The sequence below is a fragment of the Notolepis coatsorum genome, assembly GCF_963971535.1.
Source record: "Notolepis coatsorum genome assembly, contig: SCAFFOLD_296, whole genome shotgun sequence".
NCBI classification, from domain to species: Eukaryota; Metazoa; Chordata; class Actinopteri; order Aulopiformes; family Paralepididae; genus Notolepis; species Notolepis coatsorum.
In genome coordinates this window covers 214,379-279,934 of record NW_028170893.1, presented here as the reverse complement: position 1 = coordinate 279,934, position 65,556 = coordinate 214,379, and the positions used below count along the sequence as shown (strand labels likewise).

Genomic DNA, 65,556 nt, shown 5'->3' with positions numbered 1-65,556 from the left:
GAGAGAGAGAGAGAGAGAGAGAGAGAGAGAGAGAGAGAGAGAGAGAGAGAGAGAGAGAGAGAGAGAGAGAGAGAGAGAGAGAGAGAGAGACTGATTAAGAGCAAAGTGCGAGACAGTACAGTAAAAAGGGAAAAAGGTGCCCTTTCTTTTTGGTTGAGCACCTGCTCCCAAAAATGTGACTGGGTTGTCCGTTGCTTAAGGGTAGATCTGTGGTAAATTATTTATCTTTTTATTGTTGTAGAGTTGTTCTGGTTTTGAATGTAATGGTCTAGTTTTCACACAATATTAACTTCTGCGGCGTTCGGGGCAGGGCCGGACGTTTCAGAGTGAACGATCAGTGGTGGTGCCTGTACCTTCACCAGGAAATAGGGATAAGCCATTCTCAGCAGCCACAGAACTTAATATTGTGTGAAAACTAGACCATTACATCAAAACCAGAACAACTCTATATCTATAAAAGGATATGATATGATATGATTTAAGAACACTGCACGAGAATAACCCTACGAAGGGGCTGTACACAACAGTTTTAAGGCCCTTATTGGTAAGCTACCTCCTTATACTACATCATTATGGAATGGTATATGGAATCTGTTCTAGTGGCTGGTCCTTAACACTAGAACAGCCATGGAGAAAATGTCACTGATTCCCGCCGGAACGGGTCAGATGACCCGACAGCTTATATGAGAAATATGAGAAAAATAAACAGTGTAAACTATATAATTACCTCTTAATATAAAAATATGAGGTTTACCACAGGTTTGAGTGACAATTTTTTTTTATAATAATAAATATTATTATTATTTATTTTTTTGGATGGAAGAGCCACACATTGATGGGCAATCAAATCAAATCAAATCAAATTTATTTGTAAGCCCGACAACATGGGCCGGACACGTCTTCTTTAAACAAGTCAAGAAGAAACATAACAATAAATCAAGAACAAAACAAGAACACCATAAGGTCAACAAATTTAAAATAAATGCAAAATAAATGAATGAATGCAAACACTCCCAGACATACCCCACGCGAAGGTAAGGAAAAAGTCACTAAAAACTGAAAAAAATGCACCACAGGCAGTGTGGAGGAGAGAAACCTTAGAAGGCCCATTCAAGGGGGGATCTACCTGCAACGAGTGAGAGTCGCGCTGCCAGGTGAAAAGAAGCGGTTGATTGGCTACACATGTGTCGAGGAAGCATGTGATAGCCTCCACTCTCAAATCAAATCAAATCAAATTTATTTATAGGGCCCGACAACACACGTTATGTCCCCATGGGCCGTACAGGTCTTCTTTAAACAAGTCAAGAAGACAACATAACAATAAGTCAAGAACAGAACAAGAACACCATAGGGTCCAAACATTTTCTTAGATGAATGCAAATAAATGAAAGAATGCAAGCACTCCCAGACATACCCACGCGAAGGTAAGGAAAAAACTCACTAAAACCTAACAATAGGGAAAAAAAAGCTCCACAGGCAATGTGGAGGAGAGAAACCTTAGAAGGGCCGTTCAAGGGGGGATCTCCCTTCTTAGATGTCGGTGATAGTAGTGTTGCAGACGGACAGTTGGTAAGCATGCACTCATGTGTGTGGTGAAACACAGATGAGTGCATGCAATAGCAACTGTACATTTTGAAAAATTAAAGATAGAGCTAATAGCGATAGCAACTGAACATTTTGAAAGATTAAAGATAGAGTTGATAGCGGATCTATTTGAGGCACAGGGGCGGCGCAAGAGGGTCACGTCCTCCCCGTCTTAGTCACGGGACATTCAACACTCCGGTCGTTGCTCAGGGACAGCCGGAGACAGGGGAAGGGGGGTGGCGCAGAGAGGGTCGCGAACTCCCCGACATCATCGCGGGACATCCGGCACTCCGGTCACCACTACGAGACCTCCGAAGACAGGGGGCACGCAGAGGGGGTCGCAATCTCCCGGCCTTCGTCACGGGACGTCCAACACTCCGGTCAACACTCCAGGACAGCAAGTCATAGGAAGACAGGGAGACGGGACAGGTGTTAGACAGCTCATGAGATTGTAGTAGGCGGACATAGCAATAGATACAAGTGGTAGGCATATATGTGAATGGAGTAGATATATGAAGTAAGCGTATTATGTGAATAGAATAGAAGTACTTAACCCAGCAATGAAACCGCGTTGACTGTTAATCTGTTAACAGTCTGTTAATCAGTTGACAGGACCACGGACAGACGGCGGTGAATAACTGATCCAATGCCTCGGAGGTGCATGTAGAGCAGTCACTACAAGCTTGGCCAAGACCCCGAGGCATCCATCACCTTGGTCAGCGCCAGGAGACGGGTACTCAGAGAGAAGGGGGAGGGAGGGGGGGGGGGAGAGGGGGGGGGGGAAGAGTTAGAGAGTTCCCATGTTTGTGGTGCTGCAAAGGAGCAGACATGTAGTACCCTGTAGTGCCATGTAGTACCCCGTAGTGCCATGTAGTACCCTATAGTACCCCATAGTGCCATGTAGTACCCCGTAGTATCCTGTAGTACCCTGTAGTGCCATGTAGTACCCTGTGGTGCCTTGTAGTTCCATGTAGTGCCATGTAGAGCTATGTAAGCCATGTAGTACCCTGTAATGCCATGCAGTACCAAGTAGTACTCTGTGGTACCATGTAGTACCCTGTACCCTAACTAAACTACCCTATAGTAAACTACCCAGTGGTACCATGTAGTACCCTGTACCATAACTAAACTACACAGATTAATCTAAAGGTCAGTCCCCGACCAGGTGAGATCAAGGTAGGTTGAAGGAGAGAGAGAAAAGATGAGTCTTAAGCAGGGATTTAAAAGCTTCGACAGAGCAGGCGCCCCTGATGACGGCAGGTAATTTGTTCCACAGGTAGGGAGCGCGGTAGACAAAGGCTCTGTGGCCGGCGGATTTCTTTTTACCCTAGGGGTCGATAGAAGCCCCGCATTTTGTGAGCGCAGAGCACGAGCGGGCGAGTATCGGGAGATGAGATCAGATAGATAGAGCGGTGCAAGCCCATTTAAAATTTTGTAGGTGAGGAGTAGCACTTTAAAGTCAGAGCGGGCTTGGATAGGAAGCCAATGTAGGGCGGACAAAACTGGTGTAATGTGATCAAATTTCTAGTTCTAGTTAGTATCCGTGCAGCCGCATTTTGCACGAGTTGAAGATTTTTGATGCTTGAATTAGGTAAGCCTGAAAAAGTGCATTACAGTAGTCCAGACGTGATGAGACAAAAGCATGAATCAGGGTTTCAGCATCAGCCAGAGTTAAAATGGGGCGTATTTTTGCGATATTACGAAGATGGAAGAATGCAATTTTGGTGACATTTTTTATATGTGCATTAAATGAGAGGGAGGAATCAAAAATGACTCCGAGGTTTTTTATGGTGGAGCTCTGGGATACATGACAGGTATCAAAGTTGAGGGAGATGTCCTGAAACAGGCCTCTGTGGTTTGGGGGGCCAACAATTAACATCTCAGTTTTATCTGCATTAAGGAGTAGAAAGTTTTGCGACATCCATTTTTTGACGGCAAGCAAGCAGGCCTCAAGGTTTTGTAGTTGGGAGGAATCATTTGGCTTAATAGGTATATATAATTGGGTGTCATCAGCGTAAAAATGAAAGTTTATGCCAAATTTGCGTATGATATCGCCGAGGGGTAGCATGTAAATCGAAAATAGCAAAGGGCCCAGGACAGAGCCTTGTGGGACACCACATTGCACTGGGAGGGTCTCAGATGTTAAATCATTATAGACCACGCAGTGTGTTCTATCAGTTAAATAGGATTTAAACCAAGCTAGTGCGAGACCCAGACAGACCGTAGGGGGTAGGTGCGCAGCGACCAAGAAGGGGATTGGGAATTGGCATAACGACTAACATTGGGATGGGAGAAAAACGGAGGAAAAAGGAGGGGGAAAAAGATCAAAAGATTTAAAAAAATAAGTACTTAACCCAGCAATGAAACCACGTTGACAGACCACAAACCAAGTTGACAGACCACGGACAGAAGACGGTAAGGAGCTGATCCATGGCCTCGGTGGTGCACGTAGAGCAGTCACTGCAATTTTGGCCAAGACTCCGAGACATCCATCACCTTGGTCAGCACTACGAGACAAGCACTCAGAGAGATGGGGGGGGGGGGGGGGGGGTTGGGACAGGGGGGGGGGGGGGTTAGAGAGTTCCCATGTTTGTAGTGGGCGGAGATGGAGCAACAGATACATGCAGCGAGCACACGCACACATGGCGACAAAGAGCCACATGCGGCTTGCGAGCCACGGGTTGGCCACCCCTGCGCTAGACGCTTGCAAAGTGCTGTGACTTTCCACATATATATTCCATATATATGTGGAATAACGTTCTAATTACATTTTCCTGAAGTCATTTTGAAATTTCAGAAACCGTGCCAGATAAAACGGGTACTTTTAGGAAAAGTCATTGAGTGACAGAGCTGGAGCTGGAGCTCGACCGAGTGACAAGGATAAATTTATTGAAAATGCCTAGGGGTCATTTGACCCCTTTTTGGCTGTGCTAGTGTTAAGGTCCCCCGAGTTTGCTCGGAACAGGGTAAATCTGCATTTTGCTCTGATGCCCCTCTAGATCATGCAATGAACTCCCAACAGTTAAAACCTTGATCTCCAACCTTTGCCAATCAAGTTGTACATGTTTTAATTGATTGTTATCCTTACTTGTCTTATTGTTGTGACATTCTTAGCTTAATTCTGTATGTACATTCAACGTGACTGTAAATGAGGGAAACCTCAGTTGCATTTCGAGTTTAAATAAAGGTTTGAAATTTAATTAAATTAAAATGTGTTTTGTGCAACCTGGCAACCCAGAGGGACAGAGACATAATGCACATCTTCTCTCCACCACGGTGTGAATAATTTTCCTATTTAACTGCAACGTTAGCGAACACCTCTGCAAGTTGTTTGTGGCAGATTTCACTCCCCCTTGACCTGGATCAATTTGCGGTTGAAACAGTTGTGGAGTTAATGGCTCAGTCCTGCCATGATACATATGTATCGCTGGCACTGGGGGTGCTTGGTTTGATTAATTTGCAATTGGAAAGTAAGTAGCCTATGTCAAATTGGACGGCAAAGTGATGAAGTCTCCCCTGGTCCCCATCCCATGCTCGGTCTCTGGAGACCCTAGACAGGGGGGACCCTGCCTACATAGTACCACTAACCCCTGGGGTATAAGGCTCCCATCTCCTCTCCTCTTCAAACCCCTCCTCCAGGGGTACAAGGCTCCTGTCTGCTCTCCTCTTCAAACCCCTCCTCCAGGGGTACAAGGCTCCCATCTCCTCTCCTCTTCAAACCCCTCCTCCAGGGGTACAAGGCTCCCGTCTCCTCTCCTCTTCAAACCCCTCCTCCAGGGGTACAAGGCTCCCATCTCCTCTCCTCATCAAACCCCTCCTCCAGGGGTACAAGGCTCCTGTCTCCTCTCCTCTTCAAACCCCTCCTCCAGGGGTACAAGGCTCCTGTCTGCTCTCCTCTTCAAACCCCTCCTCCAGGGGTACAAGGCTCCTGTCTGCTCTCCTCTTCAAACCCCTCCTCCAGGGGTACAAGGCTCCTGTCTGCTCTCCTCTTCAAACCCCTCCTCCAGGGGTACAAGGCTCCTGCCTGCTCTCCTCTTCAAACCCCTCCTCCAGGGGTACAATGCTCCCGTCTGCTCTCCTCTTCAAACCCCTCCTCCAGGGGTACAAGGCTCCCGTCTGCTCTCCTCTTCAAACCCCTCCTCCAGGGGTACAAGGCTCCCGTCTGCTCTCCTCTTCAAACCCCTCCTCCAGGGGTACAAGGCTCCTGCCTGCTCTCTTCCTCCTCCAATAAAATAATCTTCTAAAATAAAAGGAGGCAGGATGGAGGTAAAGAGGTCACTGGTCACTGGTTTGATCCCTGTTTCTGCCAGGAGGGTGTATTCCAGCAGTGAGCTGGTGACTGAAGGGTGGCTGGTATTACATCTGCGGTGCCCACCATCCTGCCTAAATCCCCTTAAGCAAGGCACTGAACCCCAGAAATGGTTCCAGGGGAGCGCTGCACTGCACTCTCTGATGAGATGCATATGTGTGGGGGACTGTGTGTATGTGTAACATTGACAATAAAGTTGAAATCTTCTTCTTCTCCAGGGCCAGATTCACCTGATTATGTTCCCTTTTGGTTGGTTGAGAATGGAGGGAACCACCCCTGAGCCCAGCCCCCCTGTACCCCAGCCCCAGCCCCCGCCACCAGACAGAGATACATTTCTATACCAATAACAGGACGGCAGCCTTAGATGAAGGAATGCTCCATTGAGTACCTCATGAGAGTAAGGCTTGACGCCTATGCATATTTCCCCCCATCCAGATAACCCCAGAGAGAACCACGTGATGTGGAAAGACCCGGCATATGAATACATTTGGAAGAAGCATCTGTCACAGCAGTCACAGAGAAGGGAAAGGTCAAAAGGTCACCAGTTGGGCCCAATAGGGGCCTTGCCGGGGGAAAACCTCAGGAGAACGATGAGGACTAAGACAAAGTGGGTTCTTAGGCAAGCCTTAGGGGAGAAAAGGCAAGAGAAAGAGGGATAGGGAGGAGAGAAGAGGTGGCCCCCGAAGAGACCGAAAGGAAGAAGAAGAAATAAAATTATTATTAATTATTATTAATTATTGAGACACCAGATGATGTAAGGTTGGAGACAGAAGATGAGCAGGGAGTAAAGATAAGGACACAATCGTGTCTGTTGAAATAAAAAAGGAGATCTATGAATAATTAAAAAGCCCAAATTGCTTATGTGCTAGACTTCAACGAGGAGTTTTAATCCACTGTTAATCATTATCATTTAATGTGATCATAAAGAAGGTATCTGATTAATTGGCTGAGATAATCATAATAATGACTGTTTCATACACGTAACAAGGTTGTATTGTAATCACGGGATTACTAGAATATATCGCCTATAATATTATTACCTACTATGCTGTAGCACTCAAGTTCGACACTGTTTGACGAACAATGTTACTTACCATCAGAGAGTTGTACCCTTCCTGCTGACTTGTTGTACAGAACTTGTAAGTCGTTTTGGATAAAAGCGCCATCTAAATTACTAAATGTAAATGTAGAATGATTTTGAAATATAGGAGTGACCGAGGAACCTTAAAGAATCTAAGAGTGATGCTTTTTCTGACAAAGAAAGTGTGTTTTGTGTTCTGTGTATAACTGATATGATGAGATAGTAAAATAATTGATGACAGAGGCAGATATGGTGTGTCTGGTGCAGTGGCGGCCGGTGGGTACTTCGCCACTAGGGGCGCTATACCAAATATTTTGCAAACATGTACAGTACAGTACTGTACCACGCACGACTCATGGCAAGACGTGAGCGATTCGACTCACGCTCACGGCAATGAATCGGCTCTTATGAACGAGTCGCTCAGCTGTTACTACAACAACACACAACCAGTCAAATAAAGTATAGTCTAGACTCTAATTCACAACTTGAAACACAATATAAATAGAAAAGTCAGAAACAAAACTCGCCCGTCTCCAAACACAGGCAGATCTCTCCCTCTCTCCTTCTCTCTCTCACACACAGCGCGACGTGGAATCGATTCGTTACACAATCAGACCTATTATATACCAAGAATAACTTCAGTATGAGTACAGGGCTGTACACATATTTTGCATATTGTTAAACGAGCCAAGGCTAGCTATTAAACTATCGATATGAATCGAAAATCTGGGACCCTGATGTAAACAAGACAAACGTCTTTCTCTGGTCTGCATCCCCTTAACAATTGTGTGTATTGAGCCGTACTGTATTGTACCCATTCTGCAATCTGTTAATAAAGTTCTCATTCATTCAAACATAGACGATATTGAACAAGCCATAATCCACGTATTTTCAATCCGAGAGAGCTGCAGTAGTTAAATCAATGAGCCATCGACATAGTCAGTGTGGTAAGTAACGTTATTATTGCATCCAAGATTGATACACGGCTGGCTAGGCAGTTGGTAGTCATAGTCTTGTGTTATAAAATAAATAAACAATCAGCAATGTCTCGCTTCATGAATGGCCAGCAGTACTGCTCCTAAAAAAAACTATTTACAAACGTTAACGTTAAGCACAGAGAGAGAGAGAGAGAGAGAGAGAGAGAGAGAGAGAGAGAGAGAGAGAGAGAGAGAGAGAGAGAGAGAGAGAGAGAGAGAGAGAGAGAGACTCACTGTTTAGTTGAAACGTCCAGGGCAGGAGAGCTTGATAAACGTGTATAATCCGCCATATAGCTTGTTAGCCAAGTGTTAGCTGAGCTCGTTAGCACAACACTCAACAAGTACATTCCTTTGTCCATTTCCGCTCGAACAGACTGCAAACTACCTGGCGTTCTATCGCCATGCTCTAAGACAAACTCTAACCTTAACCAACTTTGAAAGAGTGCCTAAGCTTAACAGTCTAAAGAACTTGCAGTCACAGCACGCTCTAAGACAAACAACCTAGACCAACCTAGGAACCAAGCTAGAAGCTAGAATTGGAACATTAGAAATTGGATTCGGCCAATCAGAGATCGTCTCTGTGAAATTCTGCCATGGAAAAAAATACTGGCGTCGGCCAATCAGAGAGCGTCTCCGCGAAATGCGGCTATGGAAATTCTTCACGGAAGTTCACGCTGCTGCCTAGACCGCTTCAAATCGCGCTCGGATTCCAACATAATAGTCATATTTCAACGCACAACGCCGTATGCACTGATTGGCTGTGACGGAGACAGCGATCAAACTGTGATGCGCACTCAGAGCGCTATTGCTTCTAGCCCGGGCGAGAAATACGAAAAAATTAAAAAAAACGTCACTTCCTGCTCATGAAAACGATGTTTTTTTAATTTAGATAATAACGTTATATTGTGCATTGGAAATACAAACATACTTAAAATGAGTAAATATTATTCATTTTAAACATGTTTATATTATTTATAGGGCTATAAAACACAAAAACGAAAAAGTTTTATTGTCTTCTTCTCTGATTTAACAGCAGCTGGCCAGCAGGTGGGTCGGCGCCCTTGCGCCCCTAGTGGCGAGCCGCCACTGGTCTGGTGCTCTGTGGGGACGTGTTGGAAAGCGTCAGACTCCAGATAAGTGTCATGGGACCTTGTGGTTTAACACAGAAGGCAGATGACTCGTGACTCTATTCTGATCAAGCAATAAGTATGTTGATTTTCCCCAAAAGACAGAAGGGGGTTAAGTATCAAAAATCATATCAATACAGGGCTTTTCCCAGTATTTTCAAACAAGATGGTGTTGAGTCATAACCAGGGGGTGGTCCGGAGGGTGGCTATGCTCCCATCCGGGAGGGGAAAAAAAGAAATCCATTTGCTGTAATTTCCTGCAATTTCAAAAACCTAATTTCAATAAAATAGCAAACACAAGGGTAAGTTCCAAATAAGTGATTTATTTAAGTACAGTGTATATAATAATAATAATATTTAAACACATGGTGGCGCTGGCGCACTGTGCCCCTATACCATTGTTTAGGTAAAACCCTGCAATATAGGTTTACATCTCCTCTCTTAAGCTTCTCTCTGGAGCTCCATCAGGAACAGGCTGTTTTGTGTCTATATAAGTAAGGCTCATTAATATCAAACCTCCACATTTTCTTCTGTCTTGTAACTCGCTATCTCCGTGACGGAATGAGCACTTGGGCTGAGGGCAGACATATGCATATGCTACCCTCCATCACTGTCTCTACCCTCCATCACTGTCTCTACCCTCCATCACTGTCTCTACCCTCCATCACTGTCTCTACCCTCCATCACTGTCCCCTTCATCACTGTCTCTACCCTCCATCACTGTCTCTACCCTCCATCACTGTCCCTACCCTCCATCACTGTCTCTACCCTCTATCACTGTCTCTACCCTCCATCACTGTCCCCTCCATCACTGTCTCTACCCTCCATCACTGTCTTTACCCTCCATCACTGTCTCTACCCTCCATCACTGTCCCTACCCTCCATCACTGTCTCTACCCTCTATCACTGTCTCTACCCTCCATCACTGTCCCCTCCATCACTGTCTCTACCCTCCATCACTGTCCCCTCCATCACTGTCCCTACCGCGTCAACATTTTAGGCAACCAACTTGTGTTCAGCGTTTCTCTGATTGGCCACGACGCCCATGTGACCGCGGCAGCGCGAGAGAGCGGCAGTGCGGAAATAGGCTGCATTCTATTGCCATGCTCTGCGACAAACTCTAACCTTAACCAACTCCGAAACAGCGCCTAAACTTAACCCTTCTAACCTTAACCAACTCCGAAACAATGCCTAACCTTAATGTAACTGAGGGGTACAATTCCCTGACTGTATTACTAGATATGATACTTACTACCACTACCTTTGTACTTAATATTCGGCCACCCAGTACACGGCATAAATATATTATGATGAACACTGTCACGTAGATGAAACGGATCCAACACAAATGTACGAATTAGAAATAGGTCTTTATTTCTACACAGCGATGGTGTGTAGAGCAAGCACTTAATCAAATCAATCACATTTATGAATGGGAATTAGTATGCACTTTTATGGCAAGAGTATTCGTCGGTATATCAATAGAGAATGTCCAATCTCTGAAGGCGCAGGTGGTACATATACGACCTGGAATAGTTTAAGGAATAACAGCAATGATACTTTAATGATTATATACTGGATACACTAGGGGGGGTTAATCCGGTCGCTTGTAAGCCGACAGGAGTAGGAAGGGGGGGGGGGGGTAGAATCCGGCTGCCTCATCCGGCCAAGGGTATCCCAGGTGAACCCACTGTAGTGCCGTTCAATGCGCCGGCGATCCTTGGACCACAGATGAAAGCAGGTGGACTCTTTGTGGGCCGGCGTCCTCCGGTCCACGGAGGAGAGACGTGAAGCGACCTCGTCTTGCAGAGCGTCTCCTCACCTTGCGTCCTCTCCAGGGGGGGGGGTTCCAACACACGGCAGTGTCGGGGGTCTTTATCCATGGAATAATCAACGTATACAAAGCATAATCCGTGCCGGGGAAGGCGGGCTGTCGTCGGTAGAATAATCCGGTATACAGGTCCACTCGCTCGTCGGCTCTGGGGCTCCTCGGGTGCAGCTTCACGTGGGGTCAACCACCCTGGATAAGCAGCCAGTTCTCTGCCCGAAACGATGGGGTACTGACTACGGTAGTATTCTCACCGCACGAAGCACTATATATTAACAGACTATTATTAGCTTAATAGACTACGTCCAACTCGACGATATAGTGCCAAATATGACTATTCAAATATTAATATACACGATGTCTCAATACAGATGGTAAGCCGAACTTGGCCTTACTCCCACACGTGGCGTCGCGGGGAGGCTTTACGTCTGTGACTCTATTGGAGGGTAAGAAACTGGACTGAAAAGGAAGTCCTACTTTAGTAGCGCAGTATATATACGCACTATGAACAAATAGTCCCATTAGTGGTGCGGTAGCCAGATTCCTACGCGGAACTAGGACTTGTTCGTACATGTTGAGCGGTACGTTTGAACTGGGTCTGAGGGGTATGGCAGCCTGGCACCAAGGTCTCGACCAATAGTAGAATGGAGACTATTATGGGAAGTTCAGTAGGCTAGAATGGATATTCAATGCATATTGTACAAGGAATATACAAGGGATATCAGGGAATATTAGAGAATATACAAATACAATTAAATATATATATATAAATAAATATATATATTCGGTTTAATCTGGCCCTTCACAACACTTAACCCTAACCTTAACCAACTCCGAAACAATGCCTAAACTTAACCATAACCTTAACCAACTCCGAAAGAATATTGCCATGCTCTAAGACAAACTCTAACCTTAACCAACTCCGAAACAGCGCCTAAACTTAACCCTTCTAACCTTAACCAACTCCGAAACAATGCCTAAACTTAACCCTAACCTTAACCAACTCCGAAACAATGCCTAAACTTAACCGGCGAAAGAATGCACGTTTATAAAAAAAAGAAAATAAAATTGAAGGGATTCGAACTTGTCACCAACACACCACAGGATCCACAGCAAGGCGGTGAACGAGTTGAGCTAACCGTCGATGTTAAAAGAGGGGGAATTACGGCTGCATAATGCCGCGTCGCCGCGGGGGCGTGGCTAGACGCAAGTTGGTTACCTTAAATGACTATTCCTACCCTCCATCACTGGGTCTCATTCCCCAAAATTTTCCAAAGAGTTCTCTTGGAAGACTTATCTTGGAACCGACTGAGACAGAATCAATGACAAGTTCACTCTGAGTCCCCAACGTGCTGGTAATATGTCTTAAGTGGCTCAAACGGTTGCACCTGTGATATGATCTGATATCTGCTTGGGGAATGGCATTATGTCTTAAACTCGAACACGCGTCCCCGTTCAGGTCATTTGCATACAAAACAACGCCTCCAGAGCTCCTTATAAGGCAAAGTAATGACGCAGCTGTGTGGAAATGGTTGCGGAAGTGCCTTGCGAGTCTTGCGCGACCCATCGAAATGAGATTAGATGAATGTATTGTCATCATATAGAGTACAGCTCGTGGACGTGGTACACCTGCCACACCACGCACGCGCACACACACACACGCTCGCACGCGCGCAGTATACTGTAGCCTACGGCGTAATTAATGAACGCAGTATAGGCTTATTATTCCATTAATGCCTACGCCGTAATGAATGAATGCAGTATAGGCTTATTATTCCATTAATGCCTACGGCGTAATGAATGAACACAGTATAGGCTTATTAGATACTATATGCTCTGCCCTACGTACAGTATAGGTACAGTCTGTAATTATACTGTACGTAGGGCAGAGGCAGAGCATATATATAGTATCTACTAAATCCTAATGAAACAAGTAACTAGAATATATTAAGCCTATTCTGTTCATTAGACACGTAGGCCATACTGGCGCACACAAGACTTGTTATGGAATATTAATGCAGTCTATTTCCATGCGATTAGCTTTAGTTCTTATTTATTTATTTATCCACTGTCATTTCAGTGTTGGTGTATAGGCTATATAGTGTATTTCAATATAAGTTTAATTGATTAATGATATATTCGAAGGAATGCAGGTTTATAGCTATATCAAACAAAGGTCTGTCCCATTGTATACCAATCAATGGGATATATTGCATGTTGACCTGCATTCTTTCAAATGTATATAATTAATCATTAAAACAGATGTGTAACAAATAAGAAATACAAATTCCACAGAAGGCATTAAATAATTATTATTTTCAATCATTTCACAATAATTGCATAATTGTGTTTGAATATAAAGTAATTATACATTTGTCCAAAATAGCTCGTTCAGATATGGTTAATCCAGCTGCCCTGTGATCAGATGAATCCATATTATTTATTTTTCCGACATCAAATTAATTGTCATGTGTCATATTTATTTTAATTATGATTAAGTAATTAATTCCAAGGAGGCCTGTAGCATTAACATGAAGGAATCACTAAGAGAACACAGTATGTCAAGTTAATACAATTTTCAATTAGTCAATCAATCATAAGTGTGCTCCTCAGCACTCTTAAATCTGCTCTCAGCCACGCTCAAATCTGATCTCAGGAAAATTTGGGGAATCGCACTACCAGCCCTAATATGTCTTAAATGGGCAGAAATCTGCCTAAGAGGACATTTTTGGTCGTAAATCCGTTCGGGAATGAGTCTCACTGTCTCTACCCTCCATCACTGTTCCTACCCTCCATCACTGTCCCTACCCTCCATCACTGTCTCTACCCTCCATCACTGTCCCTACCCTCCATCACTGTCCCTACCCTCCATCACTGTTCCTACCCTCCATCACTGTCCCTACCCTCCATCACTGTTCCTACCCTCCATCACTGTTCCTACCCTCCATCACTGTCCCTACCCTCCATCACTGTCTCTACCCTCCATCACTGTCCCTACCCTCCATCACTGTCCCTACCCTCCATCACTGTTCCTACCCTCCATCACTGTTCCTACCCTCCATCACTGTCCCTACCCTCCATCACTGTCCCTACCCTCCATCACTGTTCCTACCCTCCATCACTGTTCCTACCCTCCATCACTGTCTCTACCCTCCATCACTGTCTCTACCCTCCATCACTGTTCCTACCCTCCATCACTGTCTCTACCCTCCATCACTGTTCCTACCATCGGCGTATTTAGACCACTATCAGTAGGGCACGTGCCCTACTGATGATCATCTGTGCCCCACTGATTAAAAAAATTAAAATTAAAAAATTAAAATTAACAAATGTTTTTTATTTTCCCTTTTTTAACATGATCAAATGATCATTTAACATGATCAAATAATTATTATAATATTTTTTACTTCGCTTTGAAATATTATAGTGAAATATTTGTCGCGTTTATCTTGTTGAAATCCTCCAACAGGCTCTTTTTTGTAAGTTGACTGGTTTGCACACCAATAATACAGTGCAATAATAGAATAGTAGAATAGATAGTAAAATTATGCAATAGAATGGCCAGAGTAAAATAGTGCTACAGAACAATCAACAGCGGGGTGTATTAGAAGGCTATGGTGAAGAGGTACGTTTTTAGCTTATTTCTGAAAATATTAAGAGATCTAGCTTCCCTAATGTCCATAGGTAGTGTGTTCCATAACTTTGGTGCATAGTTAGCAAAGGCTGCATCCCCGATTTTCTTTAGACTGTGGCTTGGAACCTTCAATAGACCAGTAGTAGATGATTGCAATGTTTATACTTTGTATATAAGGAGGAGGACCTTGAAATCAATTCTAAATGTTACCGGAAGCCAGTGTAGGTTACTTACTTGTAACTTCGGGTTTGATCCAAGGAGTAAGTTGCCCCATATTGCTCTGTAACATTTCTCTTTTTGTTATAGGACCGACTAGTAGGATTTCAGTTGTGCACTCATTTTATTTTAGGAAGTTGTTCGTCATCCATTTGTTTATTGCTAAGAGACAGGCGGAAATGGAGTTTATAGCTGTATGATCATTTGGTTCAGCGGAGATGTACAATTGTGTGTCATCTGCGTAACTATGGAAACATACATTGTGCTTTCTAATGATGTCTCTTCAATGTTCAATGTTCAATGCAATGTTCAATGCAAGTAAAGCACTTTAAACTTTAAGTATGACTAAATGCTTTCTTGACTATATATATAGTAACTGTTCCAAAATGCATAGATTTCTATGTATTTTAGGGGTTTGGGGGGCTAGCTCTTTTTAATATAAATGTCAGATTGTTTTTATTTATTTATTTCATAGATTTCTATGCATTTCAGGAGTTTGGGGGGCTGGCTCCCCCAAATAATTAAATAACATAACCCTAACCTAACCCTAAAACCGAAATAAAGTTAAAAAAAAAATAGTTACAAAATCCACCCATTTTCGCCCAAAAACCGGCCAAGACCGGCAAAAAAGAAATTGCGGACGCGCTACACGCCCGCTTCATATACTTCTGTGCCCCCCTGTGCCCCAGTAGAGTGCTGGGTCTAGATACGCCCTGGTTCCTACCCTCCATCACTGTCCTAGGTACCTTCATCACTGTCTCTACCCTCCATCACTGTTCCTACCCTCCATCACTGTCCCCTTCATCACTGTCTCTACCCTTCATCACTGTTCCTACCCTCCATCACTGTTCCTACCCTCCATCACTGTTCCTACCCTTCATCACTGTCTCTACCCTTCATCACTGTTCCTACCCTCCATCACTGTTCCTACCCTTCATCACTGTCTCTACCCTTCATCACTGTCCCTACCCTTCATCACTGTCTCTACCCTTCATCACTGTTCCTACCCTTCATCACTGTCTCTACCCTTCATCACTGTCTCCTACCCTTCATCACTGTCTCTACCCTTCATCACTGTCTCTACCCTTCATCACTGTCTCTACCCTTCATCACTGTTCCTACCCTTCATCACTGTCTCTACCCTTCATCACTGTCTCTACCCTTCATCACTGTTCCTACCCTTCATCACTGTCTCTACCCTTCATCACTGTTCCTACCCTTCATCACTGTCTCTACCCTTCATCACTGTTCCTACCCTCCATCACTGTCTCTACCCTTCATCACTGTCTCTACCCTTCATCACTGTCTCTACCCTTCATCACTGTTCCCTTCATCACTGTTCCTACCCTTCATCACTGTTCCTACCCTTCATCACTGTTCCTACCCTTCATCACTGTCTCTACCCTCCATCACTGTCCCTACCCTTCATCACTGTTCCTACCCTTCATCACTGTCCCTACCCTTCATCACTGTCTCTACCCTTCATCACTGTCCTAAATTACCCTTCATCACTGTCTCTTACCCTTCATCACTGTCTCTACCCTTCATCACTGTCCCCTTCATCACTGTCCCTACCCTTCATCACTGTCTCTACCCTTCATCACTGTCTACCCTTCATCACTGTCTACCCTTCATCACTGTCTCTACCCTCCATCACTGTTCCTACCCTTCATCACTGTCTCTACCCTTCATCACTGTTCCTACCCATTCATCACTGTCTCTACCCTTCATCACTGTCTCTACCCTTCATCACTGTCTCTACCCTCCATCACTGTCTCTACCCTTCATCACTGTCTCTACCCTTCATCACTGTCTCTACCCTTCATCACTGTTCCTACCCTTCATCACTGTCTCTACCCTTCATCACTGTCTCTACCCTTCATCACTGTCTCTACCCTCCATCACTGTCTCTACCCTTCATCACTGTCTCTACCCTTCATCACTGTCTCTACCCTTCATCACTGTTCCTACCCTTCATCACTGTCTCTACCCTTCATCACTGTCTCTACCCTTCATCACTGTCCCTACCCTTCATCACTGTCCCTACCCTTCATCACTGTCTCTACCCTCCATCACTGTCCTACCCTCCATCACTGTTCCTACCCTTCATCACTGTCTCTACCCTTCATCACTGTCCCTACCCTTCATCACTGTCCCTACCCTTCATCACTGTCTCTACCCTTCATCACTGTTCCTACCCTTCATCACTGTCTCTACCCTTCATCACTGTCCCTACCCTTCATCACTGTCTCTACCCTTCATCACTGTCCCTACCCTTCATCACTGTCTCTACCCTTCATCACTGTTCCTACCCTTCATCACTGTCTCTACCCTTCATCACTGTCCTACCCTTCATCACTGTCTCTACCCTTCATCACTGTTCCTACCCTTCATCACTGTCTCTACCCTTCATCACTGTTCCTACCCTTCATCACTGTCCTTCTACCCTTCATCACTGTCTCTACCCTTCATCACTGTTCCTACCCTTCATCACTGTCTCTACCCTTCATCACTGTCTCTACCCTCCATCACTGTTCCTACCCTTCATCACTGTCTCTACCCTTCATCACTGTCTCTACCCTTCATCACTGTCTCTACCCTTCATCACTGTCTCTACCCTCCATCACTGTCTCTACCCTCCATCACTGTCTCTACCCTTCATCACTGTTCTACCCTTCATCACTGTCTCTACCCTTCATCACTGTTCCTACCCTCCATCACTGTTCCTACCCTTCATCACTGTCCCTACCCTTCATCACTGTCTCTACCCTCCATCACTGTCCCCTTCATCACTGTCTCTACCCTCCATCACTGTTCCTACCCTTCATCACTGTCCCTACCCTTCACCACAGCCGTAACTAAAACCACTTAATGTCAAGGCTCTCATCCACATTCATCCCCCCCCCCCCCCCCCCCCCCTCTCTCTCTCCCATGATTTCAGAATACCGGAAGTGTTGCGTGGTCTATACTGGTCTTGTGCATTGTTCCAACAGGTAGAGTTTACAAATGTAACCAACTGCAGGCAAATTCATTTCCCTCATTAAATAAGTATGTCTTCCCTGCTAAATCTATATATCTTTTAATTAAAAGGTAGTTAGAATTAACCAACGGATCTTAGTGATTTCTCACTAACTCTCACTGCCTTTTAAAAGCCTCCTGATTATAATAGTGATTTGATCAATTGGCACTTAGGGCAGACATTTGTGGAAAATTAGTTTGTGGATGGGCTACAATCAAATTTGCCTGATGATTAGACTGAATTGCACCACAAAGTAATTTCAAAGTAGGTGGGACTAGCGATTGGCGATTCAGAGTCTGGATCCAGACAAATCCGGTAAATAAACCTTGCATTTTTGCGGGTTGAGCTGAAGGAGTTGTTAGGGTAAAAATGTAAGCCTGCGTCAAGGAACTGAAAATCCCTGGCTTAGCCTGAGGCCAAACTGTCACCAATATTTTCCAGCTAAGTCAGTTATATATGTATAGAAGCAGGGAACAGGTCCGAGGCTTGAGTAGCTGATGGTTTATGAATAGTACTGTAACATACTTCTCCTCACTAGTTCCTAGGTATTTAGCCACAATTGTAAATGGCTGCATTTATATACAGTAGCGCTTTTATCCAAAGCGCTTTACAATTTGTACCTCACATTTTATCCATTCACTTACACATTCACACACCGACGGCGGAGGCAACCATGCAAGGTGCCAACCTGCTCATCGGGAGCAATTAGGGGTTAAGTGTCTTGCTCAAGGACACATTGACACGCTGCCCAGGAGGAGCGGGAATCCAACCTCCGGATTGCCAGACGACTGCTCTACCTCCCGAGCCACTGTCGCCCCGTTATTATTAGGTATTTAACCATTATTATTGTAATGGCTTCTTGTTGGTCAAGCAGGTAGTGTCCAAAAAAAATCTAAAACGAGATCAAAGATATATTATGAATTAAATTATAGCTTTCTTTTAAGCAGGGGTGCAGTGCTGGGCATACGTGGTCAAACGACGTTTGGGCTTCGTCACTGAGGCAGAATTGCGCACATCCTATTATTATGCAAAGTCTAGGTGATAAGTGCCACCGGCCGGCACTTATCACCTCTAGACTGTGTGTGTGGAGTGTTGGGCGTGTGTTATGTGACAAAAGACCGCCCGTCTCGTCCGCTCCGACTCATGAAAGAGGAGAGATACATGTATGCGAGTGCGCGCGGGAGCGCGCATGCACGTGGCGTTTGGCCTTGGCCCATATTACGACTGCACCACTGCTTTTAAGCATCTGAAGAATCTAAAGAAAACATCAAAAGAATACTCCAATACTCCAGAAATAACTGAATTCTCACAATGATGTGGTCTAAAGAAAAATGTATAACCTGGCACATTCACCAAACATGTTGACCATGCCTAGGCCTTCTCTTCCTGCTCATTAAGCCAACTGAGATCCAAAAGTCCCCGCCCCCCACTCTCAACATGCACTACCAACCTTTGGATGCTAGGTGGGGTAGATGACTAGAGGTGCAGAAAACAAATGTAAATAAATAATAGATACACTAAGAACACAACAGAATGGCTCCAACAATTATTATTCTACCGATATTTTACCGATATAAATTATATATATATTCTATCGGATATGACCGATATCACAAGGGCTGCAAAGGAACACCTCTTTGCAGCAATTGAGGCGCATTCCAGTGAAATAAATGTCCACGTTATTCTTCCATCATCGATGCTGTGTTTTTATTTTTTTTATTTCTGTCTTTGGCCTCTCAGCTCTTTCATTAGAAACAGTGAGAAGGTCAGGTCTATGACTCAGAGATGACAGCTCATTCACACAGGAACAGGTCATCTATCTCTCTGGGGAGGGTAAGTACATACGTACATAAATACTGTACATAAATGAACAACAGGGAAATAAACAAACAAATAAATACACCAGAAAAACTGAATTGTTTTTTTTTGTAATATATATTTTTAATTAATATTTATGTATTCACTGATTTATTTGTGTATTCCTTTTTATTTGTTTGTTCCTTATTCTTTGAAGTTTTGAGCTTTGATGGACCACTATAAAATCCAATGGCCATATGCCCTTCAAGTGAATTCTAAAGGAAGTATGAAAGCTTCAAATAACCTACTTTAGAGGGGGGGGGAAATAAGTTTGAATTAATTCTGCATTTCCTTCTTTTGAAATCCGGACAGCCTCCGAGATAATAGTAGTGACGGCAGAGGTGCAGGCCTCTTCTTCAACGTAACCTACTTGAAAACAGGCAAGGCTCGGCGCAGCACACTGGCAATCTTTCTCCGTGTCCACCCAGGAGCGCATACCAAAGCAAACACGCCTTTCTTCCGTCGTGAACTCAAATCATTCGGTTGTTGTTCTCAGCCTTTGAGTCCTTTGAAACCTTGACAAACCATCCTGTCCAGATGATTGCTCTCCGGAATCAGTTTAGTGGAGAGACGGAGGCGACACAGAGAAAGAGAGAGAGAGAGAGAGAGAGAGAGAGAGAGAGAGAGAGAGAGAGAGAGAGAGAGAGAGAGAGAGAGAGAGAGAGGGAGAGAGAGACCGTGACCTCCTAGATGGAGCATGGCCACATTATCCACAGTGGCGGGAGTAACAGGACCCTGTCACAACACACAGCGGGCGACACATCTGGCTGGGTGTCACAGGACCCGACACGCTAGGGATGACCTGGCCTCTGGAGAGCTCGCAGTGACAGTAATGGGATAGTTCAACAGTTCAGGGGGGGGGGGGGGCGTTGGGTCCCAGGAAGGGACCACTATACCACTATCTCGAGGCGGCGATGCTCAGACGGACGACGACAGCGCGCAGACGAGGAGGATCAGCGTGATTGTGTCAATGTGTCATGTGTTATGTGGCGGGAGACAGTGTAGTGAGGAGATTTTGTCTCCGAGTAATTGAATCCTTTCACGTGAATGACGGCTTCCTTTTCCAATCCCGTTATCGTTGGAATGTGTGTGGTGTCCTTTCACAGTTACAGACAGCAGGTGACATGGCCCTACTGTATAGGCCACTACCATGTTGACGTAAAACATTCGCATTTCAGAACATTTCGATTGACTGCACAATGGGAAGTAATGTCTGTTGGCTACTCGACATTATGTTAAAGGAACACGCCAACATTTTGGGAGAGAGACAAGAAGTTTCCTCTCTGTGCGTTCAGTAGAAAGCTATCTGGCTGCATGTTAGCCTAGCTTAACACAATGAATGGAAGTGGACATGGCCGGTTAGCCTTCGGGAGAGGTGTTAATTGGACAATGCCTAGGCTAACCGGTCATGTCCGCCTCCATTCATTGTGCTAAGCTAGGCTAACATGCAGCCAGATAGCTTTCTACTGAACGCACAGAGAGGAAACTGGTATCTATCTTCTTGTCTCTCTCTGGAGAAGACGGTAAGCGAACTTCCCAAAATGTAGTGTGTTCCTTTAAAACAGGCTTTCTACGCTTCTTCATCTCGAGGCTCAAATGGTTGCGTTACATTGAAGCTGCAGATGCTTTCCAGCAAGGCTCCATGGGTGGTTCATTTCAACAGGGTTGGAACCAATTCACTGGGTTGGACGCGTTTGTTTTTGGGGAGAAAATAATGCTGGAATTGATCATGCACTCTCTGATGCGTCTCCCTGGGCTGTAGGTGGTGTGTTTGTTTCGTTCCAGAGGAGATGTGATGATTCCCTGGCTAAAGAGTTCTCCCCTCTCCTGCCCAACTATGAATTGATGGAACACCACCGCCCTCTAGAGGTGAATTTATGATATAACACAAGACATACTGGGATGGCAGTGGTCATAATCTTCCGATTCTCTCTCATGTATAAACGAGAGAAATGCAGAATACAGCAGAATTCCCTCTTGTATACATACTGTACTGTTTTCTTTTGTATAGGTCTGAGCTAAACCAAACCTAATGAATCCACAGAAGAAAATGTAATGTGTGACCGTATTGTATGAAACAAGACAGCTTGTTTTCTCTTATAGATGAGCCAAAGAGATAAGCTGGCAGAGATGAGTTATTGACACACCCTGACGTTTACTGTAACCCACGTAGCAACAACAACCCAACCTGCGACAGATGGCAGTTTGTGGCGACAGAAGAAAACACACACACACAATTCCAACTTCCAATACTAAAACACAAAAGAAATAGCAAAACATCTGTGTGTGTGTGTGTGTGTGTGTGTGTGTGTGTGTGTGTGTGTGTGTGTGTGTGTGTGTGTGTGTGTGAGTGAGTGAGTGAGTGAGTGAGTGAGTGAGTGAGTAAGTGAGACAGTGAGATAAGCTGGCAGAGATGAGTTATTGACACACCCTGACGTTTACTGTAACCCACGTAGCAACAACCCAACCTGCGACAGAAGAAAACAGACACACACACACAAACTCTACTTCCTCAGGCGCCTAAGGAAGTTCCAAGTCAGTCAGAAGATCCTTAAGAACTTCTACTCATGTACAATAGAGAGCATCCTGACTGGCAATATCACCTCCTGGTTTGGGAATAGCACCGCACAAGACCGTAGCAGACTACAGAGAGTGGCACGTTCAGCCTAACGCACAATTGGAGGGGGGCTTCCCATTCTCCAGAACATTTACAACAAGCGGTGCAGGGGTAAGGCTAAGAGAATTATCAAGGACTCCAGCCACCCAAACAACTGCCTCTTTGAACTGCTGCGGTCAGGCAAGCGATACCGGAGTCTCATGGCAAGCACAGAAAGACTCAGAAGAAGCTTCTATCCCCAGGCCATCAGGCTGCTCAACGAACAATAAACACTATGCAACAACCATCAAATGCACTCACAACACACACATCCACACGCACACACTCACTTTAAACAAACAACACACTGCAGCACCCACTCTCCACACTTTAGAACACCTAAACACACTTTATATTAATTGGTAAAGGATTTGTACTACAACCCATACCTCAGTACACCTTACTGTAAATTGTACCTCATCCCATTTCTGCTTTGCACTATATAGTATATTGTATATTAGTATATTGCATAGTATATTGTATATTGTATGGTAACTCAGTTACTTCTATTCTGCATTGAACATTGTACATATGTATATACTGAACACTGTCTACGTACGTGACTTCTATTTTTTACTTCTATTTTTACATGCTATACTATTTTATTTCATACTTATCTTTTGTCTAGCACAGTCTCTGGAGCGTAACAGAAAGAAGCATTTTGTATAAAAGTATTCTGTATGACAACTATTAAAGAAACTTGAGAAACTTGAACTTGAACACACACACACACACACAATTCCGACTTCCAATGCTAAAACACAAAAGAAATAGCAAAACATCTGTGTGTGTGTGTGTGTGTGTGTGTGTGTGTGTGTGTGTGTGTGTGTGTGTGTGTGTGTGTGTGTGTGTGTGTGTGTGTGTGTGTGTGCGTCCGTGCGTGCGAGCGAGTGAGTGTAAAGGGGTGGGAGGGTAAAGTCAGGGAGGGTGTGTCTCCACATCACCTGGAAACTCTTCTAAAAAAACAGGTTAAGCACAAAGGCAGCCCTCCCACCTAAGGAATGCATGGGAATGTCTGTCACAAGGTTTCGTCTTCATGTTCATTTTGTCACTGATGAGGAGTAGCTTGCTTGTGAAATCTGATTTAGATTAGGTGTTGGTGTTGTTGTTGTAATCCACAACAAATGAATGCTAATCAGCTAACCTCTGCATTATAAGATAAGATAAGATATTCCTGTATTGATCCCCTTGGGGAAATAGCAGCATGTGGGAGAGGGGATGGGATGTGCAGGTATGTGCAGAGTATTAGTAGAAAGACATAAATATAAATAAAATTGTATCTGAATATACAAATATGAGGGGGGGGGAATAAACAGTGTAAACAATATAATTAACTCTGAATATAGAAATATGAGATTAAATAAACAGTGTGGGTGTCATAAGTGATGTAAACCGTTTGAATTATGAGGAGGCTTAGGAAAGTGTACTGATGGGCACAACATGGTTGCTGATAGGAAATACAATTCCATTGAACAGAAAGTAATTAGAGGCTTTCTGTGTCTGCTGATAAATGGATGTAGGTGTGTTGCTGTTGCTAGTTCAAGGTGTGGGCCTTTTTAGAAAAATAAAACGTTTTACTCAGGATTATCTTTTGTGTGCTTATCTTAGTTTCATTTCGGGGAAGAAAATATAATCAATCATGTTATACTTTGTAAGTGGAATCTGAAGGTTAAACACCTGAAACCAGCAGGGAACCATGTGCTCTGAGGTTATAGTTGTATAGTATAGTAACTCAAACTAAACTTAAAAATGAAAACTAGGTGTGACAAAACACGTCACTGAAATAAACTAAAACTAAAAAATGTTAAGCAAGAAAAACTAAACTTAAACGAGCAAAACTGAAACTAAACTGAATCGAAAACAAAAATGTATGAATTAAAACTAAACAAATGAAAAATACAAAACGACAATGACCCTGGCTCACACACAAGGCCCAGAGGGAACTTCCTGCATTCAAATGTGTTTGATTTGCATGAATTCCATGCCTGACAAATTTCAGCTATTTGCATGGTCTTTTTCCGCCTAAATCAGACCCAGTCTGTCAACCTGCCCATCTGTCTGTCAACCTGCATGTCTGTCTGTCTGTCAACCTGCCCATCTGTTTATGGATCTGTTTGTTTTAGGATTGAATTAGTTTATCCTCCCTTACGTTATCTTTCTGCCATATCTTGCTCTTCTTTGAAAATGCTGTGGGCAGGTCTGTGCCTGTCTCAAGGTTGCAAAACGAGTCCAGAAATGATAGTATAGTTGTGTGTGTGGGGGGGGGGGGGGGGGGGTGTGTGTGTGTGCGTGTGCGTGTGTGTGTGTGATGCCCCTCCCCACCTGGCTCTCCACACCTCAACCTGAGGCCCAGTCAGGCAGTGACGGCAACAGATGAGGGAGTCTCTCATATCTATTCCATTCCCCTGGAAACACTACATTCACTGCTTTTCCCAGGCCCTCCAGCGAGGTAAGAAACTGTTTACACTGTTTTATCCCTGTTTCAAAGCAGCGTTACACGGATTTTGGTGAATAAAAGAGTGGAATCTGTGAGAAAAGTGATGCTGGTCTTTTAGAAGACACCCTATAAGGCCTGGGTTGATATACGTTCATTGTGATTGTAGAAGCCAGGGGGACTGGGTCTATGCCAAAGACCTGAGCTCATATAATCCTTTATATACCTACTTATACACCTGCATATGACCCATATAACTCTGCATGGCAGCATGTAGAATAATGCTGTATATACCATATATATATGTACAGTATATTTATTCTCACTGTAATATATATATATATATATATATATATATATATATATATATATATATATATATATATCTGTCTGTACATACCTGCATATAATCCTTTTTACATATGAGATAGTAGTATATCTATATCTATATCTGTACACTTACCTACTCTTACTAGCTACGCTGCTGGCCAGTATGACTACTACCATAGTGTATTCATACCTGTATCACTGTACATATTAATACTACAACTCTGTACAATACATACATCTGATTAGCACTATACTTATTTATATATTAAATACCCCGTTTAATCACCTGTACATTGTATTTTACTGTTACATTTGCACTCTGGTTGGATGCCAAACTTCTTTACATTGTACTGTACTTGTGCTGTATAATGACAATACATTTTAATTTAATCTAATCTAATCCTTGTAAAATTCAGATTAAATGACTATAAATTAAATAATACTGATCGTATAAACTCCAATACATTCCTTTTGCCTTTTGTTTCGTTTTATTATTGTTTTGACAAAGTACTCATGTAAAACAAAGTACAACGAAATTAAGTTGGCATCAAACCAAAGAGAGTGCAATGTAGCAGTAACGTACATTGTAGTATGCAGTATAACATGTGAATAAATAGAATGTGACAAAGCTACAGAGTAAATATGCTAAGCTAATGTATGTACGTAATTGTTAATTATATACAGTGGTACGAGTATGAATACACTATGGTAATAAACCAGTCTAGCCAGTGGTGTAACTAATATGAGTAGGTATGGATATATATATATATATATATATTAAACTAAATAAGACTCGTGCACATCTAGTTGGACCCCGACTGGAGGTGCAGGTCAGCGCAAGAGAGATATATAAAGCTAAAAGAAGAACACTCCTCAGGACTGGTTTTTGCTTTTTTTTTATTGCACAACGCATTTCGCTTCTGCTTCCTCAGGTGCTATCTAGCTATAGCTATAGCACCTGAGGAAGCAGAGGCGAAACGCGTTGTGCAATAAAAAAAAAAAGCAAAAACCAGTCGAGTATTCTTCTTTTAGCTTTATATATATATATATATAAATATATTTTTTATTTTTTTTTATTGTTATTGTACATTGCTATCATACAGTGTTATAGGGATAGACTATAGATTGGCTATAGTGGTATAATGAGGGTAGTTATGACTTATGAGTACAGTGTCAGATAGTTATAGGCAGTGTAGGCAGTAGATGGATTGAGTTTAGGTCAATATGAATTCAGGGTTCATATACGACGGTATAGGTTGAGTATAAGCAACAAAGTTCAGAGTTCTGGAGTAGAGAGAGAGAGATGGAGATTAAATAAGGGAAAGAAAGGAAAGGAAAAAGAAGGTGACATAGAGAAGAGAAACAGGCTGAGAGAGAGAAGAGAAAAGGAGAGGGGGACTTCTCCCAGCTGGAACTCTCTGGCGAGGATGACTCATAGTCAGCCGAGCTATAGGCTGCGTGGTCAGAAAGGCGTTTGAAGCTAGATCAACCTGTAGAGCCACTTCCACTGAAGGATCCATCTCACACAGTGTCAAATGAGCTGGCTGAGTACATACGGCAACCGGAGCTCTTAAAGCATATGAACCCATTGAGAAGGGCTCTTTTCGACCACGAGAGCTGATGATAATGAATTCAGACAGCTTTGTAGAATACTTATTTCAGTTGCTACGAGGGCTCTTCGGGCTATGGTCCTCAAATTATCGTAATCCTTGGCACGTCATTTGATGGCGTGAGACTCTTAAGGCCCCGGCAGCATGAGCTGTAGCACTTGAGTAGGGAACGTTGTGGCAAAATGGAACCTGTAGCACGTGGCCCATCACACATATACAGTGAAGAAGAGACACACATAGTGAAGAAGAGACACATATACAGTGAAGAAGAGACATATACAGTGAAGAGACACATATACAGTGAAGAAGAGACACATATACAGTGAAGAAGAGACACACATACAGTGAAGAAGAGACACATATACAGTGAAGAAGAGACACACATACAGTGAAGAGACACATATACAGTGAAGAAGAAACACATATACAGTGAAGAAGAGACACATATACAGTGAAGAAGAGACACATATACAGTGAAGAAGAGACACATATACAGTGAAGAAGAGACACATCTACAGTGAAGAAGAGACACATATACAGTGAAGAAGAGACAGACAAGGCGGCAGCATTGCAGAAACAAATTGTGGTCCAGCTCACCGTCTCGACCGAGACAACAGACAAGATATACTAATCTTCACAGCTCCTTCACCTAATGCCAGTGTGTGTGTGTGTGTGTGTGTGTGTGTGTGTGTGTGTGTGTGTGTGTGTGTGTGTGTGTGTGTGTGCATGAGAGAGAGAAAGAAAGAGAAAGAGAAACACACAGAGAACTAATGTGTTTCGGGACCTCGACTGATTCCACACAATTCCACACACGTTCACATGATTTCACATTTGCAATCTTCACACAGATCACACAGTCGCAATGATCTCAGTAGAGTTCTTTCTTCAATCAAATCTCAACCCTCTCCAATCAGCTATGATTTGCATTTTTAGAAATGACATGCCAGAGGGCGGTTAGGTGGCCGAGCGGAGATTGCGTTCGTCACCAACCCCGGAGCTGTGAGCTGGATTCGCCTGTTCGAATCCAGCTCACAGCTCCGGGGTTGTCACCAGCTTGGCTGGCCGTCTGCACTAATACAATTGGCTGTATTAGAGGGTGGGAGAAGCTGGCGGGGTGGGTCTGGGTCGTTGTAAACAGCGACTCCTACAGTTCGGTCGGGGCGCCTGCTAAGCGCGGATAGGACTCGAGGGGGATAGTGTGATCCTCCCACACACTACGCCCTCTCGATGAGAATCCGCGCTGCCAGGTGAAAAGAAGCGGTGATTGGCTGGACGTGTGTCGGAGGAAGCACGTGGTAGCCTCCACTCTCCCAGATGATCTGACTGTGGGGGGTAAGTGCGCAGCGACCAGGAAGGGATTGGGAATTGGCATACGACTAACATTGGGATGGGAGAAAATCGGAGGAAAATGGAGGGGGAAAAAGACCAAAAAAAAAAAAAAAAAAAAAAATGACATGCCAGAAAAATAGCTCACAGCTTCTTCCTACTGCGCCTTGGCAGAAAGCAGAGCTGAAGAACAACGTTGTCCTGAGGGCAAATCACAAATATTCAAGAGCTACAGTTTCAATTTAGGGAGCAGCAGGACCCAGTTGCTGTCTGCCCATCTACATCTATTTCTAATTATGATTTATTTGATTATTTTCATAATTATTTATGCAAAGCACCTCTATGATCGGCAATGTCACTAACTCGTTCATTAATTCATTCACTCAGTCAATTCAGTCACTCAATCATGGTTAAACCACCTTTATGCAGATATGAAGTTGAGTGAGTTATGTTTACAGTGGGAAAACACACTCTAAGTGCATTTTGGAGGGATTTATTTTTCATTTAAAATAGCAAATCGGTATACCGGTAATACCATTCTTCACTAGCTATCATCAATATCAACCAAAATGAAACTTTGCATCATGAAAACAGTCTAAATCATCTTCTCTTGACTCTGTGACTTTGTTTACAGTACACAGCACTCAAATATATATTCCTCCTCCTAAGTTTGGACAAATCCAAAGTATCTTTCATCTGCTGGCTCGCAGGGGGGGGGGGGGGGGGGCGCATCTCTTACTCTCTGTCAATCGCCTTCTTTGGAATTAATCATTTCCGGTGTCCAGAGAGACAAACAGCGATGTAAAACTATGCAGGTGCTCCATCACAGAGAAACCCCACCCCTTCCCCTCCCTAAGTCTATAGGCCTTCTCTAACTTGACAACAGAAACGTTGGCTCTCTTTGTATTTTCTCTCACCGTTGCTGACGGGAAACAAACAGGGGCCAAAGCTGTTTCCCCTAGCAACAGAATACTTCTCAAAAGGTCTGTACACGTTCAAACAATTAAACCCACAAGGTATTATTTTGGTTAGAAATCTCCCTTCCTCTCTGTTCCCATGGAACTCCCGTCATACACTTTGCATTCACGGGTCCACATGGTATTCCTTTGACCAATCCCACAAACAGCCTTTGAAGAACAAAGGATGCAAAGCAGCACCGGGATTACAGCAACGACAAAGGCTGGCTGTCTGTTCCATCTCAGTGATGAAATAGCTGTCTAATTATTGTCTTTATCGAGAAAGGAGACTCATCATTGTAGTGAATCAGTGTTAGGATATAGCAGCGTTGTGTAAATACTAATCAACTGAGGCTTGAAGCTGGATGACAAGGGAATGCGTTGTTGGGTAGATGATGCAGGGTTGTGGTTTGGACACATGTAACTTGTTTAAAGCTAGACTCTGGGGTTTATTTAACCATCTCTCTTTGACTTGTTTGACTTTAAGATGGAAAATAAGATTCCTTAAATCATTTCAGCCCGTCACATCATCTCAAAATCTGTCTCACTCCGAGGTTTATATTACTAGTGTTAGCAAACCTTGTACAGCCTCGGAAGTCATGTAAATCAAAAAAGGCACGTTTAGCTTGTCACGTAGCGCCAGTCCTTGTATCAAAGGCTCAGGGAATAAATTGTGGAGAAAATATATTCAATCCAATAAATCACGAATGTAAACAAAGCCAGTAGTGTGCCCATTGAGGATGCCGTTTTCTCGTTTGTTCCTGTGTGAAAATGGGTAACAAAAAATATGAAGAGGCTCTATCTTTTATAACGTGGCCCTGAGGTTTGGCTCGTTGCACCTTCACGGTTGACTGAACCTCGTTTCACTTTTTGTACGCATGAAATATAATCCTCACCCTGTTCCCTCAATCCTCACCTTGAGAACGTGCGTCCTCTGTTGTTTCTCACTCAGTAAGATCCCGTCTGATCTCAGTCTAACTGCCTTTTTACTCCTTTACTCGTTTTAGTCTTGCTTATTTTATGTTCTTTTTTTTTTACTCTCTTGCTAGCTTTTATGTTCTTTTAGACTGTAGCTCTTTGAGATTTGTTCCACAATTATAAAGCGCCACTACAAATCAAATATATTATTAATATTATTATTATTATTATTATTATTATTCTGTTGTTTCTCATTCAGCATCTGCGTCAGATCCCGGTCTACTGTTCTCGTGAGGCGCTGATCCCGCCTCCTCCCTCCGCCCTCCTCTAACCTCCGACACCGAGGCCACAGCCATGAACTGGTCGGCGCTGGAGGCCCTCATCAGCGGGGTCAACAAGTACTCCACCGTGTTCGGCCGCATCTGGCTCTCCATGGTCTTCGTCTTCCGGGTCCTGGTGTTCGTGGTGGCCGCCCAGAGGGTGTGGGGCGACGAGAGCAAGGACTTCGTCTGCAACACGGCGCAGCCCGGCTGCACCAACGTCTGCTACGACCACATCTTCCCCATCTCCCACATCCGCCTGTGGGCCCTGCAGCTCATCTTCGTCACCTGCCCGTCCCTGATGGTGGTGGGCCACGTCAAGTACCGGGAGAAGAAAGACGTGCAGTACACCTCCTCGCACAAGGGCACCCACCTGTACGCCAACCCCGGGAAGAAACGCGGAGGACTGTGGTGGACGTACCTGGTGAGAACAGGACATGGTGTCTTCACGTCAAACAAAAGTTATTTTCATCGATGCGTGAGTGAGTGAGTGAATGAGTGAGTGAGTGAGTGAGTGAGTGAGTGAGTGAGTGAGTGAGTGAGTGAGTGAGTGAGTGAGTGAGTGAGTGAGTGAGTGAGTGAGTGAGTGAGTGAGTGAGTGAGTGAGTGAGTGAGTGAGTGAGTGAGTGAGTGAGTGAGTGAGTGGGTTGGTGAGTGAGTGAGTGAGTGAGTGAGTGAGTGAGTGAGTGAGTGAGTGAGTGAGTGAGTGAGTGAGTGAGTGAGTGAGTGAGTGAGTGAGTGAGTGAGTGAGTGAGTGAGTGAGTGAGTGAGTGAGTGAGTAAGTGAGTGAGTGAGTAAATGAGTGAGTGTGTGTGTAGACAAACAGTACATCTCGCTCTTATCTTTTAACTTCCCTGACACCGTGCAAATCACCTCAAAGCAAATGTCTCTTTGTAATCTTTATTTCTCTCGTCCCAGGTGAGTCTGATCTTCAAGGCGAGCTTCGACGCCGGCTTCCTCTACATCCTGTACTACGTCTATGAAGGCTATGACATGCCCCGCCTGTCCAAGTGTTCCCTGGAGCCCTGCCCCAACACGGTGGACTGCTACATCTCGCGGCCCACAGAGAAGAGGATCTTCACCCTCTTCATGGTCACCTCCTCTGCCGCCTGCATCCTGATGTGCATCTGCGAAATGATCTACCTGATCTGCAAACGCATCCAGAAGATGGTGATAAGGAAGAGGGAAGCAGAGAAGAGGATGTTTGCGGAGAGCCACGAGATGAACCCCCTGGCCCCGCCCAGGTCGGAGTTCAAGTCGAGGTCATCGGTCAGAATGGACCCCACCAACACGGCCTCCATCCAGAACCTCCACAACGTTATGACTGAGTCGGGACCACCGGAGAAAGTATAGTGCCTAGATTCTGCGCTCCGTGGTCAGGGTTCAGGGACAAGACACAGCTAGCTCTCCGTTGGGTCTGAAACAGATACATTGAGAAATAAACAAATAGCCTCCCGGCTAAAATGGTTGTTCCTGAGGTCACTTCGACTCACCGCGGTGGTGTGGTCTTGTCTCTCCTTCCACAGTTAATTCCTAAAAGTATAGGAAAAAGAGGATTTCTGTTTCTGTGCGTATATATATAGCCAACAGCTCTCCCCCCTCTACAAAACAAGCCTTGTGCACATGGAGCTTAAGTTCAGTAACCCCTGTTTGCACAGTGACGGCATGTTGCCATGGAAATGGAGAAATCATATTTCTTCTATACTTTAATGACAATGACATCACCAGCAATTAGTTTTAGAAACAGCGGGACAAGACTACACCACCACGGACCGCAGGAGGGCAAAGCGACTTCATAAACAACCATTTTCACTGTGTCTCTATTTCAGACCTCAGGGAGAGCGAGCTTGAGCAAGCTTCTGAGTGTCAGGCAAAGGGGACACGAGTGAAATAGTCTGAGTGCCACTGTCTTCTGTAAGACGATAATCACACAGCAAAGACTCAGGAAACGTATTTCCACTCGACATAAAAGAGACATTGTCACCTTGGGAAATCTTGCGAATTTTGTGTACATATTATTATCACATCAAATGACTTTCTGCAAGAATGCACAACTTGCCCATGCGAATAAAAGTTGAGGAGGATTACTGAGGGAGTGACACACTGGGTGTGAATGAATACACATGTCAAGGGTTTAGTGTGTACCTGTTTTATTTGCAGACCAAAGGACAAGTTGTTATGAAGAAATATTACAGATATAGACATTTTACATGTTAATACTAAATCACCTATTTTTTTTTAGCTACTGAAATAACATATTGCCTTTGTAAAAAAAAAATTAAAAAAAATGGAATGACATTTTTTTGTTACATTTTCTTAGTGAAAGATACACACTGCCCCCTGATGAATAGCATATACATGATAAAGCACAATACATAACATGAGAGATACACACTGCCCCCTAATGAATATACACGATAAAGCACAATGTACTACAGAACACTTATTATAAATGTGTGTAGAACCGTATGTTTTTTTTATTGTTCAAATTGGATTTAAATCTTAATAATTATTTGGTCCTGATAACTTCAAAATGTATAATAGAATATGGTACTGTGAACCAGTAGTAGATAATGACAACTGACCAATAATTAAAATAAATTTTATCAGCAATATTTGAAGTGCTCAGAAATTAGATATGATTAGATATATTAGATATTTGTAATAATTTTTTTTTTTAATTTAAAAAAAGATTTTATAGATATATATTATTATTATTAATAATAATTATAATAAAGAAATAAATTAAGGACAATTCTAGAATCAGGGTGCACTGTATTTTTAAGAATGTATTTTCTTTAACGTTTTCTATTTATTGTTGAAATCTATAAAGCTATTGCACTGAAAATGTTTCTGTCTTTCTTTTACTTGCAGCACACATCTTTGAATTGCAAGGTCTCCCTGATAAATGATATTACAGTTAGTTCCAACCAAGTCATTTGATTGGACAAGAGGCATTCCATAAGTGCTGAGTATAACAGCACTTTTAACTATAATGAAATAGAGACTGATGACATTGATTCGGTGTGCCCATCTACGTCTGTTTTTAATCATTTTCTCCGCCAGAATTTGAGTGCAATTAACGTTACTTTAGGCAATTTAAAAACAAAGTTGGGAACTTGGGAAAAAGATTAAACCCATAGCAAAGTTAGGAACTACGACTTTGCTCATACTTACTAAATACAATCACACACAGATTGTTGCATGATGTGGAGGCTGGGTGGCGCAGCGGACATTGCACTCGTCACCAACGCAAGAGACACCGGGTTCGAATCCGGCTGTCGGCGTTGCCTCCGGCTTGGGCCGGCCGTCATACTAACTCATTTGGCAGAGTTAGCGGGTGGAAGTCGATGGGTGGTAATCTGGACGTTGTGGACAGCGACTCCTACAGGTCGGTTGGGGGACGCCTGCACAGCAGAGACAGGAAAATGGCGGGGGTAGTGTGAGCCTCCCACACGTTACACCTCGCCAATGAGAGTTCGCGCTGGCAGGTGAAAAGATGTGACAGGCTGCCTCCTTGTGTATCGGAGGGGACACGTGATGCAAGGCTTCTATCCTACCTACAACCGGCCAGTGGGGGGCATATGCGAGCAACGTTCAAGACAGGGGAGGGGAGAATTGGCACAACGGAATTGGGATGGGAGAAAAATAGAAAAAAAGGAGAAAAAGTGGATCCAAAAAAAATATATAAGATTTTGTCCCATGGACCACAATCTGAGTTTTTTGTTATAAATAGTTTTTGTTATTTAGTCTACAAATAAAGGAACATGCCAAGTTTATGGGAAATGCGCTTACTGATAGACGCCAATTTCTTCTCTGTGAGTTCAGTAGAAGGCTATCTGGCTGCAAGTTATAGCCTAGCATAGCAGAAATTAATGACAGCGGATACGGACCACTATAGCTTAAAACTTCAGGAGAGGTGTTTTTTAATCAACAGCTAGGCTAGCTGGACCATATCCGCTTCCATTAATTTGTGCTGTGCTAGGCTATCTTGCAGCCGGTATAGCTTTACAACTGAACGCACAGAAGAAATTGGTATCTCTCTTCTTGTCTGACAATATAGAAGACGATAAATGCAGATCCCATAATGTTGCCTTTCATCTCTGTCATTAAGGTTGTGTGATTCAATATAATGGGTCGCTATGTCAACAGCAACATTTTCTTTGTAATATTGACTCGAAAAAGGTTAGGTCACCACAAAAGTTACTTCTAACAAATAAGGTAAAACAATTTAAGTTGATCCATAGATTGGATTTCAGTTAAAGAGTGTAAATAACAGCTCTTTCTGTTTCATCCTGTAACTCAATTGCTACCATTGGTTTTGGTCTTGTAATTTTACATATGAACATTATGAATTGTGGAAAGATGTTAATCATTTTATAGTTGACAACATTTTCTCAGATTTCACTTTGTATTATAGAAATATTATTTGGATGCTATGATATAGTGACAAATAGCCGAAATTCTTTGTATTTATGAAGGGAATGGAACATTACGATGTCTACCTCACAAAACAAAAAGCAATCAAAACAATGGATGTATGCAATACAACGTTTTTTTTAAGTGAAGTTATTGTCATACACTCACGTCTTTATTTCTATTTAATGTTTTTATTTGATTTGTTTCTGTTTGTCACTGCTTTTTGCTTAGTTTTCTCTGTTTCAAATGTATGTGCTTCAAGTTCAAGTTCAAGTTCTTTAATAGTTGTCATACAGAAGTACAGAATACTTTCATACAAAATGCTTCTTACTGTTACGCTCCAGAGACTGTGCTAGACAAGATAGTATCAAATAACATAATAACATAATATAGCATGAATTTAGAAGAAGAAAATGAGGTCACAGTGTTCGGTATAGACATATGTACAATGTTCTGAGTTACCATATAATATACAATACACAATACTATGCAGTGTACTAATGTACAGTACTATCTAGTGCAAAGCAGAAATGGGATGAGGTACAATTTTAGGTACAATTTACAGTAAGGTGTACGAGTTGTAGTGCAATCCTTCATCCATAAATATAAAGTGTGGGGAGTGGGTGCTACAGTGTGTTTGTTTAAAGTGGGTGTGTGCTATAAAGTGTGTGGAGTGGGTGCTACAGTGTGTTTGTTTAAAGTGAGTGTGTGCGTGTGGATGTGTGTGCTATGTGCGTTTGGTGGTTGTTGTTGTGTAGTGTTCATTCATTGTTCGTTTAGCAGCCTGATGGCCTGGGGATAGAAGCTACTTCTGAGTCTTTCTGTGCTCGCCTTGAGACTCCGGTATCGCTTGCCTGACCGCAGCAGTTCAAAGAGGCAGTTGTTCGGGTGACTGGAGTCTTTAATGATTCTCTTAGCCTTGCCCTTGCAACGCTTGTAGTAAATGTTCTGGAGGGTGGGGAGCCCCCCTCCAATTGTGCGTTCGGCTGAACGTGTCACTCTTTGTAGTCTGCTTCGGTCTTTTGCAGTGCTATTCCCAAACCAGGAGGTGATGTTGCCGGTCAAGATGCTCTCTATTGTACATGAGTAGAAGTTCTTAAGGATCTTCTGGCTGACTTGGAACTTCCTTAGGCGCCTGAGGAAGTAGAGGCGTTGTCGTGCCTTCTTCACCACACTGTTAATGTGTGTGGTCCATGTCAAGTCCTCGGATATGTAGGCTCCGAGGTACTTGAAGCTGTTGACTCTCTCAACCGGTGCCCCGTCGATGCTGAGGGGGCTGTAGTCCTTGACCCCCGACCTCCTGAAGTCCACAATCATCTCCTTTGTTTTGCTGACGTTCAGGGAGAGGCTGTTTTCCTGGCACCATCCCGCCAGGACCTTGACCTCTTCCAGGTAGGCCCTCTCGTCGTTGGCAGAGATCAGGCCCACCACCACTGTGTCGTCAGCAAATTTGACGATTGTATTGCTACTCCGCTGAGCCACACAGTCGTGTGTGTACAGGGAGTAGAGGAGGGGACTCAGAACACAGCCCTGGGGGGCCCCTATGTTGAGGGTGATGGATGAGGAGGTGCAGTTGCCTGCTCTCACCACCTGGGGTCTGCCAGTCAGGAAGTCCAAGACCCACTGGCAGAGGTCATAGCCCAAGCCCAGGTCCCTGAGCTTGGCTATGAGTATGGAGGGGACTATGGTATTGAATGCCGAGCTGTAGTCGATGAATAGCATTCTCACATAGTTCCCCTGCCTCTTGTCCAGGTGTGATGCTGCTGTGTGCAGCACATGGGATATGGCGTCCTCCGTGGACCTGTTGGGGCGGTATGCAAATTGCAGGGGGTCCATGTTGATGGGGAGGGAGGAGCAGATGTAGCCCTTTACTAGCTTCTCAAAGCACTTCATGGCTATGGAGGTGAGAGCTACAGGGCGGTAGTCGTTGAGGCAAGCAGGCTTGGATTTTTTGGGTACAGGGATAATAGTGGACTTCTTCAGGCAGGTGGGGATGACAGCCTGTTCTAAGGACAGGTTAAATATGTCAGTGAATACTGGGGCCAGTTGGTCGGCACAGACTTTTAGGACGCGGCCGGGGATGCCGTCCGGACCTGCTGCCTTCCTGATATTCACTTTTTTAAAGGTCCGCCTCACCTCATGCTCTGTTACCCTGAACACTGCGCCTCCATCAGCAGCCGACCCCCCCCCCCCCCCCCCCATTGCCGAGGCTTGTGAGCTGGTGTTGTTATTACCAGCATCAAACCTCGCATAGAAGGTATTGAGGTTGTTTGCTAAGGAGATGTCACTGTTCAGTTTGAGGGAGGCGCCTTTGTAGTCTGTCATCGTTTTGAGCCCCTGCCACATAGCTCTAGAGTCAGCTTGTTCAAACTGGAGTTCAATTTTATCCCTGTAGCGCCGTTTGGCCTCTGACACTGTCCTCCTTACGTTGTGTCGCGCCACCTTGTGGTCATTCATGTTGCCTGCCACTAGGCCGTCATTGTATGCTTTGGTGCGCTCTCTCAGAGCTTCACGGACGGATTTGTCTACCCAGGGTTTTTGATTTGGGTAAACTTTCATTTTGGTAGTGGGGATTGTTTCTTTCACCCTAGTACAAACATAGTCCAGCACTGTCTCCGTGTAGGCATTAATGTTATCTGTGTCGCGGAACACAATCCAGTCTGTGTGGTGAAACACTGACCGGATCGTCTCTTCTGACGTCAGATCCCATTTCTGCACCTCTCGCGAGACTACGGGAGTACTTTTAATTCTCTGTTTGTACTTTGGTGAAAGAAAAATTGACGCGTGATCTGATTTACCAAAGCCACTATCAGAATGAGCCTTGTAGCCACCTTTAAATTGCGTGTAACAGTGATCTAGGATGTTACCGCCTCTGGTGTTGCAAGTCACATGCTGATAGAAGTCAGGCAATACCTTTCTCAGATTGGCGCTATTGAAATCTCCCAGTACTAAAATGGCGGCGTTAACGTTAGCCACTTGTATTCTATTTACCTCGTCGTGTAGTCTGGAGAGCGCAACCTTGTTGCTGGCTTGCGGTGGAATGTACACTCCGATCAGGACGATCGCCGTTAACTCCCTCGGGAGGAAGAAAGGACGACACTTGATGGTTATATATTCCAGTTCTGGGGAGCAGTGGTTGGATAATTCCTTCACGTTCGTTGGATCACTCCAATTTTTGTTAAACATGAAGGCAATACCTCCTCCACGTTGTTTACCGGACTCTGATGACCGATCCTTGCGATGGATAAAGAAGTGATCCGCTGGTTGAATTGCGTGATCTGGAACCTCCGGTGTGAGCCATGTTTCGGTGAAGCAAAGGACATTGCAGTCCCTAACGTCTCTTTGATATTGAATCCTTGCTCGGATGTCATCCAGTTTATTGTCTATTGATTGAACATTGGCTAGCAATATACTGGGCAGTGGTGTGCGGTGGCGTCTGGATCTCAGCCTGTTACGGATCCCAGCCCTCTTTCCTCGTCGTCTTTTCCTGGGCTCTGGGAACAAAGGGTCTGGTCCTAATCTCCGGAGAATTTCTTCAGGCCATTGATGCGGTTCGGAAAGCTGATCCAGCGAGTAATCCAGTTGGTAAGTTTCCCGTAATCCAATGTCTATGAGTGACTGACGGTCATATACATTAAATGCACCAACAGTTGGTACGCACAAAACTCTAAAAACTATAAATATTAACAAAAGTAAACACAGTCTCGACGGAGCGAACAGAGAGGCAGCCGGTCGGAGCGGCGCCATCATCATCATCACCATCATCAGCTTGATTTTGATGTGTTCTTTTGATATTGACTGTGTATGTTGACAGTTTGAAATTAAGATTTATTTGAAAAAAGAATATATATATATATATATATAGAGAGAGATCAATGTCATTATTTTTTTGTTTAGTTTAGTTTATTTCAATTAAATAATTCCATATATTGACGTTCAATTGTATACAAATGTTTTTTATTGATGTACAGAATTCCCATTTAGACCATTGTTTGTGATTTAGGCTACTGGCAGTGTAACACATACATTTACATTTATTTATTTACACACACATCTTATCATGTCAATAAAGCACTTTGAAGCTAAAAGATAAATGAGAGGGGGCCAGGGGGGTGCTCTGACCTCCTGGGATGCAGTAAAAAACTTAAAACCAGATTCTCAAACATAAACATAAAGACGGACAACACGCTCATCACAGACAAGCTGGATGTAGCCAATTACTTAAACATCTTCTTCACAAACATAGCCACAACACTGGTAAACAAACTACCCTCCCACTCAGGGCATTATGGGGTAGAACACATAGTAGCATACTACAAAAACATAGGGGTCCGCAAAGACGACTTCAAACTAGCAATGGTAACAACCGATGAGGTACTCAAAAAACTGAGCGCCCTCCAACCTAACAAGGCCACTGGCCATGACAACATCCCCTCCAAATTCCTCAGAGACTCAGCAGCCGCCATCACCCCAGTCATCACACACATAATAAACCTCTCCATAAAACAGGGACACGTCCCCAAGGACTTCAAAATTGCGAGAGTGACCCCTCTGCACAAAAAGGGCAGCAAATTAGACCCAGGCAACTACCGCCCTGTTTCTATTCTTACCTCCATCTCGAAAGTCATGGAGAAAATAGTCGAACAGGTCGAAGAGTACCTGGCGGAAAAAAATCTAATCTACGAATTCCAATCTGGCTTCAGAACATCCCACTCCACTGACACATGCCTTCTCTATTTGAACGACCACATCAAACAAGAGGTGGACGCGGGCAAATACTGCGGCATGGTCATGCTGGACCTACAAAAGGCCTTCGACACTGTCAATCACTCCATTCTGACAAGCTAAAAGCAATTGGTTTTGATAGTTTATCAGTGAGCTGGATGCAATCCTACCTGGAGGGGAGAGAACAGATGGTGGAGGTAAACGGTACTCTATCCCCCCCCCTCACAGTGAGCTGTGGTGTTCTACAAGGAAGCATACTAGGACCGCTACTGTTCCTAATTTATGCAAATGACATGTCCTCAGCTTGTGACTGCAACTTGTTCTTGTTCGCGGACGACTCAGCCCTGCTGGTCTCTGACAAGAACAAGTTACAGGTTGAAAAAACCCTCAGCTCGGAACTAGGCAGAATCTGCATATGGCTCGCTGATAACAAACTATCATTACACATGGGCAAAACAGAGTCCATCCTCTTCGGTTCAAATAACAAACTCAGCAAGACCGACGGCTTCTCAGTTACAGTGGGTGACAATATTGTCACAAGGAAAGATGAAATTACCTACCTGGGTTCCATCCTAGAGGCTAATCTTTCCTGTGACAAAATGGCATCCAATGTAATAAAAAAAGTCAACCAACAAACTCGATTCTTGTACCGGATCTCCTCTCTGGTAAACAAGAATACCCTGAAGACTCTGGCAGGAGCACTCATTCAAGGGTACTACGACTATGCTTGCACCTCATGGTACCAAAGCACCTCAAAGGCGCTAAAAACAAAATTACAAACATCTCAAAACAAACTGGTCAGACTACTGCTTGACCTTACTCCTAGAACCCACATCACCCCTGCCCACTTTGACAACCTAGGATGGCTTAGAGTAGACGACAGAGTACAGCAACTTGCAATGGGCCTGGTCTACAAGATACACTACACGACCAAGGTACATGTCAAAATACTTCCCAAAGGTCAGTGAATACCACGATCACAACACCAGAGGGAGCTCCACAAATCATGTTAAACCCAGATTCGGCTCAAACAAGGGACTAAACACGTTTTGCAATTATGCCACATCAATGTGGAACGCCCTACCCAAAGCTGTAAAGGAATGTGAATCACTACCCACTTTCAAAAACACTCTCAAAGAACACCTACGGGAGACTGCAATTCGAAACTGGCCCATGTAAATGTCCTAACCCAACCCCCTCCAATGTACAGTAAATGACCAAGTATGGTTGTCAATATTCCAATGTACAGTTTTGCTTGTACAGTTGTACACTGTTCCTCCCCCCACCCCTCCTGCCCAACCCCCCACCCCCCCACCCACCGAACCACCTCCAATGTACAGCCCCCCCACCCACCCACCCCACCTACCCAACCTCCCCCAATGTACAGTTTTTACGTCAAATGTATATACTCTTTTCTGGACTCTTTTTGTATCACAATAATAATAATAATAATAATGGATTGGATTTATATAGCGCTCTTCGTGACACCCCAGAGACCCCAGAGCGCTTACAGAGTCCATTATTCGTTCATACACAGTCATACCGGTGGTGGTAAGCTACAATTGCAGCCAGAGCTGCCCTGAGGCAGACTCACGGAAGCGTGGCGAATAATCATCGCCTACGGCCCCTCCGACCACCACCAACATTCATTCACATGCATACACATTCATACGAGGCAAGTAGGTTAAGTGTCTTGCCCAAGGACACAACGGCAGTGGGATGGACATGGGCTTGAGCGGGATTCGAACCACCAACCCTTCGATCATTGGACGACCCGCTCTACCCCTGAGCCACGCCGCCCCACAAACAGTACTGTATTTGCAAATCTGGTATGTCATAAATGTATAGATGTAGCAGTACTGTATATCTGTATGTCATATATGTCCTGATGAATTGAAAATGGGGGACCCTGATGTAAACAAGACGAAAGTCTTTCTCTGGTCTGCATCCCCTTAACAATTGTGTGTATTGAGCTGTACTGTACCCATTCTGCAATCTGTTAATAAAGTTTTCAATCAATCAATCAATCAATGTGGAACGCCCTACCTATAAGCTGTAAAGGAATGTGAATCACTACCCACTTTCAAAACCACTCTCAAAGAACACCTACGAGAGACTGCAATTCGAAAAACTGGCCCCTGTAAATGTCCTAACCCAACCCCCTCCAATGTACAGTAAATGACCAAGTATGGTTGTCAATATTCCAATATGTACAGTTTTGCTTGTACAGTTGTACAGTGTTCCCCACCCACCCCTCCTACTAAACCCCCCCCACCCACCCACCCTACCACCTCCAATGTACAGCCCCCCCCCCCCCCCCCCCCCCCCCCCCCCACCTACCCAACCTCCTCCAATGTACAGTTTCTACGTCAAATGTATACTCTCTTTTCTGGACTCTTTTTGTATCACAAACAGTAGGGGAGAGTGGGGTGAGCAGTGCCACTTTTACAGTAATGCTCCCAACTAAAATATGTACATATAGTTTAGGATGTTGTGCATCCCTGGGGACAATCACTTTGGATCTTAAATAAACTGTTTCAGAAATATAGCTTTAGAAAAAAAAGTGGTTTTGTGGCACAACTTGCCCCCGGTGCGGGGTAAGTTGTGACATTAGAGAGAATACACTGGGGTAAATTGTGCCATTGATAATTTTACATAAAACAGATCATTTTAATCTCAAAAGCGGTAAAAGCATCCTGCAGATCTTCATCTCCTTTCCAACCTGACGTATAGTCTTCCCCTGTTGCACCTCTTTCACGCTCTTTCCAACTTCTCAAGAGGAGTTGAAACCCTGTCTGTCTTCCGTTTGTATATCTGCGTGGCATGATGGATTTTGGTCTAAAATTAAGAATATCACATAGTTTTAGTGATCAAATGCAAGAATGCAATGTACAATAACAATAAAATACAATAAAGTAATATATATAGTTAATAAAATAAGTTGGGGCAACTTAACAAAGAGAATATCTGGCACAACTTAACCCAGGCCCTTTGGCACAAATCACCCTAAGCCTACCATTTTGAAAAAAATGCATCCCCCAGCTGTTTTGAGCTAGCATCATGCTAACTGTATAGACTCATGCTGTAGCTTACTAAAGTAAAGCACTAAAACATGTGTGAACTGTTTTCAAAGTTGTCTATAATTGTTCAAACACAGCAATAAAAAAACCTTGATCATACAAATTTTACTTTGGAGGGCAAAAAACAGTTTTTTGAACTTAAATGTGCTTACCTCTCAAGCCAGGTGTCTCCCTTCTCTGCAGGTTGAGTGAAATGGATGCCTCTTCAAAAATATGTTGTCACATGACCAACTTCTTCTATGGTTTTCTAGACATATAACAGGGGTGGAACTACATGCCCCTTGGCACTACTCATCCCACTCTCCCCTACTGTATTTGCAAATCTGGTATGTCATAAATGTATAGATGTAGCAGTACTGTCTATCTGTATGTCATGTATGTCATATATGTCCTGATGAATTGAAAATGGGGGACCCTGATGTAAACAAGACGAAAGTCTTTCTCTGGTCTGCATCCCCTTAACAATTGTGTGTATTGAGCTGTACTGTATTGTACCCATTCTGCAATCTGTTAATAAAGTGTTCAATCAATCAATCAATCAATCAATGGATGCCAAATATATCCAAGTATTTAACCTGTAGGCTGACGAAAGTATTCCGATAAATACATTGTGTGGAATTTCGGACCGGTTCTTCTCATGTAATGAGTAATTTGCTCCATCGTCATCATTTGTTCCACCACTCCCATTCAGTCGGGAAACATTCTCCTACGCGGAGAGTTGGACGACACGCCAGTTTTAAAAATAGCAGGTTGTGACGTAACTGACGTTACGTTCCAGGCGTAGAGATGGCTCTGCGTAGTGGGCGTGGTTTGTGACAGACAGGGAAGTGCAGCGCACTGTCACGAAGAGGCGGAGCTCTACACTTCTCTCTGCTGGGAGAGTACGTGTGTTTTTGAAGGAAAGTCTGTTCAACAGTGGTTCGACATGAGTTTTCACTACGGCCAGGTAAATACTAGTACCACATTTTGTTAATACTTTATAGCGAGCTAGAAGCTGAAGCAAGCTATGGGAATGGACCGGAGATTATGTAGCCTGTCAAACTATCTGGCTGGTCGATACAATAAAAGTGAACGTTAAGCCTGGCAAGGTTGATGCGAGCTGTCAGCTCATCATTGCTATATTGCTAACATAATTACAATGTAGCTAGTGGACTTAGTTTGCTATCAATTAGCCTCGGCCGTGTCTCACTGTAGAGCCTAGTACTAGTAGGCTACTGCTTGTTAGCTATTGTTTCTTTTGGTTAGACTTACTGGTTAACGTTACCTGTTTAGCCTATTTGAACGCGGCGCCTGCTGACCCTAGGCTGGGCTACAAGTCATAGTCCCAAGAACTAGGCCTCGCCCTCTTTGTTTTAATGCTCTGACAGTCCATGTATTCCGTGAGGCTCCAACAGGTCCCACCCAGTTCCATGCAGTAGTGAACTATGGTTCCTTCCTACTAGTGCCTTATCACAATAAGTAGTTCAACATTGCCCTCTCCATGATTCATTGAAAACGGGGGACTCTGATGTAAACAAGACTAAAGTCTTTCTCTGGCCTTAACAATTGTGTGTATTGAGCTGTACTGTATTGTACCCATTCTGCAATCTGTTAAATACAATTTTCAATCAATCCTACCTGGAGGGGAGAGAGCAGATGGTGGAGGTAAACGGTACCCTATCCCCCCCCCCCCCCCTCACAGTAAGCTGTGGTGTTCCACAAGGAAGCATACTAGGTCCGCTACTGTTCCTAATTTATGCAAATGACATGTCGTCAGCTTGTGACTGCAACTTGTTCCTGTTTGCGGACGACTCAGCCCTGCTGGTCTCTGACAAGAACAAGTTACAGGTTGAAAAAACCCTCAGCTCAGAACTAGGCAAAATCTGCATATGGCTCGCTGATAACAAACTATCACTACACATGGGCAAAACAGAGTCCATTCTCTTCGGTTCAAATAACAAACTCAGCAAGACCGACGGCTTCTCAGTTGCAGTGGGTGACAATATTGTCACAAGGAAAGAAGATATTACCTACCTGGGTTCCATCCTAGAGGCAAATCTTTCCTGTGACAAAATGGCATCCAATGTAATAAAAAAAGTCAACCAACTAACTCGATTCTTGTACCGGATCTTAGGGGTGGACGGTATGGTCTAAAATGTATATCACGGTATAATTTGAAGCATAGACGGTAACGGTATATATCACGGTATCAGTGTTTCTGTTAGAATAATTTTTTTTGCCTGATAGGCAGGCTATATAAAGAATGACATCCTCAAGGCATGTAGATTTATAATATTTTAACTTAAAACTAGGCTACTTTTGCGTATAAAGTCATTATATTCCAAATAAAATAAGTCCCGAGTCGAGACTCCTGCTCCCATTGCAAACAGCGGGGCTGGATTTTGCTAGAAGCATATGTAGCTGCAGAGCGAATTGAATTGAATAAGAATTGAGACAAAGGTGCCACTCATCCTCAGCTTTAAGAATTGACAATTGTGTCAACAAATTGACACGTGACATGTGTCAACAAATTGACACATGTGTCAACAAATTGACACACAAAATGCTTAGAGACGGCGCAAGGGTGGGGGGGCGCTGTTTGACGGGCCTGTGACCAGACCTGAAAGAGCCACTGGCTCTGCGGCTCTGCAGCTGCATGCTATTCGCAAATCCACTGCTGCACGCCTTCCTCCCGGCTCCCGCTGCTGCCGTCGTTATCATAACACTACACACATATCTAATGTTTACAGCAAACTGTAGTTGATCACCAGGTATGTTTTATTAACGTAGAATAATTCATATAAGAAAAACGATAGGGAAATATCTTACCTTTCTCCACTGGTTAAAAATGCCAGGAACTGAAATTGAAACTTGCTGTGCGCCGCGGTGATATGTGTTTATTATGAAATGACAATTGCGTGTTGACACGCCCACTGCGCGAAGCCTCCTAAATAACTTTTTCCAGTTTGCACATATCTATTATCTATGACTAATTCTATCTATTTTTAGGGGCAAATGCGATTGAAATAGTCGCGCTGTGGTTACATGACGTCATTGCTATTTTAGAGCTGCTCTACCGGTTAAACGGTATAGTCAAAATCCATACCGTAGAGCAAATTAATACCGTTTATACCGTATACCGTTTATACCGTCCACCCCTACCGGATCTCCTCTCTGGTAAACAAGAATACCCTGAAAACTCTGGCAGGAGCACTCATTCAAGGGTACTACGACTATGCTTGCACCTCATGGTACCAAAGCACCTCAGGCCTAACAAAAATAATTGTTGGTTTCAGGTTGCCGACCGACCCTGCCGATTTAGGTGCGACCCAATATATTTTGAGTTTTTAAAAAAAATTATATAAAAAAAAAAAATCCGATTTTTTTTTTTTTTTTTTAAGAATAAAGTTTCATAGAAATCTTAGTCAAACATTTAGTATTATGGACATTAAACATGCTGGCAGAGTACATGCATCCATGTTGTTGTGAACATTTTAATTAAATAAAGAAGGCGCTAAAAACAAAATTACAAACATCTCAAAACAAACTGGTCAGACTACTGCTTGACCTGACTCCTAGAACCCACCTCACCCCTGCCCACTTTGACAACCTAGGATGGCTTAGAGTAGACGACAGAGTACAGCAACTTGCAATGGGCCTGGTCTACAAGATACACTACACGACCAAGGTACCCATGTACATGTCAAAATACTTCCCAAAGGTCAGTGAATACCACGATCACAACACCAGAGGGAGCTCCACAAATCATGTTAAACCCAGATTCGGCTCAAACAAGGGACTAAACACGTTTCGCAATTATGCCACATCAATGTGGAACGCCCTACCCAAAGCTGTAAAGGAATGTGAATCACTACCCACTTTCAAAAACACTCTCAAAAAACACCTACGGGAGACTGCAATTCGAAACTGGCCCCTGTAAATGTCCTAACACAACCCCCTCCAATGTACAGTAAATTACCAAGTATGGTCTTGTCAATATTCCAATGTACAGTTTTGCTTGTACAGTGGTACAGTGTCCCCCACCCACCCCTTCTACCCAACCTCCCCCCCCCCACTCCTATTCAACCCCCCCCCCCCCCCCACCCAACCACCTCCAACGTACAGTCCCCCCCCCCACCTACCCAACCTCCAATGTACAGTTTCTACGTCGAATGTATATACTTTTTTTTCTGGACTCTTTTCGTATCACAAACTGTACTGTATTTGCAAATCTGGTATGTCATACATGTATAGATGTAGCAGTACTGTCTATCTGTATGTCATGTATGTCATATATGTTACGATGAATTGAAAATGGGGGACCCTGATGTAAACAAGATGAAAGTCTTTCTCTGGTCTGCATCCCCTTAACAATTGTATGTATTGAGCTGTACTGTACTGTACCCATTCTGCAATCTGTTAATAAAGTTTTCATTCATTCATTCATTCATTCAATCAATCAATCCATTTAGAGTTACAGAGGAGGTCCAGCAGGGGCCAGTGCACCCATGCAACAGCCACAAGGGGGTGGAAGTGGTCAATATGGGGCTCCCTACGGAGGAGGAGCAGCAGCAGTGCCACCAGGAGGACATTATGGAGGATATGGAGCACCAGGACAGGGGGGACAGTATGGACATGGCCCAGGAGGCGCCCCTGGTGGACAATACGGAGGAGGGCATGCCCCTGGTGGGCAGTATGGGGGCTATGGAGGACAGCCTCAAGGAGGACAGCCTCAAGGAGGACCTTATGGACAGCATCCCTCTGCAGGTGACGTGTGTGTGTGTGTTGGGGGGGGGGGGGGGGGGGGGGGGGTATTTAGCTCTGTGTGTATGTAGATTGTGTCTTTAGCTGTGTATGTACTAGGTGGTGTGTCTTTAGATCTGTGTGTATGTCGTAGGTAGTGTGTCTTAGCTATGATTGTGTATGTACTGTAGTAGGTAGTGTGTTTTTAGCTGTGTGTGTATGGTAGATAATGTGTCTTCTTTACTATGTATGTATGTAGGATTGTAGGTAGTGTGTTTTTAGCTCTGTGCATATGTTGGTAGCGGGTCTGAGAGGATGTGAATTGTGAAGTGACTGACTGCATCATCTACTGTGCATGAGGAGACTGCAGATAGGTTATCTTGCCCACTGGCACGCCTCTCCCCTCCCCCCTCTCTCTCTGGTGGAATGATGGATAGAGAGTGACTCACGGCGCGGCATGTACCCACTCCATGGCGCTGACAGTCATGTAGAGACAGGGCTCAGTTTGTGCCCCTCAGCAGGATTACACTGCTGGAGTGATGACTCTGGTAACGGTGACTGAGGGCGTGAGTGCGTGTGCATGTGTTGATACTGGTCCCCGTGGTGGTTGAGTAACAGCCTCTAAGCGAGTCGTTATAACTCTCCACAGGGACAACATCCATCAGGGCCCCCCGCCTCGAGTGACACCCGTCCCTTGGCGCTTCCTGCTTATTTCTGACAGTCAGCCCTCTCTTCCATTCCTCCTCTCCTCTCCTTGTCTCACACTCAGGCTTCAAAAACCCAAAGATAGACTTCCACGACCAGTGTTGCAGGTGTTTGTTTGTTTACCGCCGGATGTCGCGGGGGTTTCGAGCATTTCACAGCTCTGTGCACATGCGTAGCAAGTTTGCACTGTCGGAACATTGGGACAACTAGAGGGGTGATTCGTCGCCATTGTTACGATTATAATCCGTAACCTGATGTTTAACATGGGGAGACGGCCAGGAGTGGAAAACGATAGAGGGGAGGTTGCATTCCTACTTCCCTTCCCCTGTAGTTGATTTAATCTGAAAGTAAAAAAAATAAACGTAGCCTGCATTCTGAGGTGTCCAGACGACCGGTGTTCTGAGTTATCTCTCGTAATTCATTTTGTGGCTTCTTGCAAGATTTATAAACACTATATAGACGGATTTTCTTTGCTGATCTCTCCCCCACTCTAAATAAATATAAGGAAGAAGAGTAAGAGGAAGAATATGCTTATTTTTTTACATTTTGGGTGAAATGCCACTTTTTAAGGCAAGGTAAGACATTAGGTGTGGATTGTACATGTCTCCTCTGTATCTACCGGAGGATAAAATGTGTCGATGTCCTAGTTTTTTGGAGTCTGCCAGTGCCCCCCCCCCCCTTGTTAAATGCCACAAGGCAATAACTACAAACTATTCTCAGAACCACTGACCCAGTTTATTGACAGATTTCTCACAATCTGCTTCCCGTCTGTACATTTTCAATTGATCTGCGTCATGCTGTGGAGAAACCTTGCCGCTCTTTCAGTTCCTTCAGAACTAGGCAGCAGGCGGTAACAAAAATACTTTATAGAGGTCTATTGAAAGACATTGCTGCACACTTAGAGGTTCACAAAAGAGTTCCCTTGGCTTTGGCACACTACACACTGAATATCTGTTGAACTACACTTCCCACGTGATACAGCGCAGGTATAATCCATACAGTCGATTGCATTGATTACTACATGTGGACTCAGTTCATTGTATAGACCAGGGGTGGGCAATTATTTTTCCCAGGGGGCCGAATGAGCAACTGAAAATATGTTGGAGGGCCGGGCCAAAATTCCAAACTCAATTATGCATAATATACACTTTATTTCTTTATAAAAAGCAGTAAATGGCATTGTTTTGACCTCTGGTAAGAGTGTATGTTATTATTTGGCAATTAAAAGGTGAGGTTAGCTTTAAAAAATATCATTTATTCAAATATAATTTATTTCCAAAATGATAAACAAAATGTGAAACATTAATAACAAAGGGCATTTTGAGTTTCATATACTATTGAAACAAGGATTGTCTTAGCTTTCTAAAGACATCACATCATCTTATAGCAAAAATAAACAAGACATGTCACTGAACTGTGTAAAGAAAAGTTTCCCAGTTTTGTAGCCTTTTTTACTTTACATGCCTATATTAAACATTTAATGTTTTCAGAACTGTGCAAAAAAAAGATCAAGTGTCCCATTTCACTTGTTATATTTCCACATTTTAGTGTTCTTCAGTTCTTTTTTTTTTCATTCAGTGTGAGAAATCCAGTCTCTGTTGAGCTTTAACAAGTCCATCAAAGTCAGGTTGCATGTCTGAGGTGGAGATGCGAAGCACAGCTGCCAGATGTTCATCAGTGAGAGAGGATCTGTACCTGCACTTGGTAAACGTCATGACTGAGAATGTCTGTTCACATATGTAGGTGGATCCAAAGAGAACCAACATCTTCTGAGCATGTCTCCTCATGTTTGGAAAGTTCTCCTCCTTGAGAGCAGAGTAGAACTCTAGCAGTGATGCTGACTTAAAGTGCTCTTTCAGTAGTGAATCAGACTGCAGGTCAATGAGTTCAAGCTGAACAACTATCAACACTGCAGGTAAAGGGAGAGGAAACCAGCTGCATTTCATCCTCAACCTTTTTGAAATCTTAAACGCCTTGAAAATTCATCATGCAGTGCTCCCAACATGGATGAGTACCTGTGCCGGTGATCAGCTGATGGTTTGACTTCTTTCAGGGTTTTCATGTGTTTGAGATTGTTGCTGCCTAGTTGCCTTGAAATTAATTGCAACTTTGTCATGAAGGCTTTCACATGGCTATGCATTTCATGAGCAAAAATGCCCTTGCCCTGCAGTTGTGTGTTCAGTAGGGATGGGTACCGTTCACATTTGAACCGATACGGTACCGGTACCTGTGAATCGATACCGGTACCCAACGGTACCTTTTTTCTGTACTTTAGTCTCTAAAAATGTAATCTACCTACCTCAGTTGTGAAAAAAGAAATCCAAACTTCAAATAACCACACTTTCGACCGTTTTCGGCTTGCCCCGACTGCTTTGTTGTTGAATCAAGTCAAATCCTAGGTAAGCGTATATTGTGTGTGTGAACGTTGACATGAAAAAAAAAATAAAAAATCTTTTTATTATCATGTAATCTTTCGCGGGCCGGTCAGAACAAACAATTTCTTACTCTTGAAGGACAAACATGTCTCTTACTCTTGAAGGACAAACCATCTCTTACTCTTAACCAGGGGGCGAAACTAGAGAGCGCCACCCGCCATTTGCGCTCAGTTTATACGTTTGGCGCCTCCCACTATGATGTCTGCCCGCCGTGTGGCGGCCAATCAAATGGTCATGTGAAAACCGAAAATCATGATCCAATTCTGAGCGGAGTTCTCACTCGCTGTCTGAGCACAGCGAGCCCACTGCTGCTGCTGCTGCTGCTCCTATACTCCCCACCTGTTTCTGTATGCTGCATGTAAACACACAGTCACCGTGACTGACGTTAGTCTAGTCAGAGAGACCTCCGTGAGCTGATGTTAGCTACTGTTACAAAATGACCCAGTCAACTATTCACTTTTAGTTTAATACATGAGGCATTGTGTAACGTTATCCAGCTGGCTAGCTACTCATAGCTCCCGACATCAACAACTGCAGCAAGTGTCCAGTTACATCGCATCAGCATGCGGGCTGCTGACTAGGGTCTAGGTGCAGCGCAGGAGAATCCTTTCATGCTGAATGTAAGAGTTTAGGGTCCAGCTGTAGCGCCGGAGAATCCTTGCTGGAGCTGGAGGCCACTCGAGTATACACACAGACAGTGGAGCTGTTTGCAGACAGCGAGGTGGCGATGTCTCGCAGATAATACAACTACAAGTATGATTATATAATATATATATTTTATTTAAAAAAAAAATTATATAAAATAATTTTTTTATCAAAAAAAGGTTGGCAGGTAAGAAATCTGCTTGGCGGGTAGATTCTTCCCATCTACCCGCCACTGGCCGGTGAGTCAAAAAGTTAATTTCGCTCCCTGCTCTTAACACTTTGATTGCCTAAGGCTAAATTCATGATATACCATCCGTTGCCAGCTCTATTTAACATGGAGAAGTTCCCCTTCTTTGCAGGGCTATAACTTTTTAAATTCTATTGCTAGATTGCCATTATTAGGGCCCATTCAAGGTCCTATATGTATTGTTCATTGTGTAGCAACGTTAAACTTTTTCATTCACATATTCATAGTAAAATATGGTCTAAAGTATAAGTATGTTTTCATCTCTTTCTGCAGCTTTCTCCAGAACGTGATTTATAGCCCCAAATGCATTATATTGATGATGAAATACAGTTTGATAGCGATCGGTGCCAGATGAAAAATTTCAAATGGACGTGCTTCTAGGAGTTTCTACGTATCATCTGATGATGACCGGATGGGCGGGGGATCGTTTATAATTCCGTGGGCAACGTTATACCATTCATCTAATGTGGGTCAAATGTTCATCATAGCAGTTAGTATCGAACACGGTAATAATAAACGCTAAAACTCACCCCAGTCTCCGCGGGCCGTTGGGCGATCAGCGTGGAGAAGACAGTTTTCAATTATGGGATGTCGAAATACCGGATCTATTTCCAGGTTGTATAATAGTATATACGTCCAAATCATGTTGTTTATTGAGTTAGGGCGAGCTATCTATTATCCAGTGTTTCAAGATGGAGTCGCGGGAGCTATAGAGAGTGCCCGGAAGTAATATGGGTGATCACCACTTCATCCACATGACTTCCTGTTTGGCGCTTCTGCCGATCGGCCACCAGATGGCGCTCTTGAACCGCTAGAGGGTTGAGAGGAGGCCAGCACTGTGTCTCAGGGCTGCGGAGGAAAAATATGATTTCGATCACAGATTTTTGAAATATTGATATTAAAGACGAGTTAGGGCGTCCTCGGCAACTTTAGCATGGCTAGGAAAGACGCCTAAACACGTTTTCGGCACTTAAAGTGTTAAAGGATAAACAGTCTCTTACTCTTATAGGACTAACCGTCTCTTACTCTAGAAGGACAAACCATACGGCCCGCGGGCCGTACAATGCCCAGGTCTGGTATAGACTGTTTGCCCTGAAGAAGGTTATGGCAGAAAGCTTGGCTTTTGTTTCATTAAAGAAACCTGCATCAGGGCGGCCGGGTAGCGCAGCGGACTAAGCGTCTGTCTACCACCACAGAGACAGTGGGATCTAATCCAGCTGTGGTGCTTCCGGGTTGGCCGACCGTCCATACTAACACAATTGGCAGTGTTAGCGGGTGGGAAACCCGGTGAGGGAGGGTCCTGGTCGTTGTAAACAGCGACTCCTACAGTTCGGTCGGGGCGCCTGCACAGCAAGGGAAGGATCTAGGAGAGGTAGTGTGACCTTCCACACGTTACACTCTCCCAGTGAGAGTCCGTGCTGCCAGGTGAAAAGAAGCGGTGGGCTGGGTACACATGTGTCGGCGGAAGCATGTGATAGTCTCCGCCCTCCCGGACCGGGGTAGAGTGCGCAACGACCAGGAAAGGGATTGGGAATTGGCATAACGACTAACATTGGGATGGGAGAAAATCGGAAAAAGAAAGGAGGAAAAAGATAATAAAAAAAACGGTATCGACCTGAGTGTGCAGTAGGCTTGGGCGGTATGACGGTATTACGGTATACCAGAGTATTTAGAAACCCCGACGGTATTGAGAATCAATACCATCAAAATCACAGATGCGTTTCAGTTTCTATTACACTGAAACGGAGTTTTGACAGGGACGGCATTGGTTGTAGTGCACACACAGCACCCGCCAGCAGAGGGCGAGACCAGTCCTCACTGTAGTGGAGCGAGCACACGCAGAGCTGGTTGTCTACACACAGGAGGACGCAATCGATAGGGGGAAACCCGCTTCAGTGGTGGAAATTAAATGAGACACGCTTACCGTTGCTGGTGCTGCAGGCTAACTGGCTAGTGGCTACCGTTCTGAGAGCTAACGTTAGCAGTACTAGGATGCTGCGGACTAACTGCTACCGTTCTGAGAGCTAACGTTACTAGCACTAGGATGCTGCGGGCTAACTGCTACCGTTCTGAGAGCTAACGTTAGCAGTACTAGGATGCTGCGGGCAAACTGCTACTGTTCTGAGAGCTAACGTTACTAGCACTAGGATGCTGCGGGCTAACTGCTACCGTTCTGAGAGCTAACGTTAGCAGTACTAGGATGCTGCGGGCGAACTGCTACCGTTCTGAGAGCTAACGTTACTAGCACTAGGATGCTGCGGGCTAACTGCTACCGTTCTGAGAGCTAACGTTAGCAGTACTAGGATGCTGCGGGCAAACTGCTACCGTTCTGAGAGCTAACGTTACTAGCACTAGGATGCTGCGGGCTAACTGCTACCGTTCTGAGAGCTAACGTTACTAGCACTAGGATGCTGCGGGCGAACTGCTACCGTTCTGAGTGCTAACGTTACTAGCACTAGGATGCTGCGGGCGAACTGCTACCGTTCTGAGAGCTAACGTTAGCAGTACTAGGATGCTGCGGGCTAACTGCTACCGTTCTGAGAGCTAACGTTACTAGCACTAGGATGCTGCGGGCTAACTGCTATCGTTCTGAGAGCTAACGTTAGCAGTACTAGGATGCTGCGGGCAAACTGCTACCGTTCTGAGAGCTAACGTTACTAGCACTAGGATGCTGCGGGCTAACTGCTACCATTCTGAGAGCTAACGTTACTAGCACTAGGATGCTGCGGGCGAACTGCTACCGTTCTGAGAGCTAACGTTAGCAGTACTAGGATGCTGCGGGCTAACCGCTACCGTTCTGAGAGCTAACTTTACTAGCACTAGGATGCTGCGGGCTAACTGCTACTGTTCTGAGAGCTAACGTTACTAGCACTAGGATGCTGCAGGCTAACTGGCCATCGTTCCGTGATTTGTTTACTTGGTAACACGGGTTGCCCCCCTGCTGATGAAAATGAAAGTCATACCGTCATATACCGTATACCGGGGTATTATGTCAGCAAAGTATGACGGTATGAAAAAAATTATACCGCCCAAGCCTAGTGTGCAGAACCTTCTTTCTTCATACACTTCTTCGGTCTTCTGGCACCTTAGCGTATGAATTTGTCATGATGACAAATAATCTGAAGCTCTATTGAAAAATCAATACTCTCCTTTGCTTCCTCCCCAGTAAATGCTACTCTCCTCTTTCCTCCCAGAAGTCAGAAGACCTTTACACCTCGCCAAGCCTAAAGAGCTTTCTGAATTACATAGGTTCTTAATACCGAGAGTCGTGCATTTATTTTATTAATAAATGATAGAGCACAAGCTCATTTGAGTCAAGACAATCTTCTTCTGTAATATCTTTATGGGTGTGATTGACTCTCTCTTTCCACTAAGTGGCAGTGATGTGTAGGTTTCAGCATTCCACCAGTAAATCTAAAATACAGAAGCAGCAGTGTTGTGTTCTGGGTAGAACCGTATATATAATTCTGTGGTTAGTAAACCGGTGGAGTTTTCTGAATGTCCCTCTTAACCCTTTCACTAGCACACTACAGAAGGTTAACTCTTTCACTACCACCACACTACCTTGTGTAGTAGGTAATGAAAGGGTTAATGGCTCTAAATGTGAGACCTCTTTTTTGGACATAGACACAGAAATTAACATCTTTCTCTGCCCAATAATGTAGAAGCTGTAGAATGCAATTTGCCCATATTTGGAAGCTGAGGGAGTTAAAGGGATACTTTCACATTTTTATGTTTTGTTGAATATTGTTCTCCACCAGACACCAGTCATACTGTGGGAGAGGTTTTGTCCTTCAGTTTGTCACTCGTTGGCCAAGCTGCAATGGCAAAATTCACAATTGTCACCTAAAAAGTATTCTATAAAACCTAAATTTAACCTGAACCTTTAACCTCAGTGGAGACCTCATGCCAGGCAGCGGTGGCCTAAAGGTTACAGAAGCTGATAGAGTTGTGCCCTTCCTGATGGCTTGTCATACAGAACATGTAAGTCGCTTTGGATAAAAGCGTCAGCTAAATGACTAAATGTAAGCGGGTTTGTGACCGGAAGGTCGCCGGTTCGATCCCCCGGCCGGCAGGAAAAATCTGGACTGGGGAAGTGAATGAATAACTCTCTCCCATACCCTTAACACCAACCGCTGAAGTGCCATTGAGCAAGGCACTAAACCCCCAACAACTGCTCCAGTGGAGTTGCTCAGTGGCCAACGGTGTCAGACTGTGGTTGTACTGGGCAGCTCCCAGGTGTGAATGGAACTGTGTGAATGTGAAGCAGGGCGTAGCTGAAAAAGAGCATTCATGCTGCTCAGCGAACCTACCCTGGGTAAATATAAAGGTTAAAAAAGAAATTTTGGGGGGAAAGATAATTGTGATCATCCCTAAAATGGAATGTTAAGTTGTATTCACCTGCTACATTCATTGCTGCTTGCGCCCACAGGCAACATGCCCCCGGGTGTGAATCAGGAGGCGTACCAGTGGTTCCAGAGCGTCGACTTAGACCACAGCGGCTACATCACCCTGAAGGAGCTGAAACAGGCCCTGGTCAACTGTAACCTGTCTGCCTTCAACGACGAGACCTGTCTCATGATGATCAGTGAGTAATGGGAGTAGGTTTCTGGTGAACTGGTTACCAGTACCACTAGTAAATGACATGATGACCAGTGAGTAATGAGAGTATGTCATGTTACTGGTGAACTGGTTACCACCAGGGGTGTAAAAAGTACCCAGAAATTATACTTAAGTGAAAGTATGGGTACCGTCTCAAAATCTTACTCGAGTAAAAGTCAGAGTATCTGGCTAAAAACACACTTGAGTAAAAGTAAAAAAGTTTCTACTTTTAAATGTACTTATTTAAGTACTAAACAGTTAAAGTAAACACTTTTTTTCTGACTGTATTCTTCTGATAGCAGGTGTTTCATCAAAGATCCCCACTTTCTAGTCTTGCACAAGGACCAATCAGCATGGGTATGTGCAGGTTAATTTTCCATTGATGGGGATTTGATTGGCTGTTTTTAAATAAAGTGTGGCCGCAGGATTAATAACGTTAACGTTAGTTCAGCCAGAGAAACAAATATACTAATTAAAATGGTTGGACCTGCGAGATTTGTTCTTTGTAGGTCTGCATTTTAAATGTAAGGAGTAAAAAGTATTTTTTCTTTCTCTGAAATGTAATTGGGTAAAAGTACAAGTATACAAACCTAATAATACTCAAGTAAAGTACAAATCCCCCAAAACAGTACTTAAGTATTGTAACGAAGTACAATTACTCAAGTACTTTGCACCCCTGGTTACCACTAATATGACATGATGACCAGTGAGTAATGAGAGTATGGCTTGTTACTGGTGAACTGGTTACCACTAGTAAATGACACGATGATCAGTGAGTTCTTGACTTCTGTTCAAGAACCTTTGATATGCAGACGGAGGATTCACCTCGGCAGATGATGGGTACATCATTCCCTGAAAAAGCTATGGTGCTTTAAAAACGTATTTAACCGTTACATCTCCTCTCAGTAATGTTAATTGTTACTGTTGTGAATGTATCATCACAAAAAGATAACTCACGTTTGTGTTAATCTGCGTTGGACAGCAACTTGAGAAAACAACCTGAGTGACTAACTGTACAGTGAATGAACATGTTCCGTTTCTTGCCAGATATGTTTGACAGGACGCATTCAGGTCGCATGGACGTGTTTGGTTTCTCAGCCCTGTGGACCTTCATGCAGCAGTGGAAAGCTCTGTTCCAACAATACGACAGGGACCGCTCAGGCTGCATCAGTGGCACAGAGCTACACCAAGGTGTGTGTATATCTGTCTGCATTGATTCACTTTAAAATTAACATTCCGTCGTGATCTACCCACACACACCCCTTTATCAGTCGAAACTCCAAAACAAGGTTTTTGGTCCTTGTAACACAGTGAGTTAGCTAGCAGCACAGTTCCAATTAAGCTTTCTCCCTAACAATTGGAAGGTTGTGCGTTTGTTCTATTTAGATCCCCATTAGCTTTTGCGTAGCAGCGGCTATAGTTATAACTTACACGGTGACAACTCAAAAATATACATTCACACTCATCACAATATATTGACAAAACACATTTAAAGAATTTAATAAATAACACCTAAACAAAACAAACAATTAGACAAAGCAAATGGACAGGCTCCGACTGAATCCAATTAATGCAATCTAATAGATAAATATTATAAGGGCCTAACTTGACTAAACAAAAAACAATAAATCTATAAAAGCCCTGGCCCCTGAGGAGGCTGATACCGGCTAAAACATATAGTACTGTAGTTGACGCGTCTGTTGCTCATGCTGGGTAATCGTCTGGTGAAAGGATGAATGTCCACAAGGTCCGTTCCAATAACACCCCAACTGGGTTTATTTACCACATAATTACCGAAGCTGCTGTGTTACGTGTTGTACTAATGACAAAAACATAAATCCAAATCGCAAGTTTTATACCATCACGGAGGAAAAAGTGGCTGGTGGCTAACGTTCGGCTAACTCGCTCTGGTGTTGTGGTTGTGGTAGCTACATGCTAAGCTAACGTTAATCACATCATATCGAACAGATAGGAGCTTATCTTATCTAATCTTACGTGGATGTTTGATCGGGTAGTGGCACACGTGGTACCACCACGTAAGATTAGATAAGATAAGCTCCTATCGGTTCGATATGATGTGATTAACGTTAGCTTAGCATGTAGCTACCACGACCACAACACCAGAGCGAGTTAGCCGAACGTTAGCCACCAGCCACTTTTTCCTCCGTGATGCATCAGCTAGTATTATATAAAACTTGCGATTTGGATTTCTGTGTTTGTTATTAGTACAAAACGTAACACAGCAGCTTCAATTTGGGTATTCGAGAGATGGCCATGTCTGCAGGTGTTTTGTATGGACATTATGTCAAGTCAATCAGGGGGAGCTTCTTTGATTCATCTCGCCTTAGAATCACCAGAAAGGCTTTCGAAATAGGGAAATGCCATGTTGGCCTCAATATTTTCAAAACAAATCCTATGAAAATGTTATGAAATGAACAAGAATGTGATAAAACATGTAATAAAAACGGACCTCAACGCATGCATTTGATGGTAGAAATCCGTATGGTCCCCCTATACCAAGATGGCGGCGGTCTCGTGACATCAGAGTGTCTTCGAGAATGAATTGAAAATGAGGGACCCTGATGTAAACAAGACGAAAAAGTATTTCTCTGATCTGCATCCCCTTAACAATTGTGTGTATTGAGCTGTACTGTTATGTACCCATTCTGCAATTTTTTTTCTTTTTTTTTATCCACTTTTTCTCCAATTTTCTATATTTCCTCCCATCCCAATTTCGTATCATCCAATTCAACCCTCCCCTGTCACGAACGCTGTTTCTTGCCTCCCACAAGCCGGCTGCAATGTGGACTAAGTCATACATAGCACAAGTCCCCTCCGGTACTTGAGGTAACAGCAGTCGCATCTTTTCACCTGCGCAGCTCGATCTCTCAGTGGCGAGGAGTAACGCGTGGGAGGCTCACGCTGCCCCCGACACTTCCTGATTCCACTGCGCAGGCGCACCAACCGACCTGTAGGAGTCGCTGTCCACAACGCCCGATCCCCACCCATCAGTTTCCCACCCCCTAATACGGCCAATGTGTATTAGTACGGACGACCAGCTAAACTGAAAGCAAATGTGGAGCGCTGGGCTCGAACAGACAAGCCCAGCGTCTCCAGATTTCGTGGCGAGTGCCTTGCCCACTACGCCACGTAGCCGCCCGCCATTCTGCAATTTGTTAATACAAATTTTCAATCAATCAATAGGGATTCAATGTTTTGAACTCCTGGGCCCAGGGTATTAAAAAGTCGTAAAAGGTATACCTGTACTTTGGAGTCCTGGCTTAAATAATATTAAATATATGAAATGTTTTTGTATTCAAGTCGTTGTTTTTTGCGGGGCTACCGGGAGCTTGGTGTGTCTGACGAGAGCTTGTATGGAACGCACAAGAATTTAATTTAACACTTTAATCGCCGGAGATGCCGAAACTCGTCTTTCCCCGCCATGCTCATTCTGCCGAAGACGCCGTAACACGTCTTTGATATCAATATTTCAAAAATCTGTGATCGAAATCATATTTCTCCCCCGGGACCTGAGATATACTGCTGAGCTCCACTCAACTCTCTAACGGTTCAAGAGCGCCATCTGGTGGCCGATCGGGGGATCGCCCAGGGGAGAAACAGGATGTAGAAGCTGGTGCTCATTTCAATTCGGTCCGATCACTCGCTATAGGTCCCGGGACTCGAGCTCGACACAATACATAGCGATCCGTTGCCAATAACTCGACAAACAACATGATTTGGACGTATATACTATTATACAACCTGGAAATGGATCGGGTATTTCTCCATCCCATAATAGAAAAAATTCTGTTCCACGCTCATCTGCCAACGGCGCGAGGAAGCTACGGTGAGTTTCAGCATTATTTTCTAATGTCCTCTATACTAACTGCTCTAATGATCATATCACCCACACTAGATGAATGATATAACGTTGCCCACGGAATTATAAACGACCCCCCGCCCATCCGGTCAACATCAGATCATACGTAGTAACTTCTAGAACTACGTGCAGTTGAAATTTTGTATCTGGCACCGATCGCTATCAAACTGTATTTGATCATCAATATAATGCATTTAGGGCTATAAATCAAGTTCTGGAGAAAGCTGCAGAAAACGATAAAAACATACTTATACTTTAGACCGTATTTTAGTATGAATATGTGAATGAAAAGGTATAACGTTGCTACACCCTGAACAATAGATATAGGACATTGAATGGGCCATAATAATGTCAATTTAGCAATACAATTTAAAAAGTTATAGCCCTGCAAAGAAGGGGAACTTCTCCATAGACAAATAGAGCTGGCTAGGGATGGTAAATTATGAATTTAACCATGGCGATCAAAGTGTTAATTTGTACAGGTATTAAATGTTTTGGAGTCCCGGCTGAAATAATATGAAATATATGAAATGTTTTTGTATTCAAGTCGTTGTTTTTTGTGGGGCTACCGGGAGCTTGGTGCGTTTGGTGAGAGCTTGTATGGAACGCACACGAATTTAAATGGCCAGTTCTGTGTCGCTATGTGTTTTTAAATATTATTTTGCTAGTATTGGTTTTATATTTTATATGGCTAGTATTAATTGGTATTACATTTTGCTCCAAGTGGTCCTAAAAAGTCTTAAATGTAACTGATTGAAACCCGCAGATACCCTGCATGAACTAGATAATGATTGTTTTCTAATATCCCCCTCTCTGTCCCCGTGCCTCCTCAAGCCCTGTCCCAGATGGGCTACAATCTGAGTCCCCAGTTCACCGAGACGTTGGTGGGTCGCTTCACGGTGCGGGGCGGCCGGCCAGGCATTCAGCTGGACCGCTTCATCCAAATCTGCACCCAGCTCCAGAGCATGACTCAGGCCTTCAGGGAGAAAGACACGGCCATGACGGGCAACATCCGCCTGAACTACGAGGACTTCCTCTGCAGCACAGTCACCAGGCTCATGTGAGCCTACGGACTGGTTATTACACCGCTGACAGTGTAATTATACGTTCATGTCATGGATATTCTTGGTTTCCCCCAAACTGTCAGTTTATTTTGATGCCAGTACATATTAAAGGTGCTGTAAGTGGTATGTTTTTATTAAAACAAGTGTTAAATAGCTCTACATTCCAACAACCATCACTGATATAGAGTGTTTGATCAGTAACATGGGTCTCTACTGCTCTGCAGTAAACAGAAAATAAATGTCCTGGTGTCCCTTCCCACTTTATCCAATCAGGAGAGAGAACCCTATATATTTTTTACTTATTTCAAGAAGAGAGACTCATGTTTATGACAAAAAACTCTATCAGTGATGGCTGTCAGAATGTAGAGCTATTATTTTAACATGTAGACCACTTATTTTAACTTACAGCACCTTTTAATATAGGGCCTGGCAGAAAAGGCTTACAAACACCTGAATCAATGTCAATATTGGCCATTTAGTAAGGAGGGTAAGATAGTTAGATGAGGTTAGCACCTCATATATAATTAATGTGTAACAAGTGTGTATGAAACAACCAAACTCGTCTGTATCCTGTGTCAGGAAATACTGTCTGAGATGATCCAGTAGCTTGTCCCTCACATGAGGAGTGGCTGTTTGAGTCGGATGCACATGTCTCTCAGGTCTGAATCAATGCAAAAAGATGTACGTGAGGAGGGGACTGCAGATTAGTATGTTTTATTGAATAGATTCCTTTTTTTATTTTATTACTTGCATTTAACGGCAGAAGGCGTAACTGTCCGTATCATCTCCTTGAACGCATGAAGAAACTATGTGCCATTTCAACACTTATCAGCCAATGTTAATTTGAGTGAATGAATGCCAACAGCCAAAGAATCTTATAATTTTATTGTTTTAAACAATGGTAATCGTGTTATACAGCATTTAGTTCCAAACACACATTGTGATTGGAACATAAAATTAGTGATCATGACCACATTATCCTCATGCCGACCAATATGGCTCAATGCCATGGCTCATTGGCCGCGGTTATCATTTAATGATAATTACCTGTTATTTGATAACAATCGCCTATAGTTTGCCTGCCAAGATGTGTGTGTGTGATGGAATATGAATTGGAAGAGGTACGTTACATTGCTTAGTATTAGTAATGCGGAATAGTTGCTTGTTAAGGAGGACCAACTTAAAGCCTTTGTCTTTGTTAAACCTTATATTCGAAGGGGATTATGTAAAGACAATTGTTATACACAATCCATAACATTACTGGAGGTAATGTGGTGTACTAGCAACCGTTGGCTCATCTATGGATCTCCATCTAGAGCCTCGTTCCTACGACGGCAGCAATAACCACTATATAGCACTTCCACCTGTATGATTGCTTAATTACTGTATAACGTTTGCTTCATTTTAATCACGTGTATGCATAAGGGGCCAACACATGTACTCTATTCAGCAGTGTTTTCTCTATGTAAACTGAAAACCCTAACAATCTGCCATTTTGTTTACGTTTAAAACTAATAAATATTTTTAAATTACGCAAGAAGAAACAACGTTTACGGTCTGATAAAAATCATGAGACTGCAAGAAGAGACAATTTACAGAATATTTCCAAACTTATGTATGAATATGAAAAATAAAGGTTGGTACATTTCTGTCGGTGATGAATTCCATACATAAAGATGCAAACAGGTGTAATTTGTAATGGTGGTAAGCTACTTCTTAGACTTGTAGTATAGCCACATTCTGCAAGCACAACTGAACCAAAAGTTAACACAGGCACTGGTGAGGGTTTAAAGGGATTGCTCTCATTTAAATAATGTGCATATGTTCTTCCTGTGCCACAGGACATTCAGTCAGTATTTGGGAACACACAACTCTCAAAGCTAGAAATCAGAGAGGGAACCCTCCAATTGGTGATGTCACTGGGACATAAGATCTGGGGCTGCCCCCTAGACAGTGAATGTGGCTCTGACTTTATGAGGCCATACAATTTTTGCATAAGATCCTACACCCAAATGAGGTATATCTTCATGCTTTGATAGACTGTCTGAACCAGAATTGAATCCTGATTTGGGTGTAAGAGCTTTTTGTTATGGCCTCAAAGTCCCCATTCATCATCAGTGGAGCAGCCCCAGAATCACTGACTGAATGGTTTTCTTCATAGAAGTCTCTGTGATCTGAACTGTCCTGGGGTACAGGAAGGACATATATTCATTATTAAAACGGGTGGCATTCCCCTTTAAGGCCCCGATCCTGAATTGGAGTTACGGAAAATATACTTTTTGAAACATTAACCCATAACAAATCAGAATACAGGCACGTAAACATACTACAGCCTAAATAAAAAGTCAAGAGTAGTTCTGCTCTCTAGTGTTCATTATTTTATCAAGAGCTCAACTAGAAAATAAAAACGTTTACAATCCAACTTAACTTTGTATTCTTGGTGGTGGGGCGACCCATTTGTTTGCTTAGATCAGGCATTAGAACCGTAGTTAAATATCTCACAACATAGAACATGTTTACTTCATCACGCAGCACACCTCTATTGGACTTCATTAGCAGTCACCCTCCAACATTGGTTCTGTATCATAGTCGGTTCCGCTCGGTGTCACTCATGCACTGTCCTCGCACACGTGCACGCGCACTGAATAAAGACCACAATGTACCTTTAATCCCAATATTTGTCTGACCACACCCCTATCAGCTCACCTACATAAGCGGGTGTGTGGTCACCTGCTCTCCTCCTTTCTCGCTTTCACCACAAGGAAGTGCCTCGGTAGATCCCCACTTGACCCTGCGCTTCCCGTATCGCCGGGCCCGGTCCGAGGTAATGTTTCGTCGACCCGTAGGCCTGGGATAACCCTTTTTTGAAAACTGAAACACTTGTACTGCGGTATAGCCGGTGTATACCCGCAGGTGTGTTTTGGAGTTTTTTCTTGATGGGTTATAGGAACAACCACCGCATTGGGTAACACCAAGGTGGTTGATTCCCTGGTGTGTTGGAGCAGTGTCAACTCCCGGGTTACCCGGTTGAGGGTGCCCCTGCACGTTCATGACGTCTGCCAATCGTGTCAGCCTTCTCTGCCTCAACCCCTCTGGGTGGATTCTTTTTAAATGGAGGCTCGGTCATGCAACAACGCCAGCATACGCCCCTTCCGCCGGCGCGGCTGTGTTCAGCTGTCCCCTCTGGTAGGGGTGGACGGTATACGGTATAAACGGTATTAATTTGCTCTACGGTATGGATTTTGACTATACCGTGTAACCGGTAGAGCAGCTCTAAAATAGCAATGACGTCATGTAACCACAGCGCAACTATTTCAATCGCATTTGCCCCTAAAATAGATAGAATTAGTCATAGATAATAGATATGTGCAAACTGGAAAAAGTTATTTAGGAGGCTTCGCGCAGTGGGCGTGTCAACACGCAATTGTAATTTCATAATAAACACATATCACCGCGGCGCACAGCAAGTTTCAATTTCAGTTCCTGGCATTTTTAACCAGTGGAGAAAGGTAAGAGATGTCCCTATCGTTTTTCTTATATGAATTATTCTACGTTAATAAAACATACCTGGTGATCAACTACAGTTTGCTGTAAACATTATGATATGCGTGTAGTGTTATGATAACGACGGCTGCAGCAGTGGATTTGCGAATAGCATGCAGCTGCAGAGCCGCAGAGCCAGCGGCGCTTTCAGGTCAGGTCCGCTCAACAGCGCCCCCCCACCCAACGGCTGAAAGCTGTGACCAGACCTGAAAGCGCCGCTGGCTCTGCGGCTCTGCAGCTACATATGCTTCTAGCAAAATCCAGCATCCAGCCCGGCTGTTTGCAATGGGAGCAGCACGGACTCGGGACTTATTTTATTTGGAATATAATGACTTTATACGCAAAAGTAGCCTAGTTTTAAGTTAAAATATTATAAATCTACATGCCTTGAGGATGTCATTCTTTATATAGCCTGCCTATCAGGCAAAAAAATTATTCTAACGGAAACACTGATACCGGGGTCGGGGGGGCTCGGCCCTCCCTGTTCTGATGGCTGTGGGGGGCCTTCAGCGGGGTGTATTTGTCGGCCGGTGGCTCCGCTCGGCCTCCCTATGTGCATGAGTGACGCCGAGCGGAACCGACTATGATACAGAGCGTTGGGTTATGACTATAACCAAGTTCTGTTAATAGTGGTGACGCTCGGCGTCCGACGCCGCTGCAGCCCTTGATCTCACCTTGTGGTGAAAGCTTGGGAAGGAGGAGAGCAGGTGACCAAACACCTGCTTATGTAGGTGAGCTGATAGGGGTGTGGTCAGACAAATATTGGGATTAAAGGTACATTGTGGTCTTTATTCAGTACGTGTGCGAGGACAGTGCATGAGTGACGCCGAGCGTCACCACTATTAACAGAACTTGGTTATAGTCATAACCCAACGTTGCCCATTGGATCTGCGGTCGCCACTGCCATTCAGATCTGTGATTACATTTGGCATAAAGGTATTATGATTAGATTTGTGGCTATCCATGTAACCAGTGGTGCTGGAAGTATTGTCTCCCTTTTCTATACTTAAAGAACTTTATTGTTCCTGTGGGGAAATAGCTTTGTTGCTACAGTACAGCAAGGCAAGGGGTAAATTAACTGCATTTATATAAATGGACAGCATCATATAGCGCTTTTATCCAAATTACTTATGCCTCACATTCACCCATTCAGTCACACACTGACAGCAGAGGCAACCATGCAAGGTGCCAACCTGCTCATCGGGAGCAGTTGGGGGGTTAAGTGTTTTGGTAAAAATGGTAAATGGTGCATTTATATAGCACTTTTATCCAAAGCGCTTTACAATTTGTTCCTCACATTTTACCCA

The 65,556-nt window shown here is 43.8% G+C and overlaps 2 protein-coding genes across 2 annotated transcripts; both read left to right on the top strand.

Moving 5' to 3' along the window:
• Window positions 1–24,639: 24,639 nt before the first annotated feature.
• On the top strand, window positions 24,640–33,075 carry gjb9b (gap junction protein beta 9b). Its single transcript, XM_084339278.1, has 3 exons — window positions 24,640–24,737; window positions 30,122–30,606; window positions 31,101–33,075. The coding sequence occupies exons 2-3, from the start codon at window positions 30,217–30,219 to the stop codon at window positions 31,533–31,535; spliced, it is 825 nt and encodes a 274-aa protein (XP_084195404.1). The 5' UTR covers window positions 24,640–24,737; window positions 30,122–30,216; the 3' UTR covers window positions 31,536–33,075.
• Window positions 33,076–43,232: 10,157 nt separating this feature from the next.
• Window positions 43,233–63,128, top strand: pef1 (penta-EF-hand domain containing 1). The gene is made up of 5 exons (XM_084339282.1): window positions 43,233–43,352; window positions 46,858–47,152; window positions 55,593–55,748; window positions 56,810–56,953; window positions 60,477–63,128. The coding sequence occupies exons 1-5, from the start codon at window positions 43,332–43,334 to the stop codon at window positions 60,704–60,706; spliced, it is 846 nt and encodes a 281-aa protein (XP_084195408.1). The 5' UTR covers window positions 43,233–43,331; the 3' UTR covers window positions 60,707–63,128.
• The last annotated feature ends 2,428 nt before the right edge of the window (window positions 63,129–65,556 follow it).

Bases quoted from the DNA above. Each gene is read 5' to 3' on its own strand.
- gjb9b (XM_084339278.1), top strand. From the start codon at position 30,217: ATGAACTGGTCGGCGCTGGAGGCCCTCATCAGCGGGGTCAACAAGTAC. The intron at 30,607-31,100 runs GTGAGAACAGGA...CTCTCGTCCCAG, and splicing joins GACTGTGGTGGACGTACCTG to GTGAGTCTGATCTTCAAGGC.
- pef1 (XM_084339282.1), top strand. From the start codon at position 43,332: ATGAGTTTTCACTACGGCCAG. The intron at 43,353-46,857 runs GTAAATACTAGT...CAATCCATTTAG, and splicing joins TGAGTTTTCACTACGGCCAG to AGTTACAGAGGAGGTCCAGC. The intron at 56,954-60,476 runs GTGTGTGTATAT...TGCCTCCTCAAG, and splicing joins TGGCACAGAGCTACACCAAG to CCCTGTCCCAGATGGGCTAC.